This window comes from Lissotriton vulgaris, chromosome 5, assembly GCF_964263255.1.
Source record: "Lissotriton vulgaris chromosome 5, aLisVul1.2, whole genome shotgun sequence".
Lineage (NCBI taxonomy): Eukaryota > Metazoa > Chordata > Amphibia > Caudata > Salamandridae > Lissotriton > Lissotriton vulgaris.
In genome coordinates this window covers 1057613653-1057685741 of record NC_141693.1, presented here as the reverse complement: position 1 = coordinate 1057685741, position 72089 = coordinate 1057613653, and the positions used below count along the sequence as shown (strand labels likewise).

The following is a 72089-nucleotide window of genomic DNA, read 5'->3' as shown; positions in this document are numbered from 1 at the left end:
AAGCATTCAAAATTACCCAAAAACTGCACTGTGCATATCGCCCAGAGGCTTCTGGAGTGGTAGAACAACTGAATGGCACTATCAAATCAAGATTGGGAAAAATGTGTGAATCCACTGGAATGAATTGGATAGACGCTTTGCCCCTTGTCCTGATGGGAATCAGAGGCATTCCAGATCGGAAGACAGGCCTGAGCCCCCATGAGATACTGATGGGAAGAGTAATGCGACAAGCATGGGTACCAGGACACAAACTGATAAGCATTTCTGATGATTTGGTGCTAGAGTACTGCAAGCAACTGGGTGACCAAGTGCGTTCTATCTCTCACCAGATTGGGGAAGACGCCGTCGCCAGGCCAGCAACTCCAGCCTATAATCTGAACCCGGGTGATTGGGTTGTACTAAAGAAACACACCCGGTCGAGTTGCCTCGCAACGAAGTGGGGAAAACCAAGACAAGTGATTCTTGTTACCACAACAGAGGTGAAGTGTGCTGGTGTGTCAAAATGGATCCATGCCAGTCATACGAAAAAGGTGACAGAAGACGAAGAAACTGAGGCGGAAGGTTGTGCAGCTGAGGGGTCTCCTGAAGTTGGTCCTGAAGTAGCTGATGACGAACAACCGAGCACCAGTCAGGATGAGTGGGTCCCAGTAATCGACCTGACACTCGATCCAATAAGAACCAGAAGGCAAACCTACTTAGATAGAGAGTGGGATAGTGAGGACGAGACAGGAATAGAAGAAGATAATCAGATCATCCAAATCCATGTCAAATCTGATAATGAGGAAGGTCAGATAGGGACAGAACAGGTTATCGACACACCTCCAAGAACTCCTGAGATTGAAAAGAGATAAATAGAAAATAGGGCGGAAGTTCAAGCAGAAGAAAATCAAACGCTCGAAGTGCTTGAACAGGATCAGATAGAAATAGATAAATGTGTTCAGGAAGAAGAAATTGAAATAAAACAAAGCCAAATCCAGCATACACCCCACCAGGCCAGCTTAGTGACCAGGCAGAAGAAACAGACCCAAGACCTGGAACTAGTCAGACAGATAGGGAAGAAGAAACCATTGAAGCCGATGTGCCACAACTGAACAAAAACAAAAGAGCACTTGAAGAAAGCCAAATTACAGTGCCAGTCAAAAGATTCAAGAAGAAGAATAGAGAACCAAGGTTCATAAAAAGACTGAGACTAAGACTAAAGACCGTAGAGGAGAAACTTGAGCAAAGGAAACAGGCCTCCAGTAAAGCAGAACAGTCTGGAGCAAAGCCTAAGAGAAGAAGTGCCCGAATAAAGAGACTGAACAGTAAATATCAGAATCCTGAATGGACTTATCTGGTGTTGGAAGAATTTGAGAACCTTGATATAAGTGACGAAAGTGATGAAGAATTGATTGCTAACCAGAGTACTGAAGAAGAAGAACCAACCTGAAGTTGCTCTGTGTAAGAAACCTGTATAAAGTTACAAAGAGGGGTTAAAAAACTTCTTTTGAGCCAAAATGTCTGATTCCAATGTGAATGGAAAGCCTAGACGTAGTTGTTGTAAAACATGCTGCCAAATATGTTTATGTAGTGTAGCACTAGTGCTGATACCATAGATAGGACTGACTATAACCATTCCTTCTATGATGAGCAAAAACCCAAGTCTGTACCCCAATAATAACCTACCGGATGACACTGTAGAATCACACACTAGAAGTACACCACAAAGTATAGACGTACTAGACAGACCACTTAGCCTGAAACAAGCCAAACTAGATTTAGGAGCACCAGATGAGGAAGAATTGCACTTTAACAAGATTAAGAACAAAACTCATTTAAATGTTTTCGCAAACCTACTAGTACATTATGTAGAGATGATGGAAATAGACGACTGTTATGTCTGCATGAAGCTACCCACTTCAGTAGCTGAAGGTGTGACTTACCACCACTTGCCTTTAACCTATGGAATTTCCTGTAGTATACTAACTAGCTTATTTTACAGAAGAGGACCGTTACAGAATTACTACTCAAACCTTGATGTGACATTTTCTGAAATTCCTGTTCGAAGAAACCTGAGCCCTGTACATACGACTCGAGGTGTAGCTAAATACATGGGTGATTATTTTCTAACTGTAGGAAAAATTAACATAGATGACACACACAAAAATAACTTGACTTGTTCTCTACATGAAAAGGAGAAAGAATTTCTGGATATGGTAGAAAAGAGAAGAGAAAGTTTCCAAAAGAAAGCAAAAGACAAAACTCAGAAAGTTCCTAAATGGGCAGAAAATATAGGGAGCCACTCAAATGGTGGAGCAAATGCTGCCATGTTATTGGATTTCGAAAAGAAAGGGAAACTTTGTCTTCACAGAGAAATGACTAGTTACTATAATAACATATTCATTGGTTCCAGTGAATGCGAACATACTTACAAGGTAATTGGGGGTTGGGGATTCAAAGATGGGTCAGAGTCAGTGTTTCCTGGAATTAATTTTATATGTGGAAACAACGCTTATTTCAAATTGCCGGACCATTGGTACGGAAGTTGTTACTTTGGTATTGTCTTCCCAAAGATATACCATGTGGGGAAAAGCACTGGAAGCACTGAAAAGTCTAATAAATTAGCACGCACTAAAAGAGAAAGTGCCGGAGAAATAGTGGGAGATATTTTTAGTGCATTGATACCTGCAGTGGTAGTGACTCTGAATACACACAGAATTTGCAAATTGTCAACAGTAGTGGATCAGTTATCTACTGACACTGCTGGAGGTTTCCTGATGGTCAATACCGAAATGGTTGCGATCAGATCTGTGGTTTTACAAAACAGGCTTGCTCTTGACACCTTATTAGCAAAAGAGGACGGAGTCTGTAGAATGTTGAAAGCGCAACATTGTTGCACTTACATACCTGACAAAAGTGTGCAGATCAAAAGGTATGTGAGGAACATTACAAATTTGGAAAAAGAGCTTAAACCACTGGAGGTTGACAGTGCCTGGAAGAGACTAACTGATGGTCTCTCCTCTGTAGGTCATTGGTTTTCAAACTTAGGGAAAAGTCTTTTGAGTAAAATACTGATGCCAATCATGGGGATAAGTATAGCAGTGTTTATCATATTCATTTGTTGTAAATGTCGCAAACATCAGAAAAAGTACACTGTGAACAAAAGAGGAGTGAAGAGAAATGTGGATGAGTTAGAATTAGAGGAACGGAATAATCAGATTTATAAAAGGGTGAAAAATTCTCACACTAATAAAGAAGCAAAAGAAAAGCTGAATCGAATGTTTGAAGAAATTGAACTGGGAAAAATGTGAAAAGTTGTCATCTGGTTCCATTAATAGTGATGATAGTAAATATCATCAAAGAGGGGATTGATGGAGCAAGTATTCGCACAATAAGCGACTTGCTTGTATCAAGAACCTCAAATAACGTTAATAGACTAATTCAACTTGTTTGTCTTACTAATATTGCACATTTTACACTACACGGGGTGTCCCAGTGACGCTTGCCTATGTGTTTATTAACTGTAATATGCTTGCCCTTAAAATGGTCACTGCTTTGCGGGAATTTAGTCTGCGCATGAGTCGGTCATACCTATGTGATGTGACGCACTCGCGGTTCTGGAGGGAACTTGTTGCTCATGCGAAGTACTGCTAAAATGGCCGCTTTTGTTTTCTCACATGCTCCGTGCTTCCATTGCCGCTTTCGCAAAGCTGTCTGTTTTGCTTAATTCCTAATGCTATAGTTATTATAAAGTAAGGGGTGTAGTATAGCCAATCACGGTATACAGTGTATTCATGTTTTCTGTGTTTCTAAATTGTTTTCGCTTACTTTTCATGTATCATATTCCTTGGGCCTGGGAGGCGCTTGCTACTCCATCTTTGAAGCCCGTATGGTACCAGTCATGTGATGGGGGAAAAGAAAGTCATGCAGCAGTGGAACCCAGCCAGCTGGCAGCCAAAGCCAAGATGCTCCTGGGAACCGACCTGTAACCCAGCAGGACGAAGCCGAACTGTATCTGCATTTGCAACATTTGTATTAAAACTACTGTGTACCCTATTGTATTCTATAAATCTTATGCCATGGGAACAGAAATGTAAAGGGGTGGGTTCGGAAATTGAATATTAAGCCTGAGAAAGTCTAAATTTTAGGTGATGTGATGACCTAATCTCCTCCTTTGACCAATCAGAATTTAGGGAACCTTTCACTTGAAACATTAGGGGGTGGTACACTGACCTGAAAACAGTATACCTAGCCTAGGTTTAGCTAGAGAATTTGTCCGACTTGTCTGAATAGCTGACCTGTCACTGACCCAACAAACTCTGTAGGTGATTGATACAGAGAGCTGCGGAGCACTCTGTCCGTAATTTCCACAGACTCAGTCGGAGTTTGGGAAACCTTAAGTGCCGGCGAAGCACTTTGCTGAGAGATTCGAAAACCAAATCGGGGTTATTGGCAGATTCCTTGCAGAGAGTGGGTAGCGCAGGCGTTGCATCCGAAGCTGCAGGTGTTGGTCGTACCTTTTTTGTGAGCCCAGTCCTGACCTGAATCCTGTCGTTATCCTGTCCTGACTGTCCGTGAGCTGTACCTGCTCGCCTACTGGCCACCTAAGTCCTTGAGGGTCCTTTCCCGCCTTTTCCAACTGACCCGTGGCCAGGGTTAATCTTCGATCTGTCCTAGGTAAATATAATTTATGTGGGTGTTTGTCGTTCCTAAACCTTTGCCTAACATCCTGAATAAATATACTTGCACATGTTCCGTTTTCTCTCCCAATGTTCTATAAATTAGATTTTCATGCATCTTGTCTATTAGCATGTTCCACTTTCTTCCTACCCTTAGTCAAATGCAGAATTATTTGCATATATAGTTTGTTCCATTTTTACCCTCCTTTTAGAGAATAAGCACATCTGGATAAATCAAATTGCATAAGTTTCGTTTCTTATGAACCGTTAGTGACTTTCGAAAGTCAGCTTTGATTAGTATGTTCCCTTTCTTTACCCGCCTTTAGTGAAGTTGTGAAAGTCTGATTATCTAAAATAGAGTGTTCCTTATTTTTCTTTTCCCTTTATTTTTCGATTTCTAAATGTTTCTTACTCTCATTCATAGCTATACTATAGTTCTAATTCTAGTCATAGATAGTTTGATCTGTGTAAATTTGTGGCTCATGGCATACGATGAAGAAGATAATTAGATAAATGTGTTTAAAACTTCTAGTGTCTGTGGTCATTATATAGAGTACAACCCGTTATTTCAATGTTTCATGGTATTTTTGGTGTTGTCTACTTACTCCCACAGCTAGCTCCTGATCCATTGTGATCATAGGTACCTGTTTCAAGGATTGGTAAGTCAGGTACACAGAAATAGAAAGAAGTGAAACTGAATTACTGATGAGAGTGTGTAGGTTACCTGATTAAAATATATACATGAAAAATTAATTATATGGGCCCAAGTGTGCATAATGTTTGGTCGGGTGATCTGAGCGCTCTATAAGTACCATACTCATTTTAGGAATTGAGGTGTGTTCTAAGGTGATTTTACCATGTGAAAAAGCCTTCTGCTGGGATATCATGAATCATGTTTAAAAGAAAACTATTATCTCATGCTTTTCCCACAGTGGTTTGGAAGGGGATCTATAAGCTAAACTGAAAGCATATTTTCTGTAAATTCACACTATCTTTCTCAGTCATGTGAGAATGAAGTCTGACATTCTCAGTAAAACATGTACATCCAACAAGGACAGAGACTGTCAGTTGATTCCTCTGTGTTCTACTGCAGCTTCCCAGAATGTTCTAAAGAACAACTAGAGCGCTAACAGTCCTACTTATTACAAAGGTATGGAACACCTGAAGCCACCTTGATTGGAATAAAGTGGTAACTCTTACAACATTTAATTTAAAAAGGAACAAAACGAGGGGGTATATTTTGCCATAGAAAGTATAATTAGTGCTGCAGAAAGAAAAATTAGGGCACAATTTAAGTGACTTCTCAAATCCTCTTCTATTTCATAAAAAAATTCTGACATGCAGTCTCCCAAGATGGCCACCAGAGACAAAAGAGCCCAAATGTAGCCCAAATATCACCCAGATGTAGCCCAAGTATAGCCCAATGACAGAATGTCCCAGAGTGTTCTAAAGAACAACTAGAGCGCTACCAGTCTTACTTATGACAAACGTATGGCACACCAGAAGCCATCTTGATTGGAATGAATTGGTAAGTCTGAAAACATTTAATTTAAAAAGGAACAAAATGAGGGGGTTCATTTTGCCATAGAAAGTATGATTAGTGCTTCAGAAAGAAAAATTAAGGCACATTTTGAGTGACTTCTCAAATCCTCTTCTATTTCATTAAAAAAATTCTGACATGCAGACTGAAACATGCACTTTGAATACCAGCAGCAAACTTCCCTGGTGAGCAGTAGCTTTGCTACAGTGATCTAATGAACAACTAGAGTGCTAACATTCAGAATTTATGGCAAATGTGTGACACATCTGAATGCCTTCTTGATGGAACCAAAGTAAACAAGCATTAAAAATGCAATAGATCTCGCCCTCGTTTAAGTTAAAGTCATTCTGTTTGTAATGAGGTGGCTTTTTAGCTTTGCTTTTATTAGTGTTTTTCAAACTTTCATGTAAATAACATGCATATGTATGCATATATGTATATGTATGCATGCATTTATATTTGTATTTATATAGATATGCAGATTATATATGTTTATATATGTATGTATATATATATATATATATATATATACACATACATATATATAAATGCATATGCATATATATGCATATATATATATATATATTACCTACTGGGTGTCGCCAGTAGGTATATATAGTTAGGATTTTTTTCCTATGGGATTTTTGAAAATTCTATGTCGAATAACTTTGGCGTTTGTGAACGGAATTGGCTGAAATTTTCAGGAAAATGGCACATTTCGTTTCTGAGCAGCCCCTGAAAATTTGGGGGGGTTTCGTAAAGGGGGGCCGAGAAAAAAGGGGGGTCCCAAAACGCGTTTTTAACATTGAGTTTTCCATAGGGCGGTTGGACTCACTTTTAGCTCGAACGGCTGAATGGATTTACACGAAACTTGGCAAAATTGTAGATATGGTTTGCCCGACGTGCCTTTGCTATGTCTCAATGTATGTGCTCCAGTGGATTTTGAGAAATTAACGTTTTAAAAAACAGATATATCTGTGACAGCGCTCCGGTTAGCGCTCCGGTTCGCGTACCTGACGCGTAACGGAACTTCGCGAAGCGAAGCTGATTGGCTCTCCGGTGTCTGTAAACATTCTAAACAGTCCGGAGCGGCCGCCATCTTGTGTCTCGGTAGGATCGAGACACAAGAGGTGGCAAAAACAAAGGGGGAAATGAGCATAAGGGGGCAGAGTACATCCTCCCTGACCCCCTAGGTTTGATGAGGGGGCTTTAAAAGGGCCTCGTGGGGTTACAAAATAATAATTTTTATATCGTTTTTTTTGCGGGGGGAGCGCTCGGTACGCGCACCGGGAAGCGGTCCGGGAAGCGTAATATTGGGAAAATAGGATGAAAGAATGTTCAAATATTGTATGTTTATTGATTGTTATTTTTTTTTTTTTTATTTATTTTATTTAAGTACCAACATGTAGGTACAAATGCAGAGTCTAAAAATAAAAATACATTGTTTCCTTTGTAGATATCTTGCAGGTTGTTTCAGAAGTTATTGTGGTATATGGAATTCATAGCGTAGTCTGTCAGGAAAGCAGAAACACAATGGAGGCAGGACATGATAAAGAGATGTTAAATACACATTGGAGATGATATAGTGGAAGAAAGGAAGTAACTATGAGCAAACTTAAAGTTGCACAGTATATTTAAAGTCTGATTTTACATTATAATCAATTTGCTACTAGTTTAAAAAACACATATAAAAATGAATAATGTCTCAAACAATTTTTGAATTATTATATATAAATTTATTTTTCTGATTTGTTTTCAAAATTAAAAAGAACTTCTAATAATTCTTGGTCAGATTTTGTCTCTTTTTCAATTAAGAAATCCACAGCTTCAACACATTGCAGAAGTTCTATGTCCATTGATTCATCAAAGAATTCTGAATCATTTTCTGTGTCTTGGTTGCATTCTGCAACAATTTCCAAGTTATTTTTTTGCTCTCCTTCCATTTCTGTGCTGTAAAATTAATTTAAAAAAAATATATCAGTACAGATAGGGCACTGTTGGGTTTAAGTACAGACAGGTAGTTTGGTTTTTTTAAACAGTGATTTTTTCGTTGGGCAGTGTATGGTATCAGACTGGAAGTAGAAATATCAAAAAATGTATGTGATAAAGTATAAGTCAATTCTAATTATACAAGACAAGCCTAACTCCATCCATAACTAAAACAGAGAAGTCTATTTTATTCTATAAGTATTACAGAGGGATAGTATATAACTATCAGAAAATGTTTTCCTAATTAACTTAAAGTACAGAACATACTTCAGTTTTTAAAATAACATCTTACCTTTCAAATAGAAGTTTAAGTTATCAGTTGAAATGTACTTGATATGTACTTCAGGAAGTAGTAGTTAAAATGGCTGTGTTTCTCTCTCTTTCTTTATATATATTCAGGTACATAACCAATCAAATGTCATGAAATAATAGAAGATATTGAAAGTAGCATTTTGATTGGTTGACAATTCTAACACTTCATAAGTGTTTTGGTTAGGTAATTTACCTCAGGATCTTTATTCAGGCTTACAGCATAATTTTCTCAATTAAATTCCATCAAATTTGGGGAAATGGTAGGGACTGCTATGTAGTAGGGGCTATTCTATATTTGATGAAAGTGTCTGTAGTGGTTTTTCTGTAAATTACTTTCCCACCTTTTTTTATCGAGCGCTTACCGGTGCGCTCCCCGGTACGCGAACCGGCAGCGTTACGGGAGTCCTCCATTTTGAGTATTGGTAGAATTGAGACACAAAATGGAGGACAAACAATGTTCGGAATGGGTAGAAGGGGGCATGGTAGACACTTTCTGACCCTCTAGGTTTTCGGAGGGGGATTAGGATGCTGATACATGCAAAAATAAAGAATTTTTTTTTTAAAAAAATTTGCGGGGGGAGCGCCCGGTACGCGCACCAGTAAGCGAACCGGGGAGCGTACTTTGGTGAAAAAAAAAAAAAGAATACATTTTACAGCTTTTGATATTTGCTATTAAAAAAACATTGAAATTCACTGAAAAAACCATAGGTTATAGACCATATATAGTTAGGAATTAGCATTTACAAAACCTTGAAAATTCACTGAAAAAACCATAGGTTATAGACCATATATAGTTAGGGATTAGCATTTTCAAAACCTTATTTTACTCGCACAAAACCATTGAAATTCGCATATATAGTTAGATGCACTAACTATATATCGCGCACCCACAATCCACTGCTGATGATGTCACATATTACATCATTCATGACATGGTCAGTGACATCACTGATGACATCACTGATGACAACTCAAATGACATCACTGACAACATCACTAATGACAAATAAAATGACATCACTGATGACATCATCCAGTGGCTGTATGTTTCTGTAAAGTTAAAATATGTCTTACATATTGAAGAATGAGTGGATGTATAAGTGTCTGGATGAAGGATTTAGTAGATACATGACAGACTGTATGAGAGAGTGATTAAATGTGTCTCACTGAGTGCATGGGTTAGTGACTAAACTGTCTTAATTTGTGCATCATTATGTCTGTTGTTCTGTAAACTGCTGCATGTGTTGATCAGTAGCTATATGAGTAACTATATGGGTAATTGATTGGTTGCCCAAGTATTTGTATGGGAGAGTGAGTGTGTGTGTGTGTGGGTGGCTGGGAGGTGTGTGACTCTGTGCATAGATTTGTGAACAGTTGATTCACTAAATGTATGGGTTCAAAACTGCATGTGGAAACAGCTGTATGGGTGGTTGACTGTGTGCATGAGTGTATTGGTGAGTAAATGGATATCTCAGTGCTATATGTCAAAGTAAGTACATTTGTAAAACACAGTACATGTGAGAGTTGACATATATAAATAACTGTGTATAAGAGCCAGTGAATGTGTAAGTGGCTGTATGGATCATTGTAAACTTGTATCAGTGATTGTATAAGAGAGTAAATATGTGTTAGAATATGTTTGAATAAGTAAGGTGTGTATAACTGTATAGTTGAGGAAATGGAGGTGTGATTGATTCTTTGCATGACTGACTAGGTGTATGAGTAACTCCATGGATGAGTGACAATTTGTGAGTGTCTGTTTACACTGAGTGTATCTAAGGTTATATTAGAGTCTGAAGAGGTTCATCGTATTATCACATGAACGATGTCATCAGTGATGGTGTCAGTGATGTCATTTGAGTTGTCATCAGTGATGTCATCAGTGATGTCACTGACCATGTCATGAATGATGTAATATGTGACATCATCAGCAGTGGATTGCGGGTGCGCGATATATAGTTAGTGCATCTAACTATATATGCGAATTTCAATGGTTTTGTGCGAGTAAAATAAGGTTTTGAAAATGCGAATCCCTAACTATATATGGTCTATAACCTATGGTTTTTTCAGTGAATATATATATGTGTGTATATGTGTGCGTGTAGAGAGAGGTAGAGATGTAGAGGTGTAGAGGTAGAGAGGTAGAGGTAGAGAGGTAGAGGTAGAGAGGTAGAGACTAGTAGAGAGAGAAGTAGAGAGAGGTAGAGAGGTAGAGAGTAGAGCGTGAGTAGTAGAGAGCAGTAGAGAGAGTAGCAGAGTGAGTAGTAGAGAGTAGTAGGGTGAATAGTAGAGTGAGTAGTAGAGAGTAGTAGAGAGTGAATAGTAGAGAGTGAGTAGTAGAGAGTAGTAGAGAGTAAGTAGTAGAGTGAGTAGTAGAGAACAGTAGAGAGGGAGTAGTAGAGAGTACTAAAGAGTGAGTAGTAGAGAGTAGTAGAGAGTGAGTAGTAGAGTGAGTAGTAAAGAGTAGTAGAGAGTGAGCAGTAGAGAGTGAGTAGCAGAGAGAGACAATAGTAGAGAGTAGTAGAGAGTGAGTAGTAGAGTGAGTAGTAGAGAGAGAGTAGTAGAGAGTGAGTAGTAGAGAGTGAGTAGTAGAGTGAGTGGTAGAGTGAGTAGTAGAGAGAGAGTAGTAGAGAGTGAGTAGTAGAGAGTGAGAAGTAGAGAGTGAGTAGTAGAGAGTAGTAGAGAGTGAGTAGTAAAGAGTGAGTAGTAGAGAGTAGTAGAGAGAGTAGTAGAGAGTAGAGAGTAGTAGAGAGTGAGTAGCAGAGAGTAGTAGATAGTGAGTAGTAGGGAGTGAGTAGTAGAGAACGAGTAGTACAGAGTAGTGGAGTAGTAGAGAATGAGTAGTAGAGAGTGAGTATTAGAGAGTAGTGGAGTAGTAGAGAGTGAGTAGTAGAGAGTAGTGAAGAATATTCCAAAGTTTGGCACAGCACCACTTGCACAACAAGTCCAATCAAATCATATCACTTAAAGTCCTTATTGAAGCGCTGAATCTTGGTGTATATTCAAATGCTTTTATTTTCCTTACGTTTATGTACCACAGCCAGCCGACACTTTTCGTTCTTTACAACAGAACTTCTTCAGGGCGTTCTTATTTCCTTCAAGTTATGTCGGTATCCTGTTGTCATATAACTAGATATTTCTTCCAAATGGTAGACGAGTCGTAAGTACATTCTTATTCAAAGTGACTAGGTATCAATTTTACCCACACAATTCGGGCAGACTTGAGAAATTTATAGCATCCTCAAAGTCAGTCTTTCAAAAATTCCAAAGTATAGGACAAGATAATCCAAATCCAAATGTTTCTCATTCGTTCGGAATATCGGCGTTTGGGCAGATATGACCCACGGACACGGTTTATGACTTTTCTTGAGAAACATTTGGATTTGGATTATCATGTCCTATACTTTGGAATTTTTGAAAGACTGACTTTGAGGATGCTATAAATTACTCAAGTCCATGGATGCTGCTGGGAACGCCCCCAGCAACACCCATTGCATGCCCCTTTAACGCAGGACACTGCGTTAAAGGGACTGATATTTATCAGGCAGGATTACGCCACAAAAAGTGGCTTAGTCCTGCCTGATAAATATCACTCAGTCTTCTGCGCCACTGGAATGTCACAAAAAGTGACGTTCGGGAGGCGCAAGGGGCTCGTAAATAAGGCCCCATAGGTTTCACACTCGTTATAGTTAGGAATTAGCATTTAAAAAACCTTTGAAATTCACTGAAAAAAACATAGGTTTCACACCAGTTATAGTTAGCTGGACATTTTACTCATACAAAACCATTGAAATTCCCCCGTTATAGTTAGTAGTATTCACTATAACTCGTGCGCCTGCAATCCACTGCTGATGATGTCACATATTAGATCATTCATGATATGGTCAGTGACATCACTGATGACATCACTGATGACATCTCAAATGACATAACTGATGACATCACCGATGACATCCTCCAGTGAATGTGGTTTGCTTTGATATTACAATATGTATTATAAATACAGTACTTTGCATTGAAGAATGAGTGGATACATAAATATAAATGTGTGGATGGTGGATTTAGTAACATTGTCATTGATTGTTTCCTTGACTAATTTGTAGAGTCTCACTATATATAATGTGTAGTTACTAAACTGTGTGAAAGTCTTTATTGCTTTGTCTTAATTGCTATGTTAAAGACTATATTTGTTAATGGTTTCTTAACTGAGTATTTGTATGGGTAAATGAATGTCTATGTGGTTTGGTTGGGGGTGTGTGATTGCCAAAAAGTGTGTGAATAGTTTGTTTAGTAGGTACATGAGGTTAAGACTACATGTTATAACAGTTATTTCAGTGAGTGTATAAGTTTATGGGTGTGGTGGTGATGAAATATTTCTCTCAATGGTACATCTCCATTAAACTTGAAAAAAAGGCAGTGTATGTGACAGTTATATCTAATTAAGAGTGCCTAAAACTTAGTTATTGTATGAGTCACTATATGGATAACTGTATACTTGTAATAGTGATTTTATAACACACTAAGTGTGAGTTACTTACTATCTATATAAATAGATGAAGTGGTGTTTGTATAAGTGTGTAGGTGAGCAAATGTAAGTATAATCAATTGTTTGCATAAGTCAGAAGGATGTCTTTATAAGTGAATACAATGTGTGCTGGTGTGTAATGTTCAAATAGGCGTATTAGTATATTTGATAGTGTTCTGTTGATCATTCACTGCATATAACACTGAATCTATAGGCAAGTGATTAGATGTGTGTATAGTTCTATGAATAACTGAGTGGGTGTTTAGAAATTTCTATTGGTGTGTCAATGGTTTCAAATATGGCACTTTCTATTTTACAGTGAGTGATGAAAGATTATACTAGTGTGTGATGAGGTGTATTTGATTGTCACATGGATGATGTCATCAGTCATGTCATCAGTGATGTCATTTGAGATGCCATCAGTGATGTCATCAGTGATTTCATGAATGATGTAATATGTGACATCATCAGTAGTGGATTGCGAGCGCGCGAGTTATAGTGAGTACAACTAACTATAACGGGGGAATTTCAATGGTTTTGCATGAGTAAAATGTCCAGCTAACTATAACTGGTGTGAAACCTATGTTTTTTTCAGTGAATATATATATATATATATATATTCCAACCACTCCCAACTTTACTTTAAAAATCGGACTCCGACACAAGGAATAAGCTTTGCCATTTTAGCTGTTGTTTATTCTTCTTTCACTTGACGCGTTTCTGCACACCTGCCTTGCTCCTATATATTTGTTATCCTGCAAATATTCTTCCACCGCTTTTGGTAATCAGCTCTACCAAACTAAGACTATTTTAAAGACCCAATAATGCCACCCTCTTCTACCACCCCCTGAACTGAACTGACAGAAGAAGCAGCACTTAATGGTGAAGAGATCAACTCTTATAACCTTACTTCACTTGGGTCACCAGAGAGAGAACTGAAAGAGAGTATTGTAATTTTCCATTCCTCATCTCAAGTGATTCCTTTTGTGGTATCAGTACAGTTAAAAACAACACATGTTCGTTGTTCTTGTGATATAGTAGTGATGACTAACTGGATTTCAAATGTAGTACTCATATGTAACATAGATGGGTAACACTGAATTGCAGGGAGGCTTTTCATTGAGGGGTTCTGAGTGGCATCAAATAAACGAGAGTGAAGCTCGAGTTGTCTACAATGTTGCTCAGAACCCAGAGGTGAAAAACATCCCAGTAATTCACCTTTTTTCATTTATAACTTTATGTTTGTATGTATGGCCTCAAATCATCTGGCCCTGCTTTCATTAGCTAGGCAAGGGCAGAGGAGTAAAGGGGACCCAAATATAAAATGGCCTCTGCTCTCTGCCCCAAATTAGAGCAAGCATTAAAAATGCAATAGGTCTCGCCTTTGATTAAGTTAAAGCCATTTGCTTTGCTAATGGTATTGAATAGCAAAGCAAATGGCTTTAACTTAATGAAAGGCAAGACCAAATGCATTTTGAATGCTTGTTTCTACTCCAAGCACTACCCTTTTACCTCTACCATTAGCATATTGCCTTTATGCTAATACCTCCACCAAAACGTGTTATACCTAGACACTAGTATCTCTGCCTGTAGCTAGATCTCGGTTCCTATACCTTCATACCACTTCCCCATCCACAGAACCAAGTATCTTTAACCCTGCTTACCTGTACCCTAGTTCCTCTACTACTAATACCCTCTCTCTACCCAGTGCCCTCACCCTATCTATTCCATAGAACCTCTAAACCTACCTATACCACAGTACCCCTACCATATACCATAGCACCTCTGGTACTGTTCCTATTTCCCTTCCTCTTGCCATTACTTCCTCCCTCTTTTCTCCTGACTTCTTTTCTTGTGTTGTTGCCCTGAGTTGCATTGTCCAGTTTTTTTTTTAATTCATTCTTTAGAGGGTAAGGGTTTACCAACATCGAGGTTTCAACAGCCGGCGGGTGCTAGGCTGTTTTTTAAACAGTAGCGCCTGTGGCAGTAGAGTTTGGGAGTTGTAGGGAGGGTGAAGCTGATGATGGAGTAGCCAGACTAGGAAGTCAGGCAGGTGGGTGAATGTCAGTTTCACAGATGGGAAGCAGGGATGGGACGAGCCACGAGTGAAATCAGAAGTACATTCATGCAATCCATTGCCACCAGTAATGCGTCTAATCTGTGTTCCTGCATGCAGTGAGCATGTGGTTGTGTATCTTGCACAGACTGTCTTCACCTTTAAATGCCTGCGGGTTTCTTCCAGAGCAGCAGCACAGAGGATCGGCACAGACAAGTGTTTGAAATGAGTACACTGCCCGCTCCCGCCTCACTTCACCTGGGGATTTTTGCCATGGGAAATACGCTGAAGCTTGGTCAACACAGCTTTCACCCAATACAAACAATTCACGCGGAGATTAAGGACTCTAAAAAGAACATTTGATTAAGTGAAAATGCGCACAGAAAATGAAACCTAATTCTAGAGAGAAACAAGCTGGAATAAGGACGATGGTGAAGGATTTGCGTGCAGTATCCCAGCGGCCCTAGAAGGAAATGTTTCTTCCTCCTCTCTAATAAGAGTTGAGGCTCATCTGTAAACATGTATTATAAATAGTGCCAGAAGCAATTGGTATCCAGTAAGTTAAACCCCAAGATATACTTTTTAATGGCTCCAAATGGTACATAATGAACCGCATTCTTATAGGAAGGCTGTTTAAAAGGCAATCTGTCAGAGGAAGTCACTGGCCAGAAGTAGGTGGAATAACAAGCGGGGTTTCTCTGCAGGGAACCTGACCTGTCGCAGGGATTCTGCTGCTACACAGAACTGTGTGCAAAAGCAACAAAAAGGAAAAATGGCGTTTAAACTTCTAATAAGCCTATTCTAACTTAGCAGTGTGAATAACAAGGCCCAGCCCACACTACAGACCTTCTGCAACACTTAAATCCAGCTATTGACAAATGTGAGCAAATTTCTCCTAAGAACGCCATCACCCTTGATGTAGTTTGGCAAGGGGGTAAGGCGTGACCAAGCAGGAGGTAGTGCTGCCTACTGATAACCGTTTAGAATAGTTAAGAGATCAAATACATGCAAAGCCAATACTAGTATGTCTGTTTTACAGAAATTCTTATGCCGTCAAAGAGGAAACAAGAAATAGAATTTCAGCAGGTCCAACTTATGCCAAACCATAATCCCTTCCTCACATCGTTCTCACTTACTGTTTACTAGTTTTTGGGCTAAAATGCCATGAAGCTGCTCTGCACTAACCGAGAAGACGCCTTGCCGCTACCACTGCAGCCGTGCCTCGAAAAACAGCATCAGTCCCGGAGACTCTTACCCATGCATTGTGAATAACAAGGCCCAGCCCACACTACACCCTCCCTTGATCGGAGAACGGACAATAGCGGGGGGAATTTTTAGAACGCAGAGTTCAAGTTCGAATGAGACGGAACCAAGTTCAAACGTTTGCCAAAGTGGATAATTGGGAGTAAAATCCGAATTAGTAACCAAAAATCGTTTCTTAAAAACCAACAGGGATGTATATTTATCAAAACACATGTAACTTGTAGAGTTTATAAAAAGTTAAATATTGAAGGAAAAACAGGCCATCATACCAATACGTGTGTCTGAAGCTTAAAAAAGTCGCAACTTCAGTCCAACAGCGTATAGGCACAGTACGCTGCAACCGCCTCCAACAGAAAGTTGTTGTTTTAGTCAGTGAACATTTCAGCTATCCAATTCAACAATGGAAAAGAACACAAATGTTCTTCAACAGCCGGAGCCTCTAGCACCATAATAGGACAACTCGGGTGTTCTTCGAGATAACTGCGTGCCAGAAAGTCATGGGCTGCAGTCCATATGTTCCAATTGCCCAGGACCCCATGAGCCACTGCGCAGGCCATAATCCTGACTCCCGAACAATCTAGTTCATGAGCAACTAAGGGACTCATAAGTAGATCATAAGCCGGGTTAGGAGACACCGTGCTGCAGAGACACAAATCCAGAGCCCATTCAAATCTGCAATCCAGGCAGTGGAAAACTGGCTGCACGCATGCAAAATACAAAAACCGGAAAGATAAACCATACGCCACACTCAGAGTCGCCAGAGGTAGCGATCCATAATATTCAAGCATCCGGTTACGAAGCAGGAGCAGCTGGGGCAGCCCGTCATGGGGCACAGAATGTGCTACCATTTTGCAGCAAGCAAATTAACAGCAGTACGCCGGCAGCTAAGGCGAGAATTAACGGGAAACCGCCAAAGACGCTGGAAAAAATAGAATGAAAAAATGCGGGTATCACACCAAATTTTGTCTGGAATTAAGTGACAAGGCCAGGACTTACTACTTTAAAAAAGTGTGCCAACCCTTCAGTCGAAGAGGCATTAAAGATTGTGTAATTCAACACCCCAAAATGCAGGGGGAGATCTGTGTTTAATAAAGCGTGTACCTCAGTACGAGTATTAGCCACGTGAAGGACAAATGTTTCACGGGCAGATGTAAGGGCGAATTCCTTTTGAGACAAAAGTGCTCTTATTCGACTCATCTTGTTGAACTCTGCTTTCAAGGTCGGAATAGAAGGCCAGATGGATACATCGAGCTTCCCATGTGGAGGAGGAAACTACATTCTTACAGCAGACTACACGTTGGGAACAGTCACAATGTACGGAATTCCTGCCAGCATACCACAGCAATCTTCATTATTTAATAATAAATAACTACCGTTTACTAATAACGTGAAAGTAGGTGTAATAGCCGGAGCGTGTGCACCTTTAAAAATACAGGCCTAATTTGGTGCTTCCTGGTTGCAGGAACTGTGCACTTGTATATTTCTACAGACCAATGAGTGATCGGGTGTGGATGTACAATCTTCACCTTTTAAATAAACTTCTTTTACCTCCCTCAGACACCTATAGGTGAACGGAAGAGACCAAACTTCATGGAGATATGCACTACCTAATGGTTCATATCTACCTATGGCATAGTGTTTCATGCATGCTTCAAATTTAAACAGCGGAAAAGGTAACGTTATTAACCCCTGAATAGGCCAAACTGCTGAATTGGTTTTGGCCACAGAAAATGGTAAGGGTTCTAATTTTTCAACATGCAAAAGTGAAAACGTGGCATCTTTCATTGACATAAATTGTTGTTTAACAGTCAGATTAAATGGTAAAAGTAGTGAAGAAGTGTTCATATAGTCCCAAGGCACCTTCCCAGCCTTTAACGTTTGTAAAGTCCATGCAAACTGCATAATAGAACGCAATTGATTTTGACCATCGTACAAAACTGAGACTTCGTCTTGCACAATATCAAAAACAGAAGAAACAATATTATCTAATGTGTAAATTCGGGAAGAAAGTGTGTTAATGCTATTATCTACAACCGCAAGCACTTTTTCTAAATTACCTTGATCAATAACACGTAACCTAGAAGCAGCTTCAATTTGGGACAGCTTCCAAACTTCGTTGTAAACTGCATAAATCCATCTTTTGGACCTGCCTTTTACATGACCTTTCAAAAGTCATTCAAGTCAACTGCGTCAGTCAATTTTGATAAATGGAGTTTAACTGACGCTAAGGTGGAATGTTTGAGCCAGGACTGACATAGCTTGCCTACAGAGTAGGTAGTGACAGAATGGTCACTTCCAAAACGGGGGTTAACCCGAACTTGTGTATAGCCAGGGGTCAAACCCAGAAAACTATGCTGGCATGAATCAGCACTTTTTTGCCATAAAAGCCAGCCTTTGGGATCCAAACCAGAAATGTTCAAGGATGTATTATGTAACAGAGTCTGTAAATCACTAAGGGACCTACTGGTCTGATTATTCCAATAGGAGTATTCTCCCAAATCAGGAATAGAGGGAGCATTTAATTTTTTGGACGTAGCCAATCCAAAGCAGGTGGTTTGCGAAGTAGTCGAAATCTGAAACAGCATATGGTTCGAGATGAGACATGCACGATGCAAAGCCTCAGTGCCTTGCACTTGCCAACTTTTAGAACCCCAAACAGATTTAAGATCAATAGTATCTCGTCACAGCTCATAGCCCCCTACTGCCAATTGCTGGATAAAGGACTTCGAATGCAATAGTTTTGTGTAGGTAAGTCTAACTTCGGAAGAGGACTTCTCAGTCATCTTAAAATAAAATGCTTCAGGATTTGATTGATTTAAATGAGTAAAGTAAGAAAACTTTTTTTTCAAAAGAGTTTTTGAACTGCCTTCAACAGGAGCGGGACAATGTTCCCATTGTGTGTATTAAACACATTTCTAAATGTGTTTGCTTTGTGCAGAAAGTGATTGCCATAGTGTTGGTAACAGCACAAATCAGCATAATTAGCTGAATCTAAGTACAAATCTTCAACATCAAAGGCAGCATAATATTTCAAATCAGAAAACAGAGCCTCTACGGCTTGGACGTCCCAATCATCAGGGATTCTGCTCCTACACAGAACTGTGCACAGAGATCCAGGACCTCACCGAATTGTGGTGTACCAAAAAACTCACCTGAGTGCCTAGAAACCCTAACCAGCTAGCATCAGTGTCACATTAGCTCCTTGTCCTATAGCAAAGGAACCAATGATTAGACAACCCAGAACATGCAACTTAGGTTATACTTAGGAATGGTGGGAAGCAAGAACAGTCTTTTGTTATACTCTCATACCAGTCCACAACAGGAGTAATAAAGGATAAAATGTTTTTTTAACGACGTGCTCTAAGATGCAGTATCTTTGCTAACATAAGCAGACATATGATTAGAAATAATATGATCAGCATTGTTACAATTCCATAAAACACAAAAGGAAAAATCATATTACATTGAGGGTGAAAATAGGTACTATATCGCCTAGTAAATCACCCTCCCTAGCTAGGAACTATGTTTTATAAAATATAGAAGGTCTCTTAGGCTTGTTTGGGGGACCCCATACCTCTAAGATCAGCATGGATGAATCACATCAGGGTCTGCAAAAGCTCTTTCTCTCTGGAAACAGAAAGTCTTCCAAGTGCCTGAAATCATGCCTACAGTGTGATATTAAAGGCGCCAGAATCACGTTGGATTGCAGCTGCATATATGTTATGGCTAGAACGTGAGCCGATCAGCCCGGACAACAGCTACCTTGTTATGATAACCTTGGAGGCTTTACCACTCAGTGTGCAGACTAGAGTCACAATGTAAGTCTAGGGATGCTAAAAACAAGCCAGTCTCATGTGAAGCATTTCACACAACCTAATTTACAACAACAGTTATATGCAGTGACGTGTGCAAAAGCAGCAAAAAGTAAAAATGGCGTTTAAACTTCTAATAAGCCTATGCTAACTTAGCAGTGTGAATAACAAGGCCCAGCCCACAATACAGACCTTCTGCAACACTTAAATCCAGCTATTGACAAATGTGAGCAAATTTCTCCTAAGAGCGCCATCACCCTTGATGTAGTTTGGCGAGGTGGTAAGGCGTGACCAAGCAGGAGGTAGTGCTGCCTACTGATAGCCGTTTAGAATAGTTAAGAGATCAAATACATGCAATGCCAATACTAGTATGTCTGTTTTACAGAAATTCTTATGCTGTCAAAGAGGGAACAAGAAATAGAATTTCAGCAGGTCCAACCTATGCCAAACCATAATCCCTCCCTCACATTGTTCTCACTTTTTGTTTACTAGTCTTTGGGCTAAAATGCCATGAAGCTGCTCTGCACTAACCGAGAAGACGCCGTGCCTCTGCCCCTGCAGCCGCAGCTCGAAAAAACAGCAGCAGCCAGCCCCGGAGACTCTTATCCGTGCAGTGGGCTCCGCAACCCCCGGAGAGGAGTAGCATACCCGGAGTGATAGCAGAGCGAAGTAGGAAGTAACCGTAGCAGGTGGCACCGGAAGTGCATGGACCCCAGATCGGCCTACAGCTGAGAGGGAATCGGAACCAGTGGCGGTGCTTGCTGCTGGGCATGGGTGCACCGTGCTTCTGTCCCTTACTTGTCTGGAGGCTTATGGGGGGGGGGGGAAGTGAAAGTATGCCACCATGTGCATGCGGGTGGACATCCCTATGCTAATGAAAGTAAACTTACGGGGGAGGGAGGAAAAGCAAAAGCATGCTGACATGCGCGCACTTGTGGACATCCCTACGCTAATTAAAGTAAACAAAGATGGCATTGGGCTGTCCACATGCGCGTGCATTTTTGTACAGCGAACTCCGGCAAGCTGCATATGTGAAAAGTTGCCATGACAATGGAAAGCTTAGCACAGGATGGCATGAGACTGTCGTATGTACACGTGTATGCTGTTAGGTTTGCACAAATGGCGAGAGCAGCCATCTCTGTCCATCCCTACGGGTGCATGTAAGGCTTTCTGAGAATCGATTGCAAAAGGTACTCGCATGGCGAGGACAGCGCATGCGCTGCTATTGCCAGGCGAGAACTAAAAATACATGGCTTCCTGTCACTCGCCCTCACCAATCTTTGTACCTTCTCTTTACTCTCTTTCCAGTGCTGCTCTGACAGGCTCTCCGAAAGCAGCCCGGAATTTCTTTATGACGTAGCGACAGTGTTAACTGTGAATAATGGGGAGTTTTTTTTCAAGTGATGTCTAATAGACAATGAGAGCAAAGCTTGAGTTGTCTGTAAAGCTGTTCAAACCCAGAGGTTCCATCTTTGAAATATGTGGCTTTACTTTAGTAAGGTTGCCCTTTTTCAGTAAGTAGAGAACATATCTTGTGTGAAGAAGACTATAAGCAGCCCATTTTAAAGGAGCTTCTCAAGTTCTCACTGTTTGAACTCTACTCTGCAATGACCCGCTCAGGCCATCTGCTTGGCCGCCTAGTTGGAGTCCACAGTTGTACACTGAAAACCTCTAATGCAGCTCCTCAGCACTCTGATAAAAGCTGTTGTCTCTAGCTCAGGTCTGCCCAGCAGGGCAACAATGTCTTAGTGGCACATGTGCAGCTGGTTTCCACCATAGACAATCCCTGGGCAGCTATGTGTTCTTTCAAAGGTGACTTACTGATCAGGTTACAAGTTTGAGGGACAGGATGGTCTCATTTATTGATATGGGGTAGGGACACGACCCTTCATAAAAAATTAAACACCTACCTCTTCTTTGTCTCTTCCAGGTCTTTGGTGAGATCTTTTTGGAGAGATGAGTGTTAGACTTGGCATCTTTTGGCGTGTGTCCCCTTTCTTTTTGCTTTCTGAACTCCCGGTTTTGACTCTGTACATTCTCACTGCTGTTCAGTGTTAAAGTGCAATTTCATAAATTGTTATTATGGATTGGTGTTTCCATAATTGGCATATATATTTGATTTACTGGTAAGCCCCTAGTAAAGTGCACCGTGTGTGCCAGGATCTGTAAATCAAATGCTACTAGTCAGCCTGCAGCACTGAATGTACCACCCACAGGAGTAGCCCTGAAAAGGTATCTCAGACCTGCCACTGCAGGGTCTGCATGCAGTTTGTAACTGCCATGTCGACAACCTTCCTTTTTCTTACATATAAGTCACCCCATGGTAGACCCAAGGTACCCCTGTGGGCAGGGTGCTGTGTATGTTAATGGTAGGACATGTACTGGTGTGTGTGACATGTCCTGGTGGTGAATTACAGTGTATTTTGTTTTTCACCACTGTAAGGCTATCTGTCCTATAGGAAAGAATGGGAGTTTTACTCATAACAACTTATAAGCATAACTTCCCATTGGGAAGATAGAGAAATGGAGTTTAGTATGCTTGGACTCAGAATGTAAAAAAATTAAACTTTTAGCAAGGATGATCTTTATATTCTGGGTTTGAAAATACCACTTGTAGAAAATAGGTATTTTCTTTCTTAGCCATCCTGTGTGCCTCTGCTGGGTGTGTGGATTGACTGTCTGGCTCTGGAGCGACAGGGGCTGGGGATATACAGTGGCTCCAGAGACTAAATGAGTCAGGGCTAGGCTGAATAGACCTGGGTTGAATTTAGAGAGGTAGGAAGAGATTTCCTTGCACCTGAATGGGCCTGATCTGCTTGGAACAATGCTGTCTCCACCTCCTGCTGGGAAAGCGGGTCCGGAAAGGACAAAACTGGTTTGGTATAAGCACAGACAATCTCTGCCTGAGAGAAAAAAGAGAAACGGAGTATAAATATGGGGGCCCAAACCCCATCACTTTAGAACTCACTGGAATCTGCCGAGAAGAAGGGAAGAGCTGGAAGAGCTGCCAAGAGGACTACTGCCCCTTTGCTATGTTGTTGCTTTGTTGGGTTGGCCTGCAGTAGCTGCTTCTGACATGGGCAGTGAAAGGACTGGACTAAACTTTCTTTTCTTGTGCTGAGTATCTCCAAAGGCTTGAAGTAGATAGAGCTTGCCTCCTGTACTGAAATCTCAGGGACTGCAAAGACTTCACCAACCTCTGGGTACCACTTCTAGAACCGCTGTTTCAGTTGCCACAGAGAAGGGAAATGCAACCAACTCCGTCGCTGGTTCTGTGTCCCGATGGCACCGCAGAAGGCACCGTCCACATCTCGCACCACAACCCTGGTCTCACAGACGACAACCGACACCATTGCCACTGAGCCGCTGCTTGCACCGTGACCTGTGGGCACCGCACTCCGCACAGCCTCGCTTCACTTTGCCATCCTGGTCTCACTGATGCTGTCACTGCTGCTGACTTCGACACTTGTGACCGCATTGTGACGGGGAGCACCGCTCGTAAATTTCACGACACACTGCCTCATCCCACAAAGCCATCTAGGCCGACCGACGCCAGCTCCTGCTAACCGACTCTGTCGCTTGCACCACAACCTGCCAGCACCAGATCGAACACTGCCTCACCCTGCAATGTAAGCCTTGGTCTCACCAACTCCCTCTGGATGATTGTAACTGAGCCACTGCCTGCACCGCATGAAGAGGGCACAGCACCCTGCTCCGGTTCCATTTTGCAATGCAACAACATACCAGCCAATAACAAGAAAGGTACCGTTAGCGAGTCTGTCCATGCTTTCGCTGGCCCATACCGGTGCGGTCTGCTAGAACTGTTAGACTGTTGTTTTCAGCATCACGGATATCTTGCGAAGTATTTATTTTTAAGTACTGTGTGTTGGATTATTATCGTTTTGGTTTTGTCTTGGATATATAAAAATATTGGATATTTTTCTAAACTGGTGTGGTGTCTATTTGTAGTGTTTTTACTGTATTATTGTTGGTTTATATGCAAATGCTTTATACACTGATTCTGAGATAAGCCTGACTGCTTGTGCCACGCTACCAAGGGGGTGAGATGGGGTTATTTTAGGAGTAACTCCCTTACCATGACTAAAAAAAACGGTCCCTACTTGGAAAAAGGTGCAAACCCTTGCCAACTAAAGACCCCCATTTTCAACAATGAGGAATAAAGGAAAATGGAAGTGGAGTATAGTTTGTAAATATGCTGTAATGTGAAGGCTGAGACCTGAGAAAATGCTGGCAAAGAGGCAAACAAAGAGTACTGCATGCAGTGTTGGAATAAAGGGAGATCCAGACGAATTCCGGATCCAGCAGCTATTATTGAGCTGGATCGAGATGCTTGTGCTTGGAAATTGTTGTAAATATGTCTGGGAAATCGATTCCTTTAAAGCAATCTTGCTGTGTGGTCTTGACCATTTAGCTCCCCTTAAAAATGCCAAAGGAAGAGAAGAGCTCCTTCTCTAGCCTGGTTCTTTCCAGTCTTCAGGCAGAAAATCTAAGATATAAACGCTTGAAAGAAAATGGAGGTTAAATTATATTGAAAACAAATTAGCATATTAAGCTGCTCTTATGAAGTTCCGCAAAAATATTAAAACAGCTCAAATAGACCTTTTTGCTGAACAAATAGCTGGCTCAGAGTATACTCCAAGAATGGTTTTAAATTTTGTAAAAACGTATCTGAATCCCTAGGCTAATAAACGGATTATTCTTGCCTCTCAAAGGTGGACTGAAAACCTATCCCAGTTTTTCCATGACAAAGTATTATAATAATTTCCGTATATCTGAGGATAATTTGTCGTTAGAATCATATACTGACCGTAGGCTCGTAAAGGAGGATCTCTTGTTTGAGTCCTTTGAAAAGATTACTTCAGTTGAATCTGATCGTACTATATAAAAAGTGAAATCTGGATCAGTCCTTGATGTTTGTCTACCTTGCATTTTTACTCAGGCTGCTGCCTCCATTGCCTTTTTCTCCACATCCTCGCAAACAAAATGGGTGCAGTGCTCTACCTATTTTATGAAGGGTGTGCATAGTGTAATAAGAGCGATGTAATAATTTGAGCTGCACCAGCCTAAGTCTGGAAGGTATGCCCACTTCCCTCGGAGAGGCTAGGGCCTCCTGCCACTCAGACTCATCAAGGTCTTCCACGTCATGGGACCATTTGTCACGCAGGGAACCCGTTGGATCCAACATATTATTTATCAGTTTACGATAGGTTATGGAAGTGGCTTTCTTCTGTTTACATTCTGTGAGCAGTCTTTCCTCCAGGGGTGAAGCTTCCGGGACCTCTGTGCCAGGAGGCAGCGCTGACATCAGTGCGTGCCTAATCTATACGTATCTAAACCGCTCCCCAGGCGCCAGTCCATATTCTTGTTGAAGACTTTCAAACGGCACCATTTCACCGTTGTGCCATAGGTCACCCACCATGGAGATGCCTATGTCATCCCATTTGTCGAAACATTTGGTATTACAAAGGTTACCTAGACGTTTTGTATGAGTTGGGTCAGTACCCCGCACCATCCAAGTTTGGCTTGAGCAGCATGCCAAAGGACCACTGTATGTCTAAGAGGACCGATCAGTGCCGGTGTTAGTTTTCTATCGTAAAGAGGCGACAGCATACCTCTTGTGCCTAATATTGCCCTATCTGCCTGGTATGCCGGGTTATCCTGCAGAGTGTGCAGCCATTGGTTAATTACCTTCAGTTGCGCAGCCCAATAGTAAAGTTGTATGCTTGGAAGCGCAATCCCTCCATCGTACCACCCTCGCATTAACTTGGACTGCGCTATGCGTGCCGGCTTATTGCCCCACAGTAGGCTAGAGACCTGTGCCTCGATAGCCTTAAAGTATTTTGGATATACCGAAAAAGGCGTATTTTCCAATGCATATAAAAACCGGGGCAGTGCCATCATTTTAAAAAGTGCCGCCTTCCCTAGCAAGGTCAGCGGAAGGGTTTCCCAGTGACGCACATCCCTCTTGAGATGATCTAAAGGCGGTTGCAAATTTCTGTTGAAGAACTCGGCTGCTTCCTTAGTGATGTATATGCCCAGATACTTAAATGCTCCCTCCGAAATTCTGAGTGGACAATCCGGAGGAAGTTGTGGCGGTGGACCGTAGAGGACATACATAACCGACTTTGACCAGTTTATGGTATAACGAGACTCTTTCCCGAAAATCGTACATATATTAAGAAGAGACAGTATAGACCGTCTAGGGGAGGTCAGATATAACAATAAATCGTCTGCATAAAGGGATATTCGATCCTCCCAACTTTCTGTCCACTTGAGTCCCTTTATCATGGGATCCTACCGTATCCATGCCGCCAACGGTTCCAGCACCAAGGCAAAAAGGAGTGGCGACAGTGGGCAGCCCTGACGTGTGCCACACGTCAGGGGGAAATCTTCAGAGATGTGACCATTAGCGGTAACATGGGCCACTGGGTTGGTATAGAGGAGCCGGACCCCATGCACAAAAGGTTGGGCCGAAACCAAGATGGTAGGGCACTGCAAATAAAAAGGGCCATTCGACCATATCGAACGCCATTCGCGCATCTAATGATAACACCACAGCTGGCTCTTGTAAATAGGCTGCCCATGCAATTACTCCATGTACTCGTCTCAAATTGAGGGCTGTATTTCTGCCGGGCATAAAGCCAGACTGATCTGGATGTATTAATGTCGTTAAGTGGGGCGTCAACCTATTCGTCAGTAGTTTTGCAAGAATTTTGGCTTCCGCATTAAGCAAAGATATAGGGTGATAGGAGGTGCGCTGATCAGCCGGTTTTGCGGGCTTTGGTATAGCCACTATGGTGGCTGTACGTTGTTCTAGTGGGAGCTCACCCTTTTTTAAACTATCATTAAACATACTGAGAAGATATGGTCTGATAGTCCCCGATGTCTTTTTATATAGCTCCATGGGTATGCCGTTTGGCCACAGTGCTTTACCCGACTGTAGTGCCACGATTGCCATCTGCAGCTCCACTATGGTAAGATCTCCGTCTAATTCATGCGCCATCTCTGGGGTGAGCTTAGGCATATTAATGTCTTGCACATACGTCAACACCTCCTCTAGAGTCATGTAAGAGGTTGACGCATAGACCGTCCGAAAATGCTGCACTAGTGCGAGCACTATCGCCTGTGGGTCTGTTATTGCCTGTCCGTCCTCCGAGGTGAGCTGTGCTATCCATCTGTTACCATTGTTCCTTCTGTCCAACCAGGCCAGCAATTTCCCAGCTTTATCACCGACCTCATACACCTTATGACGCATGTCCTGCATTTTTCGTCTGGTTAGGTCCAGTAAGTGTGTCCTGTATTGTTGCTGTTTGAGATGTAAGTTATGGGACGTCTCTGTAGTGGGGTCCTCAGCATGTTGGGCGTCCGCATTGTGTAGTTTTAGTTCTAAGGTGTGTAGCTCTAACTATTTCTCCCTTTTATGCGCTGTGATGGATGCTATAGCCTGGCCCCTGAGCACTGTTTTGTATGCCTCCCACAGAATGGTCTGTGAGTCAACTGATGTGGCGTTTTCTTGAAAGTAGTGGTCGGACATTGTAACGATTGCCTTCCTAATTTTGGGATCCTGTAAATATCCGGGATAAATCGTATATATACGGCGCCGCATCAGGTGGTGATGATTGTATGTCAAAATCAGTGGAGAGGGATCAGACACCCCTCTTGGTGTAATTTATTAAGACTGCCAGTTGACCCCAGTAAATAATCTATTTGTGTCAAACTATTGTGTACCCCGGAGTGATATGTGTATTGTCGTGCTGTTGGGTGATATCGTCTCCAGATATCAGTAATTCCTAATGTGTCCAAGAAACCCCTAAAACGTGACACCCCCCCTTTGGTTGCTCTCACCGGATATCTGTCCATGGTGTCATCCATGATGGTATTGAAGTCCCCACCAATGAGTAAGTCCCCCTCCGGCAAGTCTAGCAAGAATGCACTTAGATCTGGGAGTGCCACCGCATGTAGTGCGGGGGGAACATAGGCAGATACGATATTAAGGGGTCGTCCCTCCCATTGAGCGATAATAGCCGTAAAACGCCCCGCTCCGTCGGATTTGACTCTATGTATCAGTAAGGGGCACTGTTTTCAAACCATTAAACCCACACCTCTGGACCCAGAAGAAAACTCAGAGTGCACCACCATCCTGTAACCCCATCTATCCATCGCTTTAATGGTAGCCCTTGTACGGTGTGTCTCCTGCAGTAATACTACCATAGGTGCTCTCCTCTTAATACAGTGTAGTACTAGGCCCCGTTTTATTTTGTCCCCCAAACCTCGAACATTCCACGTAAGCAGGGTGAGGGGTGGTATCAGTCCCGGGGGGTCCCCGTTCACCATATTAGTTGTAGTAGTGTGTATTGCCAAATCCAGTGGGGCTCAGCAAACGGGTTATTAGCTTGTAAGTTTGACTCGCGTGTGCCATAGTATGTGCTAGTAGTGTCGAATTGTGTACCACATCCAAACTGTAAACAAAGTCTTAACCGAAACCATTTCAACCTTCCCAACCCTTTCACCCCCCTCCCTGCCTAGCGGACTTAAAACTACCCGCCACCCCAACTCAGCAGAGTGCTTAATACCCCATCCCACAAACATTACTTGCGTGTATGGGAGCGGGAAGTCCAAGGAAGACCACGTTCATCCCCTGTCCCAGAGTCCATAATTTGTGCTATGTCCGTGTCTAGTCCGTAGCCGATGTGAGTGCAGGTGCGTGGCATATCCACATTGTCTACAAGCAGGTCAGAGGCATCACCCGCGCCATAACCCCACAGCCTCCTCCTGCCACTGTCCATCTTCATCCACCCGTTGCTCCTGATCATCCAAGTTGGCGACCTAATCAGATCGCTGACGGCGTCATTCTCTCCTCCTCTTGGGGTCCACCGTGCGCCATCCTTCTAGCCAATCGTGGGCCTCCTCTGGCGTCTCAAAAAACCATGTCTTTCCCTCCGCCACTACGCGGAGTTTCCCCGGGAATAGCATAGAGTATGGCAGGTCACAGGCCCGTAGCTTCTTTTTTACCTCCAGAAAACCTCTACGCCGCGCCGTCACCGCCGCCATGTAATCTGGGAAGGACACAACAGAATTCTGCACCTTCAGAGGTGGTGCCACTCGTGCTGTTTGTAGAATTGCTTTCCATGTCCTGAAAGTCAAATATACATGCCAGAATCGGACGAGGGGGGGGCCCGGGCTTAGGCCTGCCTCCGGGAACCCTGTGTGCACGCTCCACCGAAAAGTAGGCGGAGAGACCTCTGGACTGTAATCTAGTTTTTATCAGTTCTTCAACATACAAGTCCATGGCGGGGCTCCCTTCAGACTCTGGAATACCAGTAATTCGTACATTGTTTCGGCGAGAACGCCCTTCCTGGTCATCCAGTTTAGCATTTGTTCTCAGCTTCCAGTTGTGACACTCTTTGGAGCAGAGTGTTGGTGTCTCTTGTTAGGGTCGTAGTAGTTTGTTCCAACTCTGCAACCCAGCATCGTCAGTTGCTTTATCAGCAGGTGTTTTACGGTCCGTCAGTGGGGGAAAATATTTATTGTATGCATATTTGTCTAGTTTACCTTGCTGCGTTGTGAGTGATCCTTTGCCACTCATGTCCAGACTGTATGTGCTCCCTTGTTCGTCACAACTCAACGTTGACTATCGAGGCGCCACACTCAAGGGGTCGGTAAAGGCCTGCCCTGCGGGGACCTTCAAGGCCCCCCGCTTACTTCTGTGCAGCCGATATCACCACGCACTCAGACCCCGGGGAAGGCTCCTTCAACTGTCCAGAGTCTCACGCTATTAGTAGAGCTTATGTCGGATGTCACTCACAATGTGCAGTGTTCCAGAGCACTCTGGTCCACATTAAAATTCTGGCGGCACACCCTCCACCGTCGGCAATCTCCTTGCAGGATTCACTCTAGGCCTGATTGCGCCACTGTCCACAGGTGCCCCAGCCCATGGCACTCCTCCTGATAGTTCACTCCACTGGGGGGGGGGCAATTAGTGCTGTAATGGCTCCGCTTGGGTGCAGCGCGGTGCCCCACAATGATCTCACCGGGGCTCCTCGAGGCACTGGTGCACTCCGTCTCCTTCTTCTCCCACGTGCTGAGCAGCACTGTCACCACTTCGAGATCGCGGTCTGTATTCTGGGCCCCTGCAGGGAGACGCTCCGTGCCGCCGCCGAGTCATCAGGTTTCTGCCCGGTTTGCGCCATCCTTCTAGCCAATCATGGGCCTCCTCCGGCGTCTCAAAAAACCATATCTTTCCCTCCGCCACTACGCGGAGTTTCGCGGGGAATAGCATCGAGTATGGCAGGTCACAGGCCCGTAGCTTCTTTTTTACCTCCAGAAAACTTCTACGCCGCGCCATCACTGCCGCCGTGTAATCTGGGAAGAAGGATACAACGGAATTCTGCACCTTCAGAGGTGGTGCCACTCGTGCTGTTTGTAGAATTGCGTCCCTGTCCCGAAAGATAAATATACACAGAGAGACCTCTGGGCTGTAATCTCGTTTTTATTAGTTTTTCAACATACAGGCCCATGGCGGGGCTCCCTTCCGACTCTGGAATACCAGTAATTCGTACATTGTTTCGGCGAGAACGCCCTTCCTGGTCATCCAGTTTAGCCACTATGCGTTTGTTCTCAGCTTCCAGTTGTGACACTTTTTGGAGCAGAATGTTGGTGTCTCTTGTTAGGGTCGTAGTAGTTTGTTCCACCTCTGTAACCCTGGCTGACATTTTTTGAAAATCCGCCCTGAGGAAGGACACGTCCGCCGAAATAGACCCTACCGTCGTCTGCACATTGCTGAGGGCGGCCATAATATCTTCTAACGTCACTTTAGGCGACCCAGCGTCGTCAGTTGCTTTATCAGCAGGCGTTTTACAGTCCGTCAGTGGGGGAAAATCTTTATTGTGTGCATATTTGTCTAGTTTACCTTGCTGCGTTGTGCGTGATCCTTTGCCACTCATGTCCGGACTGTATGTGCTCCCTTGTTCGTCACCACTCAACGATGACTATCGAGACGCCACACTCAAGGGGTCGGTAAAGGCCTGCCCTGCGATTACCTTCAAGGCCCCCGCTTACTTCAGTGCAGCCGATATCACCACGCACTCAGACCACGGGGAAGGCTCCTTCAACTGTCCAGAGTCTCACGCTATTAGTAGAGCTTATGTCGCATGTCACTCACGATGTGCAGTGTTTCAGAGCACTCTGGCCCACATTGAAATTCTGGCGGCACACCCTCCACCATCGGCAATCTCCTTGCAGGATTCACTCTAGGCCTGATTGCGCCACTGTCCACAGGTGCCCCAGCCCACGGCACTCCTCCCAATAGTTCACTCCCCGGGGGGGCCAATTAGCCCTGTAATGGCTCCGCTTGGGTGCAGCGCGGCGCCCCACAATGATCTCACCGGGGCTCCTCGAGGCACTGGTGCACTCCATCTACTTCTTCTCCCGCGTGCTGAGCAGCACTATCACCACTTCCAGATCGCGGTCTGTATTCTGGCCCCGGCAGGGAGAAGCTCCGTGCGGCAGCCCAGTCAGCAGGTTTCCGCACTCCAGCTGGGCCTTAATCCCTGCTACTCTGCCTGCGGCAGTCATCGGCAGTGAGCTCACCCCCGGGAAGGATCTCCAACTTCAGGCCGCGATTTTCGCCGTGCGTTGAGGCCGCCCCTAACACACCGGCTCAGTCTTCTGGTCTCCGTTTCCCGCACTCTTCACTACCAGGAGCGAGCAGGGGGGGGTCACCACGGGCAACGGATGTGCATTCAGGCGGCGGTACCTCTCAAGCCACGACGACAGACCACCGATTAACACCCTTTTTAAACTATCTTTGAAATTGGGTATTATGCCAGAAATTTGGAAAAAAAAGTGTTTTTTTTGTTTTTAAACAACTCTGACCCTCTCATCTTGGGTAATTATAGGCCTATTTCACTTCTACCTGTGCTGGGGAAGATGCTGGAAACTCTGGTGAGTCTTCAGATTACCAGGCACATTGAAAGGAATAACACCCATCACTCATCTCAATCTGTCTTTTGCTCATGCTTCAGTACCGAGTCCGCCCTCTGGGAGGTCACCGAGCATATCAGGTGTAATCTAGACCTGGGAAGAAAAGCTGTGGACATTGGCTCAGATTCTACTTATTGGATAGGCAGCAAGTAGTCTTCCTATCACGTTTACCTCTTGGTATAAGAGTAGAGTTGTGGGGTCCCGTAGGGTTCAGCACAAGCCCACCTTTGGTTAACATTTATATCGTACCACTTGTGTCTTTCGCTCAAAGTTGGAGTCTGAACATTGTTTCTTATGCAGACGACACGGCTTATGCTGGAATTGAAACAGCTTGACGACTCAGTGGTTGACAACTTTCAGGGCTGCCTTTCTGCAGTCACAAGTTGGATTCGCAGCAGTTGGATAAAACGGAATACATACCATAAATTCTAGTTTTCTGTACACCATTCAAATTTAATTCCACTAGACTTTGGCCTACTGATTTACGGGTAGACCCCACTGCAACAGCAGTGGCCAGGAATTTCAGGGTCCTATTGGACTCAGACTTATCTTTCAAGCCCCAGGTACAGGCAGTTGCTGCCATCTGTTTTTCATTGTTTAAATCTTTAGAAAGACCTTGAAATTCCTTCCGATAGTCACACGGAAAGTCATTGTACATGTATTAATCACATCCAGGCTGGACTATGCAAATGTATACTCTATCTTTGTACCCCTTAGGAATTGTTTAACTGACTTCAGCGAGGTCAGAATGCAGAAGTTAACCTTGCCTTCAACATCCCAGAAAGCCATTCCATTCAACAAGGTCCGAAACAACATTATTGGCTGCCTATCAAGTCTAGAATTAAATTAAAAGCACTTATGATTACCCATAGGGCAAGGGAATTACTCTCCACTAATCAAAACCTGTTATGCATACCTAAAGTGTGTAAAGCCAGAGCATGGGGGCAAATCCTTTGCTTTCTTAGCTCCCAGCCTCTGGAATGATTTACCATTCTATCTCTGGTCTGTCTCTAATGAAAACTCATTCAAAGCACAATTGGGAAAAAAATTGTTTCAGGAGGTGTGAGCTAGTCCTACTCTTTCTGCCAGCATAGAGTCAGGACACTTCTTGTTAAGCTGCAGTTGCACTTTAATTATATATTTTCATTCATCTGGCCCCAGTGAAATATGCTAAATTTGTACCAGATTCATAGTTCAGCAGCGCCCGTACTGTCTTATTTTAGGTTCCAGATGCGCCCCAAAAAAGGCCAAATTTAAAGGCCCTTCAGCCCTCCTTTTGTTTGATTATAATTCTGACTGGTAGCTATTTGGACCTTAACATGAAGACACCGATGCAATGGAGAGGAAATAAAAGCAAACCGACTGTTATTACTTCATAACTACTTATGAGGACCTACAATATGTAGGCAAGCTTTTGACTTTGTTCAGTTCCTGTATATGAGATACATGCAGTGTAAGGACCTCAGATGTATCGGTCTGTACGAGTATAACAATTCGTAGAGCACTGGCTATTTTTTATTTATTTAATTATTTTATAGTGCTACTCATCCCATTGTATGTCAGGACGCTTTCCATCACACACATTATATACGCTGACCATAAATCAATAAATTATACATGTGTATAAGTCAACAAACAGAATGTTACATTAGACAATGAGGATTTCAAGGTGCAGGAGTCACACATCATTTTTACTGGTAGAGGGTATAAGTTAAGAGTGAATTCAATTCAATTCAATTCAGTTGATTTATATAGCGCGCTACATACCCAGAGGGTCTCAAGGCGCTTAGAGAAGGGTGGGGAATTACAGGTCGAAAATCCATGTTTAAAGTTGCTTTCTGAATGCTAGGTGGTTCTGAGTGAGGCGAAGGTGAATGGGAAGTGAGTTCCAGGTTTTAGCTGCCAGGTAGGAGAAGGATCTTCCTCCCATGGTGGTTTTGTTGATGTGAGGTACAGCCTCAAGGGCTTGGTTGGAAGAGCGTAGCTGGCGGGAGGGGGTGTAGAAGGAAAGTCGTGTGTTGAGGCATTCGGGACCAAGTTCGTAGAGTGCTTTGTGTGTGTGGGTTAGGAGGCGGAATGTTATCCTCTTATTGACGGGGAGCCAGTGGAGGTTTTTCAGGTGATCAGAAATGTGGTCTTTACGCGGGATGTCTAGTATGAGTCTGGCTGATGCGTTCTGGATGCGTTGGAGTTTTTTCTGAAGTTTTGCGGTGGTACCGGCGTATAGGGTGTTTCCATAGTCCAGTCGGCTTGTAACCAGTGCGTGGGTGACTGTTTTCCTAGTTTCGGTGGGGATCCAGCGGAATGTTTTTTTGAGCATGCGAAGAATGTTGAAGCAGGATGATGAAACGGCGTTGACTTGTCTGGTCATCAAAAGTGAGGAGTCCAGGATGACGCCCAGGTTCCGTGCGTGGTCCGTCGGGATGGGTGCTTTTCCAAGGGCCTCTGGCCACCAAGAGTCGTCCCAGGCGGAGGGGGAGGTACCCAGGATAAGGACTTCTGTTTTGTCTGAATTCAGTTTCAGACGGCTGTGCTTCATCCACTTGGCTACTTCTTTCATCCCTTCATGTAGGTTGGTTTTGGCGGTGTTAGGGTCTTTGGTGAGTGAGAGGATCAGTTGAGTGTCATCCGCGTAGGAGATGATGTTGAGGTTGTGTTGGCGTGCGATGGCCGCTAGGGGGCTCATGTATACGTTGAAGAGGGTGGGGCTGAGAGATGATCCTTGTGGTACTCCGCAGATGACTTCAGTGGCCTCTGACTTGAATGGTGGGAGGCGGACTCTCTGAGTTCTACCGGAAAGGAACGAGGTAATCCATTCCAGTGCTTTTCCTTGGATTCCAATGTTTCTGAGGCGTTGTATAAGGGTGCTATGACAGACTGTGTCGAAGGCTGCGGAGAGGTCGAGGAGGATGAGGGCGACTGTGTCTCCATTGTCCAGTAAAGTTCGAATGTCGTCTGTTGCTGCGATGAGTGCGATCTCAGTGCTGTGTTTGGCTCGGAAGCCGGACTGTGAGGAGTCGAGGGATTTGTTGGTTTCGAGGAAGGCGGCGAGCTGGTTGTTGACAGCTTTCTCGATGACTTTGGCCGGGAATGGAAGGAGCGAGATGGGGCGGTAGTTTTTGAGTTCGGTGGGGTCAGCTGTGGGGTTTTTCAGAAGGGCGCTGAGTTTGGCGTGTTTCCAGCTTTCCGGGAAGGTGGCGGAGTTGAGGGAGCAGTTGATGACGTCTCGGAGGTGTGGTGCTATGATGGAGTCTGCTTTGTTGAAGATGCGGTGAGGGCATGAGTCTGTTGGGGATCCTGAGTGGATGGAGTTCATCAGGCGGATGGTGTCCTCAGTGGAGATTGGGTTCCAGTCATTAAGGATGTTCAAGGGGGGTGACGGTACGGCAGCAGGTCGGGTGGGTTGGTCTCCGGGTTGGTTGTCGAAGCTGTTGTGGATGTCTGCGATTTTGTCGTGGAAGAACGAGGCTAGGGAGTCGCAAAGGGTTTGCGAGGGAGTGATGTCGTTGGAGTTGGCGGTAGGGTTGGTAAACTCTTTGACGATGTTGAATAATTCCTTGCTGTTGTGGGCGTTGTTGTCTAGTCGGTCTTTGAATGCGGCTTTCTTGGCAGTCCGGATCAGTTGGTGGTGTCTGCGGGTGGCGTTTTTGAAGGCGTCCCTGGTGCTGGAGTTTGGGTCTTTTTTCCAGGCCTTCTCGAAGGACCGACAGAGTTTCTTGGATTGGCCGGGAGAAACACATAGTCAGGATTTAAAAAGTAAGAGTTTATTACTACCCAAAGAAAATCTTTTTAGCAGCCTTATAATAAAAACAGACCAAGAAAAATACACTAAAGTCCTAAACCCATGACTTGCCGGTTCATATGTCAATGTGCTAAACTGAAAGGACTGCAATTTATGAAGTAACCCACTTTCAGACCTACATAAAATAAATGTCTGTCATCTTCATGTTACACAATGTGCTTTACGGGAGACGCATTGACCTTCTATGTTACTTTATGAGTTAAAACTGTGACTAGACAAAACGCAGATCGCACCAATAAGTGCATTAACCACCACATTGATCTCACTATTATTATTCCTTATGATCTACTGACCTTCTGTTACTTTATGAGTTAAAACTGTGACTAGACAAAACACAGATCGCACCAAAAAGTGCATTAACCACCACATTGATCTCACTATTATTATTCCTTTTTTTTTGTAAACCTTTTTATTTGATTTTACATTTCATACAAACATGTCATGCAATAATCATTTGCGGCTGTCGGAATACAATATTTCATGGGTCTCGTTATCGGGACGGGGAGTGGTGTGATGTACGCACCTGAGTGAGTGACTCATGAACTAATGGAGGGGGAGCCTCCTGATCACCTCTGATAGTGACGTCAGGAGACATTGAGGATATGGTCGGTGGTGAGAGCACCTCAGTACCTTGACCCGTGTGACAGTCTTTAGTCCGTAGTCCCTTGTATAGGGGTATCGTAAAATGGTAATCCAGGTTCAGAACTGAACTGGGGGACTTATACCGTGGGTAATACGGGGCTGGGGGGTGCGGGGGATGGGTGGGGCTTGTTGTCACAAAGGGCAAAAGCACGAGTGGTGATGGTCCGCTTCAAGCTACTAACTTCAGCTGCTGTGCATTTTCCTGTCCGTTGGCGGAGCAGGTGGGGCGGGGGGAGCGTGCGTGGACAGGTGAGGAGACGTGGGGTCTCGGTGCGGCCTGTGGATCTTGCGTGGGGTCAGTAGTGTGCTCTTGCTTAAAATGATGTAGGAGCAGTGCCCATTCCAATGAGATAGGGCACCTTCATATACCGAGGGCCTCCTCCCGGAGGATGAGATCCTCCTCGGCCGCGGCCCATTTCTGTACCGCCCCCCCCCCCACCAAGTCGCCACTGGGGGACCCTCAGGTGCGCGCCAGTACATTGCTATACTGCGTTTTGCCAACAGAACAGCCAGCAGAGCGAATTTGGTCTCTACTTTTTTTGTTTTATTACGTTTAAAGATGCCTAGGGCGCAAGCCTCCCAGGTGTGAAAAACTGCTAGGCCAGTGACGGTTTGTAGTGCAGTGCGTACTGTCATCCAGAGGAGCTGGAGCCCGGGGCATGTCCAAAACATGTGCAGGAATGGCGCTGTGTGACAGCGGGGGCACTCAAAATGGGAAGTCGGGTAGAATCTCTTAAGCGGGCCAGTATTAGGTAAGCCCGGTGTAGTATATTAAACTGGGCGTTTTTGAATCGTTGGTTGCGGGACACTTTCTTGTGATGTGCGAGGGCTATCAGCCATTCCCTATCGTGAAAGCTGCAGCCTTTATCGTCCCCCCAACGGAGCCGCAGTCGCGACAGCGAGACGTGCGTGAGTTCAGTGAATCCCAGGTCCGCTTACAGTCTGCCACCAGTTGCCGATGCAGCAGGAATTGGCTGGTCGGCAGTCCCCACTCCTCGGACAGGTCCGCGAACGAGAGCAGTTGACCATCAGAAAACAAGGCCTCTGTTTCAGGTAGCTGGTGGTCGGTGGTCTGTCCAGACTTTGAGTTCTCACGCGGTGTCGATCTCCTGTCCTTTGGGGAGCCCTGCCAGGGGCAGCAGCGGGGAGTACACCTGCGCCCCCTTAGACATACGGTGGGTCCTCAGTATACAGGATCTGGCCACCTTGATCAACAGCGGATGAGCCGGGTTGGGTTTCGTACCTGGGAGTAGCATTCGGGTCAGCTCTGGGACTGTCAGATGCCCATCTGGGGACTATTTCACTGAGGTCCCGCTGTGCGGTCCAGCGGGATAGCCACTGCAGCTGCGCCGCTAAAAAATAGGCTTCAAATGACGGGGAGCCCAACCCTCCCTTATCACGGGGCAATTGCAGGGCCGACAGGGCCCCTCTACAACGGCCTTTCCCCCAAATCAGGGAGATCAGTAGCGACTTCAACTCTTGAAAGAAGGTCCACGGTGGAACGACCGGGACATTTGCAAAGTAATAGAGGAGTCTAGGTACCATGATCATTTTGGACAAGGCAACCCTCCGATGGGAGCCAGGGGTAGAGTCCGCCAGAAGCCTATCTCACTATTATTATTCCTTATGATCTACTAGGCTATGACAGCTCTCTGCAGCAGGTGCCAAGTTGCAAGGGGATATAAAGCACTGAGTCTATTTAATAAACATTATAAAAGCAAAAGTGTGCAGCGCCCCGCAAGCACCCGCGCAACTCCAATAAATAACCCTCTATGTTGGGGGTCGAATGTATCCCCTTTTTTAACACTTGACAATATGATGCGTGACAAATCGACGAAAAGCGGCGTGGTTTGCTCTTTGTTGTTTAGTGTGATGTCACTTTATAGGGGCAGGAGTGCCAGCCGCAGCACTGAGTTTCAGGTCTTCATTCCATCTCTTCCAGTCCAATACGGAGAATCGTTCCCTCTTAGAATGTATCCTTGCTCAGCAGAGGCAACAAGGCATGTCTTCTTCCACACCACAAATTACACACCCTTTCAGTTTTGCAATTCAATTCCGACACATAATAACACCGGACACAAAAATTAAGCCCTAAATATTGTTTCACAAACCATGATCCCTTTGGATGAATATTTCTTAAAACCATTACTGTGTTTAGGAAGGATCTCAAGACCCATTTGTTCAATGCCCCTCTCGTATAGTTCATCCAGGTCCTGCTCCTGCACTTTTGTTCTCAATCCACTCACCGCGCCAGGATACCCCGTGGTAACAGAGCGCGCTATAAAAGTTTTAATAAACATAAACATAATAAACATAAACTCCGATGGAGTGATTTTTTTTTCTATACTATATTTGGGACACAATCCTGCTTACTGTTAGTGATTGTTAGCAATGCAGGGCAAGGTAAAACATTGTTTTACATTGGACATTCCCTTGTAACTGTCACCTCTGTAAGTGCACTCCACTTTCATTTGAAGTGCTTGCAGTCTCTTTGCTTTGTAGGAAAAAATACAAATATCAAACAGTTCCACTTGTGTTACACATTGGCCACTTCAGCCTTCAATCCATGTTTCACTCTCAGAAGAATAATTGAGTCCAAGCAAAAAAGGAGTAGAAACGTTTGGAATTATTCACTTTATTAGTTTGTGCTTCACGCGATAAGGTAACCAGTGACTTGGTTTTGTGAATGTAAACACTGATTTGATTTCAGGCAAAAGATTCCTTGTGAACATAATCTCAAAGCACAGTACTCTCATTCTAACGCACCAGACACTAATCTTCAATTCTCAGATCCTGCAAATCCGCCACTCTCGATAAGGCATCTCAAACCCATTGTGTGCAAAGCCTTGCTTGGAAGTGCAGCCTAGAGAGAAGTTCTTGTGTGCTGCCTTGAAGAAGCTATTGTGTGTGATCCTGGAAGAAAGTGAATTCAAAAGCAGTGCAGTGCAACCCAAGCCCTACCCTGGAACCGCAAGATATGGCCACCAGAGGAATCTCATGGATGGGATCGGCAATGGCTCCCTGAACACGAGAGCTCAGAGGAAAAAATATCTGACTCGACATCTTGCTTCCTTAGTCTCGGTGACGCCATTATCCACACGGAGTGCCATCAATTTCACTTGTTCCCGGCCTGGTGGGAGCAAGAGATCCAAACTGGTGGCACCAGGCGTGAGGTCAGTTTTATTCTCTCATGGAAGGCTTTGGATTTTTAAGACAACTGTCACACACACCATTGCTTTCAAGATTACTATTCCTTGTGAAAAAAGAGACACATTTGATTATATCTGTTTACTCGTACGTACATGTAAATTTGGGTGCAATGAATATTTTGCTTGGCAATCAATTGACTATGAAATCACTATCTTCCATTGAATCTCCAGATACACTGAAAGACGTCTGTGCTTTTAAATACAGTAAAAATCACACTCTACGTGAAAATCATACACAAACACTCAAACACTTACATTCTACATGCCCAGTGGACACAAGATCTTCTAGTTAGGAAAAGCTTCGAGTAAAATACCTAATCCTGCATGTGCTCCCCACTGGATGTGTATATTAATAACACTGTCATTTGGTGCCCAAAGGCCTCCTCTGCTACCAATGAGATGTGATCATCTGACCAGGAGTAAACATTCATAGGACAGGAGTGAGGGAATTAGACTGGCAGATTGGTATTCTGATCCGCTATCTCTCGCAAGAATAGAGGCCCGTGTGATAGGAGTAATATTGCTCCTACTGTGCTTTTGTTGCATGCCAGAGGTTACACATTTGTAAATTTGGATCTATGTGCTTTTTAATAATCTATAATGAACTACAAGAATGCTTCTGGTGAATACATCTGTGAAAAATTCTAAGAAGAGCGGCTGCGAAATGTTACCACATTGAAATTGTCAGAGGGAAAGAAAGTAAAAGGAAAGAAACTGTTGTAAGTTTTTATGACTTTCATTGGTAAACCCAAGCAATCTAAACATTTCACTGGGATGAGCTCGGGGTGACCGGCGATTTGGCTTCGAACAGATCACATTTAGTGTTCCATTTGAAAACGTTTCTTTAATCTCTAATAGTTACTTCATTTGATCTCACATTTCATCGTGTTACTACTCGCCTTGTACATTGTACAATAGACCTTGTGCAGACATGTGTGAAAACAATGTATGAAAAATGGCTATGTCTAGTTTACTAACATGGAGAGTTAATGGGGTGATAGTACTTCTCGCCTAACGCAAAAGATAAAAGAATGATCCTTAAATATCTGGGATCACACACAAAAACCTTGAGAATGGAAATGGAAACTGGGATTGTGCTACTACTGCTTACACTGACAGCCCAACCTTTACCTCAGACTGAACAGGAAGTAAGCAGAAGCAAGAATGAACCTGTGCTTTTGTCATCACTTAGAGGGGCATAGAAATCTTCCTATGACAAGGTCAAGTGACAGTTTGGGAATGTAATTAAAATGACTTGTGTATATCCCCCCTCCCACCGTAAAAGTTTGATACTACCTTTCTCTAAGGGTTATTGATTCTAACTGGGCATTTTTTTCCTTACTACTCTGGCTTTTCAGCTTTCTTAGTAGAGACTACAGTCTCCTCAATAATTTCCTCAAACGTTTCTCCTATATGAGTAGACGTTTTAGACACCAGTTTGGACGACTCGTCACGTTCTGCCTTTTTGCTAGATACAACAGTGGGTGATAATTTTGAGGCTGAGGAACCATACACCTTAGACTGAAATGAATAACTGGGATTTGTATATGGGTTCTGGGATGAGATGTTAATTCCTCCAGTGCTGAATCTGGTTTCTTCGCCTTCTAGCAATTTCCTGCAAGTACATAAAAAATATATATTAGATTGGTACTGGGAAACAAGCTTCCAATACTGGAACGCACTAGAACTGTCCATTGATGCTTAACCCCTTCCATGCTCATGACGAACCCCAGCCGTCATGCACTACGGTGCTCGTGTGCTGATGACGGCTGGGGTTCGTCACGGCCCGCCCCTGTTCATGCTGTTTACAGCACACGAGGGGAATCGCGGCTGCATGGAAGGGATTAAGTCATCACCAATACAATTCAATTCATCAACAATAAAATTCTTACAATCGATTCTAGAGGTCCTTAAACATGGAAAGACACATGAATATTTACCTTCTCTGAAGGGGTTTAGCTACAATTGTCAGGATATGGAACTCTCCCATTTATATTTTGTCCAAACAAGTAACACTCTTAACTATACTCCCACCTTTCCATCTGTTACAATAATCTTTCTTAATATTTAGACTCTTGGAGACCTATGAGGCGCCAATACTGGTCTCAAACACAAAGCGTCAAACTCTTGAATGGAATCTTGCTCAGCCTCATGTTTGAAACATTTCCTCTCTTCTCTTGTGACTGATATTACAAACATAACAAATGCTCCCTTGTATCAGAAGAACAACAAAAAGGAAAACAAGAGTGCAACAGTGGGATGCTTAATTTAATCCCAGCCACTGGTAATTTCCATGGGCCACATTCCAGTCCAACGTTTCTCTGCCCACAGTGCCACTCTAGACAGAGACCAGCCATATGAAAATCAGTCTTGGTCCTGCCCCATAAGGAACAACACATACCAAACTGCCAAGTCAGACCCCTTCAAGATGGGAACACAAACAACTCTAGACCGGTCTTGGCTTGTCTAGCACTAAGTGATGTATAGATTTATTCCATTGGAACAGTGAACACAGACGTTATGCTGGGTATACCAGTAGCAAAGAGGAAAACAAAAAGAAGATAGTTGGAATGCTTAACTTAAATTCAGCCACTGGTGATTATTCTGTTCACATTCCAGGCCATCTTTTCTTTGTTCACTATGCTATTCTAGGCAGCCGGCCATAGTCTTGTTTCTGGACTCAACCCAAGCCCTCTCAAATAATCTATCATCACCCCTCTCTTGAAAAATCATGCCTAGACCAGGCGATCTTGGCAAGCTTCAGACCTCTCTCCAAATTTCAAGAAACTTGTCAAATTGGGAAAAATAGGGTTGTGGAGCAAATGCAGGAATGTGTTGTGCAATCATCCAACAGGGTCTGTGCCTTCAAGAAGCACTGAATTCGCCTCAGCCAACATTAGAAATGCTCTAGTTTCCCATTGACAAAATACAAAAAAATGTAATGTGGACACCTAAGTTCACTTCCAAATAAAAAACAGACCACAGAACAAATCCAACATCATCTTCTGCTTGGACCAGGTTTTCACATGGACAAAGAATAGGCTCATCTGCATAAATGGAGCCTCTTTCAGATAATAAGAGGAATAATGAACAAATCACTACCCTTCAATTAAGTCCCAGGCTTTGGAACTCCTCCGTCAACTTCACTGAATGAAAATAGGCATACTCAATTCTAAACTCATGTTCACGTGTAAGTCAACACAGTGGTCAAGTGAGTCAAACTGCAGCTCTCTCTCTGCTCTGTAAAATCCTACCACTACTCCAAACCAAACACCTAGTGGAGGTGACTAGATCTCTAGCCAGGGCCCTTCTTGACTACTGTAATGGTTTTTGCTCTACCATTGTAGTTTCATGTTTTAAATGTGGTTAAATCATGCAATTTGTTGATAAGGAGATTGACTAAAATTTGAAATGGCATAAGAAATTAGGATCATGTCTAAAAACTAGACCGTCGTCATGTGTATTCTTGACCTACACCTAGTGCATGTTAGCTGTGGCAATGGCAGGGTAATCATTATATTCTGCCAACATGGCATCTAGACAGATATATCCTGTTTTAGACCTATACCACTTCAACACATTGGATGTAAAAGGGATCATATAAACAGAGGTGCATGTACGGCTCATCCGATTTTTGCTGTACCAACTTCACAAAGGATCAGCTCCACCTTCAACAATCTACCCGTTTTCTTATAGGTCAGGTCAGTTTACTAGTTTGGAACTTGCATTTGCACACATTTACACATACTATAAGGCACGGCATAGAATAAAATCTACTACTGGAATGTCCATATGAATTTTCTAATGAAATTGAATTGGTTTGCGTCAAGTGATGAAACATTAATTTGAGTCATACAATAAAAAGGCCTGCTCCATTAGAATTACCTGTAAGCAGCTATTTCGATATCCAGAGCCATCTTGACATTGAGTAAATCTTGGTATTCTCTCAGATGGCGAGCCATTTCACCCTTTGTGGTCCTTAGGTCACCGTCCAATTGATTGATCGTGTCCTACAACAAAACACCCAACACAAGAGTCATACACAGCCTAATTAATGGCAGAGCATTGGAAGAACCATATATAACGTTTTATCAGGTTGCTGATCTTAACCAGAGATTACATTATAAAATTATGTGGAATGGGTTTACAATTCAAAAGAGACATTTTTTGAATAGTCTCTGCAAACTAATGAAGAAAACGTCCTTCCTTAGACAGAGACAACCGAATGACTGATTTAAAGAACATGTATGCCAAGCCCCAGCTTAGAGGAAAGCTTCTGTCAGTGCTGAAACTGTGCGGTCTGCCCTTAAGTCAGAAGCGGGTTCCAGGGTAGTGAATGGCCTCTCCTGCTGAGCAAACAGAAGAGCAATTACTTTTCAAGGCAGCTTACTAGACATTGCATGTGCTGAGACGCATATTATGGACTACCAAGAGGATTGGAGTTCACTCATTGATTACCATTGATTGGCTTTCTTATCACTCCTTTACCTGCTTCCAATTCATATACCAGCGTGTCAATCTTGTAGTTGTCCCTCCAATGGGGCATTTTGTCTCTAACAATCTCTCTGAGTCCACTGCTTGCTTTTCAAGCACTACTTTATTCTTTTGTGTGAAGCACTCCAATTAGTGTGTGTGTGTGAGAAATCTCCCTTGTGTACATCTTTCCTCCTACACTCCGTTTTGCTCTATTGTCTGATAGCTTCTTCCTACCCTCCGCCCTCTTGCGCTCACCGTGGGCTTCTCTCCATTTCTTCCCCCATCAGCACCCTCCATGTTGCTTTCCCTCAACCCGTTTTGCTTCTACCCTACCCCTCAATGTTACTTTAGAGTCCACTATCTAATTGCTTCAATGTTCCTCCCACCCTCCCCTATTTTGCTTCACCGTTCACCCCGTCCCCCCCATGTTGCTTCACTATTCCCTCCCACCATCCCCCGTTTTGCTACCGCATCTCTAAATGCTTAAAAAATTCCTTTTGCACCATTTAGTTTCTTTTTAGTTACTGAGCCAACTCAGATCGGTAACTAAACAGACAAGCATTGGAAATGCAATAGGTCTCGCAGCATTAGAGTTAGTGCTTTTAGAATTGTTTATGTGTTTTTTTTGTAAATCTTTAGCATTTTTGTTTCCTGTAGCCAATGCTAAAGAATTACAAATAAAAAAAGCCATAAACAATTCTAAAAGCTCTAACTCAAATGCTCCTGTGGTCATGGTAATGTGCTCTGCCTTCCCAGCGGAGTAAACTCCATCTGCCAAACTCTAAATTGACCCCTAACTTCTATGCCAATTTCAGAAATGGGAGAACTGGTACTATCTCTTCTTGGTGATGACACCGTAAAATAATGTAGAAATTATGTACCCTCCTGGAGCAGAAATATTGCCAAGAAATGCTGCCTATTCAGTAATCCTGAAAGTGAAGCTGCCATTAAATAATGCGACTTAAAACAGCCAAACCTGCACTTGACGCCAGTATCATAAGAAGAATCGAGGAGTGGAGATGTTATGATTTCTTATTCACAGTGCGTTTTGTCATATATTTCGACTTTTGGGCACTATAAATACACATTCCTATTTCCCCCGTGCACCGACTAGAATTACAATCAGCTGGGACTAATTAAAGTGATTGCATCAACCAGGAAAAAGCATTTCGCTCAAATAAATGTAACTTGGATTTTTGATTTTTTTAAATTAAGACGCGCGCCTTATATTTTACATGCATGTACCTGTAGGTGAAAGCCCAACGTAAAAGTTGCAGAAACTTCTGATCCGGTTAGCCGCTGTCTCAGGTGTGCCGTTTTGCTTTTCTTTTTTTTAAAAAAATCTACGTAAAACTCATATTTAATACGTGTGCGTTCTGAACACTTCAGTCTTTTTTGTTTGTTTATAAAGCTGGAGGTGAACAACCCGGCAATAAAAGTAAAGGTGCACTTCAGACTCGTTGAGAGCGTGACCCCGCGTGAGGCTACAGGCAGAACATTCCTGTGAGCGCTTCCCTGAAAACAGCAGGAACTGTTCTGCCCCGCACGGTAAACAATCCTTACATTGCATACATATTTCTGTCCATTATTGTGCAGGCAGAACTAACAGCGCTTTGTAACGGGGGCGGGGGGGTATTTACACCGTAAAGCAGGGGCCGCTCCGTGATGTGGGCAAAGGGGTGAGACATCTGAACAGTCCAATGATCCCCAATAAAAGAGTGCACAAGAACGGGAGGTTGGCTAGACACGTCCTCATCTGGGCACGTCAAAGTAGGAGGAGGCGGCAGCGGCGCCAAACAAAACAGAAAAGCAGAAAACCTCCGAGGGACTGTTAAAGGGAAAGACCTCGAGGATACTGCTGGGTGCAGTTCAGGGCGCGAGGGAGGACGCTGAGAAAGGTGCAGAGTCCTGCGGCGGTACAAAGGTCGCAGAACACCCGAGGGCTGAAATGTGCGCCTGCCTCCTGGCTACGTATTAGCATTCCAGCGCGGCGATGCCATCTGCGGGGGAGGGGAGGTGCGGGTGGTGTTGGTGGCCAAGGATAGGGGTGGCTAGTCGCCTGCTCGAATCCAGGCGGGATTACGCAGCCTTTCACCCTATGGTGTCTATACAATCTGTGCAGTTTATTAAACTAACAGCGTGGCTACACGAAAGTTTACTTTTAAGAAGAACTTTTTAAGAAGAACTCGATCGAGGCTTTGCTTTCCTCGTCGCCTATGAATGAGGGCGGGTCTGTGGAGAAGCGAGAGAGCTGGGGAATAATTCCCCTGTATATGTGTGTTTTGCCATCTACCCACCGCCCTCCATTACACAGAGAACTCTGCCAAACTAAGGCTGGATTGGAAATTAAAATCAACCCTGCAAAAATGTTCAAAGCACGGCGACACTGTAGAATGCTGGGAACAGACATGCGGCGCAGGGGTTGGGTGGGTTGTGACTGCCCAGCTCCGAGAAAGCAGGGTAACCTGACCCAGGAGGGGGGAGGAGGGAGGAGAAATGCGTCTCGGCCGGAGCAGGGGGCGGAGCAGGGAGAGCGGGCTTTGGAATGTAATTGACACGGCCGGCCGGTCGTGAAACTGAAAGCATGGCCGGCCGGCCGTGAAAGCCTTTGATGCGGCAGGGGAAATGCGAGACGGCGGGAAGGGGAGGGGGCGGAGCGGGTAAACAAAGACGGACGTGCACGCGCTTTTAAGCTCAATGCGCATGCGCATTGAGCTTAAAAGTCACGGGCACTGCAAGGAATCGCCACGATTCCTTGCAGTGTGGATAAAGAGTGGATAAGTCCCAATACTCTCGCCTTGCTCGATGCGCATGCGCATCGACAGGCGAGACCTAAAAAAAAAGCACCTGTGTCATTTTGAAGTCGTGCACGTGTGGTACACATGCCGACAAAATGACATGGGCTGCCGTGTCTTATTTTTTTATTACTTTAGTCATGTTCTACAGCATCGCGCTAAGGTAACTATACCTTGCGCCCTCGCCATGAACAGTTTTTTCATGAATAATTGTACAGCACATGTTGCTATTTTCAGTGATGACATAGAAGATGTTGATACTGATGTAAGATGTGGGGTAATTGGCAGTGTATGGCGAGGGCGCAATTTATAGTTACTTGAGATAACTCAGATGACTCCAACTATAACTGCTGAATTTCTATGGTTTTGTGTGTGCAAAATCTAAACCTAACTATAACGTTCCTATAACATTTGGTTATTTACTGAATTTCTATGGTTATTTCAATTCTATTTCCTGAATATAACATACCTGTAACTTTTAATTTTTCCAGTGAATTTCACCGGTTGTTAATGCTATTTCCTAACTATAATGTCCCCGTAACCTTTTTTATCCCAGTGAATTTCTAGCTATATTTAATTACCATAAGCTGTGGCCAGGCCAAGCAGCCAACTCGCGCTCCACATGCAGCCAACCCCACACTGTGCAAGGCCGCAGGGCCTGCCCTGTGGCCAACCCCCAAAGGCAGCAAACATTCAGCCCTTCCCCGAGCTGAATTCTGTCCTTGGGGGTCCCATCTCCCAGAGCCTGGTCATATTATAAAGGGGGGGGAGCATGCAGCCTCCTCCCAGGGCCAATTTGGCCCTGTGGAACCCATCAACCTGGGGCACTCCACCTTTTTAAATAGGGAGGGAGGCATGCAACCCCCCTCCGTGGGTTGATTTTGGCCCCGGGGACCCCATTCCCTGAGACCACGCCAAAAAAGGGTGGGGGCCATTGAGCCCCTATAGCACCCACTGCATCTTTGTTGGAGGCTGTAGTAGGAAGCCCCAATGCCCCTGCGGCCCCAGCTGGCTCCCTGCCTCCAGTGCAAGCGGGCGTTGCTCCCACTCGCAGGGAGCAGCTGAAAAGGTGTTTCTCTGCTCCCTTCAGTGTGGGCAGGGAAAAAGATGAAAAGTAAACTCCCACAGGGACATTAACGGCTCCAGGAGGAGGGCTGAGCAGCCCCCTCACTATTTAAAGCGGGTCCAGGCCATGGCTTGGGAAGGGGGGCCTTCCCCCTCTTTTTCTGCTAAGGCGGGCCCCATTGGGATCGGGTCCCCGGGTCAAAACTCAGCCTTGGAGAAGAGCTACAAGGCTTCCCTCCCCATTTTCAAAAGCAGGGCCAAAATTGGCCAGAGAGGGTTGAACGCGCCCCCCCCCCTTTGTTTTTGGCAGCCGGTCCCTGGGAGATTTGGCCCCCGGGGTCAAAAGTAGCCAGAGGAATGGGGGGCACCACGTGCACCCCCTCCCCATCACATAATAATTCCCCCCATAACCTGGCCCACCCGTGTAGAGGAGGGGCTAGTAACAACAAGCGTGGGAAAACTTGCTTATATTAAAAAAAAAAAAAAATTTGGCCTCTGCAGGGACTCCACCACCAGGCCTACCCTTTCCCCTTGTCTTTTTTTAATGCTTTTGTTCTTGGGACCCAGAAGAGTCCGAGTCCCAAAGTGGCCACCAGCACTTCCTGGTTGAAGTGGTGGCAGCCAATCTGATCTCATTTTGAGATCTGTCAGATTCCCGGACCCTCCATGTCTCAAGATATACGTAAACCTAAATTACTTCATTTACACCAAATTAAAAAAGGGCTCTTTTTGAACCAAGAGCTAGCTTTCTGCCAAATTTGGTGTAATTCCGTCCAGCGGTTTGGGCTGTAGTCGTGTCTAAATCCCTATTAGTATTTACATGGGGGGAACGTGTTTTGGGACCCTTCCTTTTTCTCAGCCCTCACTTGAAAAATCACCCTGAAACTTTCCAAACAGCAGCTGAAGTGAGTGTCAAACTAGTTTTGGAAAGATTGTAAAAACGTGGTCAAACGGCAACAAAGTTATTAGCAAAAAAAAAAGATTCCTATGGTAAGTACGTCCTAACAAGAACTACTTATTGACAAATGCCAGAGTATATATGTGTGTGTGCGTTTATATATATATATATATATATATATATATATATATATATATAAATATATATATATATATATATATATATATACATACACACACACACACACAAACACATATACAGCCCTTTTTTTTTCTTTTTAGGGGGTTACCTATATATACACTACTTTTTACTTTTTATTTTAGGGCCCTAAAACCCCAATTTTTTGTAAAAAACACCTTACTCACTTTACCTCTACCCACTCCTAAATCTTGAAATGACCCTTACCTCTTTAGCTCCACCCATCCCTTAACCCTAAAAATAACTAACCTGCAAAGTAAAGATATGACGAGTAAAGCACATGCCAAGTAAAGGCTTAGGAGCACAGGCTATGTGGGCTAAAAACTGCGGACTGAAGGTTACATACGGGAAAAAACACATCATCACCAAGAAACAAAACCTAAACTGGAAAAGGACATCACATGGAAATAAATAGAAAATGCTGTCAAATTCAACAGAATATACAACTCCACGAGAAATGAATTTGCGATTAATGACCCAAGACTAATACATCCAAAAATAATAAGACCGAATTCTTAGAATGTGTACAATGCGTTTCTATAACCTCATTTCAAATTATTTTTGTTGGTAGGTTCTCCTTTCGAATAACAGGTGTACGGAACAATGGGAACAAAAAAATGTATAATTGGATTTACGCCTTTTCTCTCCCAGTGGGAGATCCAGTATCTCTATTTCTGGTAATCTTACACTAGCCAGATATAAAATACTCCTGTGTGTGCAATAATTTTGTTGCATATGCTTCACTCTGCATCTCACCTCTGTGGAAAGAATACAGTCTGACACTTCATGCTATCATCCAACCCGACTACACTGGAAAACGCAGGCTGTAATCTGTATGCATAGATAATCATTCCTGAGAAACTGAAACAACACATTCAGATTTGGAAGCAACATGGAGAAGTAGTGAGGAAGCTATAATCGGATAACTGTGCAAGTGTACCTAAAGATTCACCAACCAGGACAGCGTAGACTACGAAAAACAACGTTGACGCTATGGTGCCCAGCAAACTTTTTGTTCCTGTTTTGAATCAACAAATGATCACTGGATCATACTGAACTGTATGACTGATTATGAGAACAATCTATATAATTAAGGTCGGCAGGGCATTTTAGAATGCTATAATCAGCCTAGAATACTGAAGTGTGCCTCTTCACCAGCCAGCGCAGATGTGACCACATAACCTCAGGCTGAACCAATTGAGGGAAGGATTAATTTTAAGTGTTCGAGTCTCATTCATAGATACCTGGCCAATACAACTCCATCAGATCTTACAAAGAGGACGGCCTGCTATCATGCAGCCAAAACCGTCCGCTCTACCATTAAATCCAAACCAGTTTCTTTTCTGACTCGTTTATTCACCATCACCTTGAGATTTACTAGAAACCTCTTACTTATTATGTGACTTTTGATCCAATTCTACAGATACCAGTAGTTCAGCGCCTATAGCACTGACAACAATAATGGCTAATGATTGCAGCTAGTAGACAATCTCAGTATTCTCTTTATTAATTAAATCAGAGGTACAATACAGGGCTCTCCATCACGGATTAATTAAAGCCCTGAAGAAATTTGCCCTGAGCTCTCAACTCCCCGAACCCTCTCTTCACTTTAGATTATCTTGTCATGCCAGACTCCTCCTATGTCCCTATGTCATCAAATGTGCCCCATTACAAGCTACAACCAGGGTCTCATTTTCAAAGTTAAGCTTAGGGACTAATGTCTGGGCACTTCTCAGGCACAACCTGTAGCGCAAATGACTTAAGTCAATGTTATTACAAGATATGTTCCTTAATAGGAGGTACAGGGAAGGCTGCCTCAATGCTACTGGGAGAGCCAAGACCTTTACCTAAACATGGGAGCTTTTTAGTATCTTTCCAGGACATCTCAAACTTGCCATCATTATATAACTCATTAAAAAACATCAGCGGACATAAAGACTCTGGCAAACCAGTTATCAACTACTGGAATCGTCTTGAAAATTGGTGCAATGCGGTGTAGTCATCGGACCAACACTTTAAAGCTTATTATCTAAAACACAAATATGCGCTCTGTCAACACTCCTCAAGGAATATCAGGTGAATTTCCAAAATATATGCCAATGAGGTCAATCCACTCGATTGAAGAACAACTTAGAAAAAAATTGCTGCATCAGCGTACATGTGGATGATGATTTTCACTGAACTAAAGAGGGTTTCCTCTGCATCAATGGAACTAAAACCGTAATCAAGGTGCTAGAAGGGACAGAACCTGATTTTTTTGCTGCCAGCCCTCAGAACACTCCCAATAACTTAACCAAAGTAAGGAATCTGAGGGTTATCCTCAATAATAAATTCTCTTCCGTGGACCAAATAAACACTGTGGAGAAAGAGGATAAAATGCAGCTTTACTGTATCTGAAAAACTCTTCCTCTTCTCCAAAACCATCACCTGATGGGTCTCCTAAAGAGTGTTGGCCTTGGAAACCTGTGACGACTTTAATGCGGCCTATTCAGGGCTCACTAAGAAACTCATTCAGAGACAACAAAAGATGTAAAAGCAGACAACCAGAATGTCCTGGTGCTTTGCAGACGTGACCACGTCAAACCAGCACTGAGATCTCTTCACTGGCTCTTGGCACAACAATGATTAAGTTTAACATCTTCTGCATTAACCACAAGGTCTACTGAGGGATTTCCCCAAAGGATCTATAATCATCGTCTCTCTGTTGCTCGCATTCCTTGTTACTTAATGATCCTTTAAATGATACAAGCATTGAGGCAAATCCTTGTAAGTCCAGCGTGGTAGGCTATGGGATACCCAGAACCCACACCTAAGAGCCAATCAAACAATGTGATGCTCAGACAACAGGTGAAAACATAACTATTCAAACTTGCCTATAATGGAGTTTCAGCCACATAAGCAGGTTCTGATCGCCAAACAAACTTTAACTGCCAAAAAAGCTACCAAAGCTGATTTTTTTCTCATCAAGACTTTTAGCTCTCTAAAGTAAATGAGATGAGACATGTAGCGCTATCTATTCAAATAAACAAATACAGTGCATTATTGCATTTGGACTAAAATGCTCCAAACCAATACAGGCTACTCAAAGGTATTAAAAAAGATGTCCTCCTGCCTTTAAGAACAATTCACACACCCACAACCCGTATCCAGAATTTTTAGCCTCTCAACTGCAACTGACCATATTTGTAAATGTCTCTACAAACTATTTATTTTTATTTGTGCTTAGATCCTGCAAACTAACTTGCATTTAATTACAGCTCATCAGAGCACAGCACTCTGGTATACCCGGAGGTGTGATCTGAAAAACCCAAAACACTGAAACAAATATCTTACAATGAAAGGAATTTTAGTAAACTTGAAATGTCTCCTTCTCGATGAGATAGAACACTGAATTTTTAGAGTGCATATCAGTGGCGCAGGGTATATCACTAGTCACAGTTCTAAATAGATACATAATGGTATATCTAGAAAATGCTTATTAAAAAACTATGAACCCTCTTCAGTTGAAATGTTTTCGTTGAATTTTTAAGGTTGTCTTATACAGTGATTATTAACCATAAGACAGTACTAACTTTCGTTAACAGTAGTCTTTCAGTGAATATTTTAGATTTTGTAAGTATACGCTTTAATAGCAGCCTTAAGTTTGCCTGTGCCATCACTCCGAGTATCCAGTGGATAAAGCTGGGACAATGCACAGTTAGCACTTGGCACCCCTAAAATCACTTCCTATGCACCCTATGCCAGCGCTATACACACTGGATCACCATCGGTCACTCTATAATCAGTACGTCTGCCTACCAACCACATCCACTAGTTATGGCCTGTGGATGACCCATGCGCTATCCATAGATGCCTTTGTCCATGCTCCCTGCACAGTCTTCCAGCCCCAGACCCCACGATCAGGGAGATAGTGCCTCTGAAAATGCACAGCACTTCTTCTGCCACATGCTGTCCCTAGTCCCCTTGCTCTCAGTGTCTGCCGTGCATTATTTGTGGCCTTCAGCCACGTTCCTTGCCCAGCACCGCCTTTGCCCTTCACGCAGGGTATTGCATTGCACTGCAGTTGTATTTATTTAGCACTGTGTGTCCCTAACAAGGCATGACTTACAGAGCAGCTTGTTGCGTTTTCGCTTTACAGGAATTCCCTATAGCAATTTCTGTTACTAAACCGAGGTGAGCATCTTTTACTCTGGAAACTTTGCTGCAGATTAATTATGCAAAGCCAACATCTAAAGCAAAAAAGTAAAAATGTTTCTCTACAGTTGCAAGCAATACTATTAAGTACCAGAAACAAATAGTCATGGGGCACGGTTTGATGCAGTTCTATAAATGGACAGACATTTCTCATGGGAACGTACCGAAAGCTCAAAGTTACGCCCAGAGGCTTGGTGGCTCTGCCACTGACTCCATCTGTTAAGAGGGGGCTTGGCGGGGGAGGGTCAATGCAAGTAGTGCTTCTCCGAAGGTGCTTGACATTCTGGTCTAAGAAGGAATAATGCTGGAGCATTCCAGCAAGAAGAAAGAACCATGCAGAAGGTACGCCCCGAACAAGGTTTTCCTTAAGCGGAAGACTGTAAACAAAGGTAATATTTTTGCCAATAAATCCTGGTGTTGGGTATTTCTCTAAAGAAGGGCCACAGAGACGGATGGGCATGAAGTGTGGAAGGATTTATGTGCCAAAGGGACTTGAATTTGATCTGCCTGGACAGAGCTAACTAACCCCTGTAAGACCCCGTCGAACTTCTTAAGGCAAGGACCAACTAGGACTGCCATATCCTGAACGCACTGCAGTTGATGGAATGTGGAGGAAGGAAGTCCCAAAGAGCAAGCACGGCATAATCAAGTGTGGTCTTGATGAGAACACTGACAGTAACTGCTCATTTGACTTTTTGGCTGATGCAAGCCAACTCAACATTTGTGAGTCCACGAGAGGAGACGAGCCATGAATTGTATTTCCCTTCACCAGCACAGCTATGGGCTCTACAGGACGGGGATCAAACAAGACCCGTAATAGATGTTGTCTACTGTCTTTTACAAGGCAAAAAAATAAGTGTTTTTGTTATTAGAGAGGATACTGAGGGACACAGGAATTTTTACTGGAATTTCAAAAGTCATATGTATAATCGATCACTGGTCACAATATGCTTTATATGCTGTGGTTTTGTATTCGCTACTATTCTGTGTAATTGAATCTACACATATGTAACTTGTGCAACTGTTACGCACCCAACTACGTAAAGCGCTCCAATACCTTTGGGTCAAGTTTGCTCTATATAAAACCCCAAAAATAAATAAATCCCTATAAAAGGAGCATATGGTGCCTCGCCTTGTGAGGTGAAACGCATTCAGTCTTTTCCAAATCTGGCATTCTTCATGTGGCTCATGGGGAAATGTGGCATAATTTGTAGTACATGTGTGTTTTTGTTTTACATAGCAGGTTCATATATGAGAATAGTTGCTTTTGTGAAGGCGATTTTTCCTTTGTAGCTTTCCCCTTGAAAGCCCCATAGCTGATCTGGGAAGGATGGGGGATGCAAATGATATCTCTTGCCAGACCTGGGATACCCCAGAGTATAAATGAATGACCCAGATGAATATCGACCATGTCTCCACTGTCTTCTACTCAATACACATCATGTGGCCTTGGGTGACATCCCACTTTGGGTTTGTTTGGGGGCTGAAAGGAAACTGCAGACTTCACTTAGGCCACCAGGGCATCTCCCTTAAAACACAGTGCATATGTCTATCACCTTGCCCCCTTCCTAGGTGGAAATTCCAAGAAATATGTGCCAAACACAGAGAGGACAGATTAATGGATTTTTTATATGCCATATTAAATTATTTGGCCTTCTATTCATCTGATCATTGGGAAAAACTCTATAGCTCTAGAGAGACGTAGGACCAGGACACCCCTTGTGGCTATTTCTTAACAAGTAGAAGACCAAGCCTATAACATCAGAAATGTGTTGCTGCTGTGTTTGACTGAACAGATTGGTGCTATACTCCCCTGGAGAGAAGAGAAGCAGCCTGATCCTGTCAGCCAAGAGCATGGCCCAAGTCTCCTGACCCAGCACGGAGGGTGACGTGAGGTACAGAGCTTCCCCTTGAGCTATGAGAGTCTGAAGGTAAGTGCCTGTGACTTGGCCTAACAGATTAGCTTCAACTGCCAGGCAATCAGCTGCTCGAATGAAACGAGGTCTGTGACTATTAGTTAACCTGCCTTCCATTTGAATCCCCTTAATTCGTGAGAGTTAGCTATGTTGATGTTTCCAGAACAAGAAAGCCAAAAGTGTTTTCCATTTTACCATATGTCTCAGGGTAGTGTATCAAGGCTCGTGCTAGTTGACTTCTCGGCCTCTTCTCAGCCTAATGTACAAGTTATTTTTTGTGACTCTTCATCAGTCGAGTCATATGGTATGGTTTTATCCTGCCTTTTTAGGTCTCGGCTAGCGTAGGCTGCGCACATGCGCAGTTTCGCTGGCGAGATTTAATGACCGAGTAGCGAGGGTAAACCCCGCCACTCTTCTCTATTGGCTGGCCTCCTAAACGGCGGCCAGCCATTGGAGAAGAGGTCTCAGTGACGTCATTCTCTCCATCTAAGCCCCGTCCTTTTCGGATTGGGGGCGTGTTTTTTAGTTTTGTTCTACCCTCGTCTACATTAGCTGGAATGGTAAACAACAGTCAAAAACGCGCCCGTTGTTTACATTCCAGCCAATGGAGAAGAGGGTAGGAAGAAAAACACGCCCTCCAGTCTGCAAAGGACGGGGCTGTTTTGCCATTTCTAGCTTCATGTTCCCACGCAAATGGAACTTGCACATAAAAGCTTATCCGTCAACGTGCTTCGTTTGCGGTGTCTCATCACCTTCAGAGTACTACTCTTCTAAATAGTAACATGCCTTCATTTGTACCCTCTTTGGAAATGGGACGCAAGCCACGCAGCCCCAGGTATCTTTAGTACTGCTGGGATTGTGGCCGTGCAGGGTGCGCGGCCTCCGTCATGTTGGAGGAGCAAGAGGCAGGCAGTGCTTGAGGGGGGAGGGGCACTGCCACCAGGATCGTCTCCTACGGCTTGCCACTGTGCGCCCCCACTTCGCGAGTGGTGGGCCCAGGACTCCATGGCCTGCCAACCGCCCTGGTAACAAAACTCGCTCGCACTGCACAAAACCCCGCAGGTGGTCTTCCACCTGCTCCCTTTTCGCCGGTGTGAGGGCTGCGAGCGGCCCCTCCCCCGGCCTGTGCTGTGCACACTGCGGCAGCGCCACGAGGCAGCAGCGCAGAGCAAGCAGCAGTGTGCTTGCACGCCCAGCCAGGGAATTCCCTCAGGCTCTTCCCTAAATTCTCGCACCTATTGTTATCGCTTGCAGGTTCTTATTCCCTCTGCATTTTCTACCCATGATTGGCACGCTTGTTGCTTGCTTATACCTCCTATAATAGTCTCCTAAAAGTGGCTTGCCTGGTTTCGTAACCATTCCAGGAAGTGAACAATTATAAAAGTGAGAACACGCCGGATAACTTTCGCCTCCCTGTCTTTAGGTCTAGTCCCAGATTATTATTATTTAAAGCATTTTTATTATTTGACTTTCGGCATTATTTATTCAAACACTTCTGTGAGAAAAATCAGACATTTACAAATTTCGGTTTGCACAGTGGCAAGTTTTGTGTCATGTCCTTGGAGAGTTGATTAATACTGTTTTCCCTGCGTGTGACAGGCAGGACAATTTTCACACCTATAATTCATCCAAGTTTGTGTACATTTTATCGTTTTACTTTAACGGTGTTATCAGCGAGGGTCTGCTCGTGTGATTTTGAACCTTAGATTTTCCATTCTTATGTCATTGAGTACTAGGTCGCTGTTCCCACACAAACTTCAAAGGCAAGGCAACCTTGCACCAACAACGCAACTTGCTTGCTAGTGGGCCTTGCATTATTACAGTTGCGTTTTCATGAACGTTAATGTGCAACCAAAACCCCTCCCATAGGTGTAAACCATGTCGTTTCATCACACTTAGAACTCATGTTTTTACACAAGGCTGATCCATAGCAGATTTTCAAGATAACTACTGACTGCGCGCTCCTATCTGAGAACTCTGTGTGTGTGGCTCATGGTGTTTGTGTAGCTGCGTGTGTGTGGCTCTGTGTGTGTGTGTGGCTCTGTGTGTGTGTGTGGCTCTGTGTGTGTGTGTGGCTCTGTGTGTGTGTGGCTCTGTGTGTGTGTGTGTCTGTCTGTGTGTATGTGTGTCTGTGTGTGTGTGTGGGGGGGCTCTGTGTGTGGTGCAAATGCAATAGGTCTCTTATTTGCGAGAGATTAAGCTATTGGTATTGTAAATGACAATGCCATTTATTTATCTGTTTTCAAAACCAACACATAAATAAAAAGTTTGTCATTTACAATGCCAAAAGCTCTAACTTTTCCGAAGGCGAAACCGTTGCATTGTAAATGCTTGTTTTGTTTGGGTCACTCGGCTCTTGTCAAAACTTGGTATGCGGATAGTTAATATATCTGGGTTACAGGTTTGCCGGGGTGGTAGGGCATGCTCTCTGCCTAGCTCTTCTCTGTCATCAGATGGTAAACAATGGCATCCATGAACAATTACGTGTTCTATGGTTTCCGGAATGACTCAAGGCATGCACATGTGGTGACTTTATTACAGCAACTAATTTACAGCAACTAGAAGTTATCTCCTGTTTTAGCTCACATCTCCAAATGAGGGCATTATCCTTGTTTCCAGATCAGTTTTTTTCAGGAGATGACAGAGTTGAGGGTCATTGGTTCACATGTGAAACTGGAACTGAAGCTCATTTACCTACACATGTTCCTGATGAAGTAGTAAAAAGGTTGAAAGTGAATGGGATGTTTCATGAGTCCTGGGACTTGCTCTTCATAATGGATGTGTTCACTAAGTCTGCAGTATTGGGAACGAGTGTTGGCAACAATTCCTCTATGTGTGCTGAGAGGGAAGGTTTTGCCATTAGGTGGGAAGCTGTAATCTTCTGAGCCAGTCTGGTGATCTCTGACTCCTCCCATGGCTTTGGCAAATTCAGGGCGGACTGTGAGGTCGGATATGGTTATAGCGGGTTGAAGCAATGATCTAGGAATAGTTCTTAATGACTTCTTTAACGTTTGCCATTTTCGAATCAAATACTGCAGGCAGACCCACAATACTACTGCCACGCAACATGCACCTCAGGTGTGTTTTAGTGACTCCTGGTTGGTCAGTTTGAAAAAGATATTGGAGAGTTCTCTTGAATGACTGGTAGCCCTGCTCACACATTCTAAATGTTGTATCTTTTCAACCTCTTGACAGCTTTGTAATATCCTTTTCTGTATATTTTCCATCTGGCCAAATCTTCCTTAGAAACTGATCATGACCATTGGTGTTCTAGCTTCCTAAAAACTAATTAGATCAACGAGTGTTGTACCACTAATTCTAGGGTTTCTCTTTAATCTTCTTGAAGGCAGCAGCTTAGTTGAGTGTTATCGATGTCTTGCACTAGAGGGTATGTACATTTTTCTCGCATTTTTGTTGCAGGATATGTTATTTTTCTGGCATGAGGTTTGAAACTCTGTGTTGTCTTCTCCCTGGGGCAGTCTGATTCGCCTGAAAACTGGTGGCTTGCTGTTTTATTGCATTTAATGTACAGAGATTATTGGTCTGACCACAGGTGAAGCTGTACAAGTTAGATTATAAACAGTACATCAGATTTAGCGTAAAGCCATCTACGTGTCTTGGGCCATGAAGCCTACAGCATGGACGTAATCCCTTAATTCACACAGTGCCTAATGTATAACTCCATCCACCCACATGCTGAATATGCCTATTATGTGCATTTTCGATATTAGAGCGTGTAGTTGTAAAGCAATTTCAAGAATGCCGTCAAGTCAGGCCTTGGCAAGCGTGGAAGGGGGTATATCATAACTATTATGAAAAGGGACCCTTTTCCTTTCATATATTGGATGTTATACAGGTTATAAATCTTATGCCTCGTTGTAATGGAGTCTAGTGGCTAAATCGTGAACTGCAAAACCACAGCTCCCGAGTTTTATCCTCAGTGTGGTCGAAGGGGCACTCCAGTTGCCCACTCAACCATACTGTATGATCTTCCGAAAATGACATTTTGTCTCGGAGTCATAATATTTGCCAAAGCAGGTAGTGTGCAGAAACCGGAAAATACCAGAGCAGCATTATGCATCATATAAATAATAGACAGAACATGCATTAAAATCCTTCTGTGAACACATATGCATAGGCATGGCCTTAAAATTCATCTCTTACGGCTGCCTGCAGGCTGTGAGATAAATGGAGAAGGAACTGCAACACCCATTAGAAAAAACTGATGGATTTCCAGAATGGCTGGCTCACAGCTGTGAAATGCACCAAAGGCAAGAAATTACAACGTTGTTTACAGTTCGCATGAGTTTGCAGGGTGATGGGGGATGTGGGGAAGGAGAAGGAGGGCTCTGAGTGATTGCTTTGCTGAAACACCAGGGAATAAACCCAATGCTACTTTTCACGCCTCCCTGCTCTCCACACGGGGCTGATTAAGGGGGAGGAGTCTACAAGGAGCTGTGTCCTGTGCTTCGGTATGTGATGTGTGCAGAGGGCACCATCCAGAGCCGTTTCAAGGGGAATGAATAGGAGATGTTGTTCATGAGGCCCTACACTTTTTGGACCCCCAGTTCTACTGCAAATGGATTTATGGAATTAGAAACACGCTTTTGTTAATGATGAGGTCGCTAACAGGGCCAAACTACTTAATGGCGACAGATTCGGAAGCTGTTGCGTTTTCAATTTTGCTTCAAGACATTTTTAAATACTTCAAGTCTGGTTCTTGTGCCTGCTGGCACAAATGAAGAGTGCCCAGAGGCACAGGTTGACGTTCTTGACTCAGGCCAAACTTCTGACAAGCCTGAGAGTATCTCCTCCTCTTCAATGTATTACTATGTGTATGCACATGGCGTGGATTTTTTGTTGTTGTTGAAGTATTCGTTTATTCCATGTTTCCAAACTACATTTGTGTATTTTTGGAACTGTTAAGCATACAGAAGTACAGTACATACGAAGAGAGAAGGTAGCAATTTAGAAGACCATCTACAACTAGGTGCGGATATAACACCTGCGTTGGAAGTTTTATTTTCACCCACTATAAATCTGGGTGTAAAATAATGAGAGATAACACACACAAGTGGTATATGTGCCCCTCCGCATGTGATACATACCTCTTGCACACAGGTTTGCCCGGATAGTCTGCAACAAGTACAACTTAGCGAGAATTGCCCATGCAAAAACAGGAGTGAAATATGCACTTCATTAATAATGTTATTCATAATGCCAATCAATCAGTCAATCAATCAAGCATTTGTATAGCGCGCTACTCACCGGAGGGTCTCAAGGCGCTTGGGGGGGCCGCTACTGCTCGAACAGCCAGGTCTTGAGTTGCTTCCTGAAGGAGAGGTGGTCTTGGGTCAGGCGGAGGTGGATGGGGAGGGAGTTCCACGTTTTGGCAGCCAGGTAGGAGAAGGACCTTCCTCCCGCGGTGGCTCTTTGGATGCGTGGAACAGCGGCGAGGGCGTGGCTGGTTGATCGCAGCTGGCGAGTGGGAGTGTAGAAGGTAAGTCGGTCGTTGAGGTATCTGGGGCCTTGTTTGTGGAGAGCTTTGTGTGCGTGGGTGAGGAGTCGGAACGTGATTCTCTTGCTGACGGGGAGCCAGTGCAGGTCTCTCAGGTGTCCGGAGATGTGGCTGTTTCGGGGTATGTCCAGGATGAGTCGTGCTGAAGCGTTGCTGAATGCCCTGGAGCCTTTTCTGAAGTTTGGGTGTGGTTCCGGCGTAGAGGGCGTTACCGTAGTCCAGTCAGCTGGTGACGAGCGCCTGCACCATTTTAGTACTAACTCATGGGTCGAAATATAGAAGGCTTGGATACACAGAGCATGTATAGAATGTGAGGAAAACAATGTTTTAGAGCACAGAAAGAGACAGAGACGGATAGTGAGATAGAGGTATGTAGAATGATTGATTTACAAACAGATTATACAAACAGGGGTGGGTTCTGCATGAGTCATAATAGAGTGACTGACAAAGAGAATGACCTGGAAAGTGAACCTAACAGACACTTGCGATAAACAAACAAAATATAAAAAGACAGGTATAGTACATTCAGACATACAGACAAATGCAGGGTGACTGAGAAATAGAGACTGCTTAATAGACAGGTTATGCATTAAGACATAGGGTTGTGGTTCAGTGGTGTGAGATTGACCGAGACATGGAGACGGCTTTATAGACAATAGCATCATTGAAAAATTGGTTAATATTTCATTAAGGTATAGAGAGAGAGACTGAGACAGACAGCAACAGGGAGTGATGGAGACAAAATTACTCAAAGAACGGGCCGATTATATGAATAAGGAAAATCATGCATAGGCAGAGACTGAGACAGACATTGGGGTGAAATCCATGAGTAAGAAACTGTTCAATAGACAAAAAGAGAGGGCAAAATAGGCAGTAGCATGGAAACTGAGACATACAGACTGCTCAAAAGACATGGAGCCATAGAAAGGCAGTGTCATGGAAACAGAGATAGTGCACACTCAATAAACAGAAAGCGAGGCTGCGACAGGCAAAGGCATAAAAAACTGAGATACAACGATTGTTCAATAGACAGAACGAAAGAAAGAGGCAAGTAGTGGCAGGGAAAATGGGACACAGACAGCTCAATAGACAGAAAGAGAGGCCAAGATAGACAGTGGTATGAAAACTGAGACATAGAGACTACTCTGTAAACAGGAATGCAGGCTGATGGGTATACGGTCCGACTGGCCTTTTGCCCAGTCTGCCACTGCCACATGGGCCAGTTTGCAAGGACCAGTGTATGGCCTTTTTTGGTGGTCCAGTGGGCTCTGTTGATATATGAGAGTATGAGAGTATGAGAGTGAGTGAGTGAGTGAGTGAGTGAGTGAGTGAGTGAGTGAGTGAGTGAGTGAGTGAGTGAGTGAGTGGAAAGAGAGTAGCGAGAGGGACTGACTGAATGAGAGAATGAGATACTGACCGACTGAGAGAGAGACTGACAGAGACTGACTGACAGAGAGAGAGAGACTGATTGACAGAGAGACTGACTGACCGAGAAAGAGAAACTGACTGACAGAGAGAGAGAGAGAGAGACTGACAGAGAGACTGAATGACTGACAGAGACAGAGAGAGACTGGCAGAGAGAGAGACTGACTGTGAGGGAGACTGACTGAATAACAGACTGGCTGACAGAGGGAGAGACTGACAGAATGAGATACTGATTGTCTCTCTCCGTCAGTCTCCCTCTCAGTCAATCAGTATCTCATTCTCTGTCAGTCTCTCCCTCTGTCAGCCGGTCTGTTATTCAGTCAGTCTCCCTCACAGTCTGTCTCTCTCTCTGTCTCTCTCTGTCAGTCTCCCTCTCAGTCAGAGAGAGAGACAGACTGACTGATAGAGAGACTGAATGACAGAGAGAGAGAGACTGACTGACAAAGAGAGAGAGACTGGTGGAGAGAGACACTGAATGACTGACAGAGAGACTGAGAGAGACTGACAGAGGGAGACTGACAGAGAGAGAGAGAGGCTGACAGAGAGAGACAGACTGAAAGATACTGACTGACAGAGGGAGAGACTGACAGAGACTGACTGACTGAGAGACTGAGAGACTGACAGAGAGAGACTGACAGAGAGAGACTGATCGAGAGAGAGACTGACTGACTGACAGAGAGAGACTGACTGACAGAGAGATTGACAGAGAGACTGACTGACAGTCAGACAGAGAGAGACTGACAGAGAGAGAGACTGTGATGGAATTGGGGTCAAAGTGTGTATGAAGCTATGCAATGCCTCTTAAGATTGCTATTGTCTGCTAATAAAAATGTATTATCAAATTGTGCTCTTTGTAGTTACATCTGCTCTTGAAATACAGCATTGTTGCATTGTCTAACGTTTTGAAACAGGTTTGATTTTTTTAATCTGGCGCTGCCCCCCCCCCCCCCCCCTCACTGACCCCGCCCCTACCGGTACGGCTCTCGGCCCCAAATCACACTGTAATGTGGGACCCCGACAGAAAGTTGGTGAGTACCCATACTGTATATTGTGTTTTTATGATCCATATATGCACTGTTAACTCATTGTCATTTTTTATATTCTTCCCAATTGAACATGTGTAACAAGTATTTTTAACTGTAATTTTTTTATGCTATACCCCAACGGTGTTTTTTTTACTGATATTGTTGGCACATTGTTATGGTTTTAACTAATTAAACAGTAAAATATTCTGATTCTGTATTCAAATATGAACCAATGTTTCTTTTATTTTCTGCTTTGGGTGACCATGGCATGCCTGAGGACCACAACTCATGATGCCCACTGAACGAAAGCTTCCTACAGATATAGCTTTGTCTATGGAAGCGGGCATCGATAGCCCGCCTTACCACTACGAATTTCTTCAAACACATCTGTTCTCTTTCTAGATGGGGCCAGGTTCACAAAAGATTTCGTCTGGAGACGCCTGTGGATATTTAATATTTGCAGCAGACGTCTTACGGCCTTCCAAGACATGCAGGGGAGCGTCTGGAGATCCCTCCAGAAGTCCTTGACTCAGTCTGAGCCATGCGCCCTGCATGTCCGACCCGCCCCAGTGAGAACCTTGGGAATACGATGGAAATGGCGGGTGTAAACCGGAGAGGGGGTGGGTGTCTAATATTCTGCCCCGAAGGAACGGTGTGAGCATTGAGCTCACTGCCCCAATAAATAAGATCCCATTAACATGAAATGTGATTTTCTAATTTACATTTAAATAAATGTTTCACTCACAGAAACCACTGCCCTTTTATATCCTGTGCTCCTGTTGTTGGAGACGGAAGAACAGCATCTCTACGTCGTATTTCATTAAATCTTACTTTGAATCGTTTTAGAAAGATTTAGGGCTCGGTTTGATCCCAGAATAGTACATTATGCAATGTAAATTGTGCCCGCCTGTTGGAAATATTTCGTGAAAACATGTATATGGTAAAATCAAATCACATTAAATTAGCGAAAGGATTTTTCTGCGATTCACTCAGAAGAGAAAACTGTTGGTTCTGTTAGTGGGTTATCTGTAAGAAACACACCTACAAGGCTTTACAGAAGATTTCTGACACGGTCCGGTTAGAAAATTACTTTTTTGCTCGTGGATTTCAGGCATTAAATCAGCGCTGTGGTAATCATATTACACGCACAAATCCACTGTAGATTATGCAGCCAAATCTACATCTGTAAGACTTGGAATTCCTGTGATGCACCAGTCGAGCAGAGAGTCCTATAATACTTAAAAACCCTTCACAAAAGCTGCCGTCGCCCCTTCAATGGCATTACTGGGGCGGCGTGTAAGAAGATTACAGGAAATAATAATGCTGCCGAATCTTCTAGAACGGGATCAGGCGCTGTTCCATCTCTACAACGGGGTGGCTGACCCGAGCGAGCGCCTCCTGGCCAGGGCACAACGTCTAGGTACATCGGCTTGGGTCACTAATCCGGATATTTCAGGCGTTTATCTTTTTTTACACAGATCAAGCCTGAGGTCTTTATATTAATAAAAGCCAAATCCAGTTCCAGAAGAAAATCACTATCAGATAACGGGGATGAATTTGCGTCCATCGCACGCACCGTGCTTCCAATACAAGAAGCTATGGGGACTCAGGTCCAGGTAAATAAAGTAATCTGGCATGACTGGCAACTGGACTCGGGCCTAAATCTGCACTTCTTCTGGTGTGGCGTGAGTCCGGCACCGAGGACCAACGGAGGCGTTGGGGAGAACACGTATCTACCTGAAAGTTGGGTGTTCAGAGGTGCACGGTCTACTTGAGAGCAGAATAAGAATAGCATACAACGGAAAGGACATGTGACTGGGACATCAGGGCGTACAATTATTATTGTTTCACCTTACACGTTTTGTTTTGGTAAAGTTCTGAAACCGGGTTCCAACGCCAGCAATTCCGCCACTATACTCCGTTTCCTTCAACTCTGTGACCAGAGAATGTCTTCTTTTCAGACTAGAAAACTGGAAACGGTAACATGAACCATTTCTGACGGCTTAAAATTATGTTATTTTTGGTATATGCCTTGACGGGTGCTGCGCGGAAATTGTTACTTTTCAGGCAGATCGGATCTCTGTTGCGAGCTGATATTCAGCACCTTGGACAGAGTCCCCATGCAACATCAGTACATAGCAGCGTCGCCGTCCGCCCTATGGCTTCCTTTCAGGAAGAGTCAGAGTATCAATATTCATGTCAGGGCGCCGGGCTCACCAAGGGCGTGTGCCCTGATTACCTTTACATAATAAGTGATGCCGCAGTGATAATGAGCAACAGTTTCTTACTACTGACAGCCGCACAATGGATCATGCTTGCAGGGAAATGATAGTGGCATCTGAAGAATTAAAAGCAAGGGCATTGGGCGGACCAGATAAGAAGAGAGTGGGTCTACCGTAGGCAGGCAGATATGGCTGAGAGGGCGCATCAGCAGACTTCAGCCAGTGCCGGAATTCCAGGGGCCCAATTCTTTGGGTCGGTTTAATAGTTTAGATGCACTGACTCAGATTAATTTTTGATCCCTCTGAGGCACCGGGGCACAGTCGGGCAAACGGATTTGGGTCATTTAAGCCTTTTATTTTTTCCAATGTCATGAAAAAGTGATGCAGCTGTGATTGCGTAATAACATATGTAAAGATGTTCTGTGTAAAGCGCTTCGGGTATAAGTTGCGAGTAATGAATGAAAATATTTGTAAGTGGCGCTTTGTCATTTGGACAGAATCAAATCCCAAGTAAAACATAGAGATTTGATGCAATGATGAACAAAGATGGATTTGGCTCATTTTCTGAAGGGAGTATATATACCTCAATGCGGTGTTTTTAGCTCCTACTTCTGTCTCCGAACACGAGAAGACCCTTGGGTGGAAATACGTATTTCAAGTCTGAAAGGGAGCCCAGTGGCACCTCAGACGGAATTGGAGGTATGTCATCTCCCGTATTCCTCATTTTCAATCACTTCCGAGTACAACCAACTGAATATACTGAAGTCCAGTCCTGGAATCCTGTGCAGCTCCACTTGGTTCCAATCTTTCAAAATGTGACCTACCCAACGCCAGCAGCTGCTGCCACTACTGCCAAGAGAGTGCACCTCAAAGGCAGCCCTCAGGATTGAGTGCAGTCACCTAAAACCCCAAAACCCTCCCTCTCAGCACCACTCGACACTTTCTTCTCAGCAGCGGTCCCTCCATTGCCCTTTTTGTAAACCACAGAGTCCCTTCAAACCCTTAATTACAGTCATCCCTATGGACCCACCCATACAAATACAAACCTTCAGGCACCCATATCTTGAGCAACCCTATCACCAGTGACAAAACTTTCATTGTTGGCACCACCAACGATTGACCCTTCAGAGCCCACTGTCCTTACTAGAAGCTCTCTGTCAGTAGGTGTGGCACTGACTATCCGCTCAATAGTTCCTTGCTGGTCCATATAAAATCATATGAAAGCTATGCAAAGCACGAATCACAATTACAGCTCTGGTACAACCACAGCCGCACAAGAAGATGTCCACAATGCGCAAGAACTAATCTAGAGATTTACGGTAACACAAGAGTAGGAAAGGGTACCTAAAAAGGAAAGGGAGCACACCTGTGTAAATGGCACCATGACTATGTTCCAGTGGTGTAAAATTCCAGTTATTTGACTGCTGGCACTGTGCCACTCGTGTTTCCCAGGGATGCCTTATAGGAAGGGGCTCATCCCTGTACAGGCCTGCACGCCCATGATTCTAGTACCCTCCCTAAGCACCAGTAATTACAATCCCCTCAGAACAATACCGATAAAACTTCTATCACTTACTGTGCCACTGAATACCTTAGTTCTTTGCCAGCTCCTGAAGACGGGTGGTTATGCAAAAATACTAAGATCTGGTAGATGGCTCACGAGGAGTTGCACGAGCATAAAAGGGGGTACGGCACAGGCACCCCCTTAATGGTATCCCTAGTTCAGGGATTCAATGGTACGAAAATTCAAGTAATGCCACTGAGGCCAAACCACCTAGTCCATCAATATCACTCTACCTCTGTCCAGATACACTAGGGATGGCTCGCCTGAAAGATGAAAGTTTCAGGGGTTGCACAAACATCTCAGAAGGGGTCACATGCATGACCCACTGAACCCCAACTGACTCCCAAGGCCCCCTTTACCTGCAGCCCGGCCACGTCGGCGCCGTGGCGCTCCTCCATCTCTTGCATCTGCCTCTCCAGCGACTCATTGGTGCCGCGCAGGCTCTCGATCTCGATGGTGCGGGCCTGCAGCTGGCGCCGGTACTCGTTGAGCTCCTCGCGGCTGGCGCGGATGGCCTCGCCGCTGCGGGAGGCCTGCTCGCTCAGGTTCACGTACTTGGACTTGTACCACTCCTCGGCCGACTGCAGGTTCTTGGCGGCCAGCGACTCGTACTGGCAGCGGATGTCCTTGAGCGCCGAGGTCAGGTCGGGCTTGGCCACCTCCAGCTCCACCGAGACCTGGGCGGCCTGCAGCGCGGCCAGCAGCTCGGACACCTCCTCCTCGTGCGCCCGGCGCAGGAACGAGATCTCGTCGAGCAGCGACTCCACCCTCTTCTCCAGGTCCAGGCGCGCCATCGTGGCGTCGTCGACGTCCTTGCGGTGGGCCTTGAGCGCGTGCTGCGTCTCCTCGCGCGCGCGGACCTCGTCGTCGCAGCGCTCGCGCAGCCGCTGCAGCTCGTCCTCCATGTTGTCGCGCTCCAGCAGCGCGCGGGACCGCTCTGAGGTCAGCTCCTCCAGCTGGGCCCGCAGCTCCTTCAGCTCCTGCGCGTAGAGCTGCGCCAGGCGCGAGGGCTCGGCCTGCCGCTGCCGCAGGGCGCCCAGCTCGGCCTCCAGCAGCTGGTTCTGCTGCTCCAGACTGTGCACCTTCTCGATGAACATGGCGAAGCGGTCGTTCAGGCCCTGCAGCTGCTCCTTCTCGTTGGTGCGGATGATCTTGAACTCGTTGTTGGCCGTCGAGGCCTGAGAGAGGTCGACGGTGTCGGCGCCGCGGCTGGAGCCCGAGCGCCGGTAGGAGGCCAGCGAGGAGACATTGCTGCGGGGCTGCGAGGCCCGGAAGCTGCCCGAGGAGACGGTGGTGGTCCGGACGGCGCTACCCCCGTAGCGGGAGGCCGAGATGCGGGCCGAGTCCCCGAAGACCTTCCTGTAGGAGGAGAGGTAGTGTTCGGAGCTGAAACTCATGGTGGAGACACAAGTGGGGGCACCAGCAGCCTGCACCTGCCTCTTAAAGCCTGGGCCAGGAGACCTGTAGGTCACTTCAGGGGAGGCGTAGCCAGAGGTGTCCACAGCCACTCTCACCACTTAGTGTCTTCAGTCACTCTCTTCCAGGCGGGTCCCTCTTTCTACTCTCTCAGCCAGGTGTCTATAGTAATCTCGCTAATGAGCTATGTGCAGCCACCCTCTAAAGCAATGTCTTCGTCCACTCCCGTCTTGCCAGGAATCTGAAGCTCCTCTCTCAAGGCTGTGTCTGCAGGCACTCTTTCTAGTTGCTACACTCTCTTAGCCTGGTGTCTGCAAGACTCTCTCTAAAGAGGTGTCTGCATCTGTTCTCTAAAGCCAGCGACTTTGTTTACTCTCTTCCAGGCAGGTATCGGCAGCCACTTTTTCCAAAGAAGACTCTTCCAGGAATGTTCCTGCAGCTCCCCTCTCTGTCAGATGTTTGCAGCCACTTTCTTCTAGGCAGATCTCTAAAGCTGCTCTCTCCAGAGAGGTTTGCAGCAACCCTGTACCATGCAGGTCTCTGCAGCTCTTCTCAAGTCAGGTGTCTCTGACCACTCTCTCCCAGGCAGGTCTGCAGCCACGCTCTTTATTCGAGGTCTCTACAGGCCACTCTCTTAATCAGGTGTCTGCTCCCACTGTTTCAAGGCAGGTCTGCATCCACTCTCCAAGGTAGGTCTCAGTGATCACTCTTTTCAAGGTCGGTCTGCATCCGCTCTCCAAGGTAGGTCTCTGTGATCACTCTCTCCAAGGTAGCTCTCTGCAGCCACACCTTCCCTGCCAGCTTTCTGCTCTGTGTTTCCCAGCCCGGCTTACGCAGACACTCTCCCCCTCCTCTTTTGCAGCTCCAATCTGCAGCTCTGCCCAGCCCTTGCGAGCGCTTTTTGTGTGGCTGTGTGGGGGCTCGAGGGGAGGTGCTGCCGCTGCACTCTTTGCCGCAGTGCTGATGTCAGAACGCCTCTTAATTCCAACCCCTTTTTCATCCCAGGCAGATCTGGGGAAGCCTTTCCATCCTGCCTCCTTTCCTTTTCCAGGCGGCAATAGAGGGCAGACCCGCAGCCGCACACAGACTGCTCCTCGGGCACTGCACGGATTCCCGAGACCACTTTTCGATCCCAACGTGTTACTAACCTGGATCTTAAAGGGACAGAGAACTAAGCTATAACGAGAGATCTCACTCGCGTGCCCTAAATGCCCTTGGTAAATTGCGCCAGTACATCGGATCATGCCATTTGCGTTGTATACATTACTTATAGTTAGTTACATTACATATAATTAGTCTATTCACTTATTATACATTTTTGCTTTGTACTCTTACTTTAGCTGCAGAAATTCACCGTGGCCTGAAAAACCAACGTTCTGCTTACAAGTACAAATTAAAAGCAATTTTACTCCAGGGGGAAGCATCCTCTTTACAAACTTAAAGCTGCTTATGTAGTGACACCACTCACCATACTATTTTAAGTAGAATCCAATTGTTCGCCAGTTTACATTTTTCCAAATCCCTCATTACTTCCAGAACTGATTTATCTGGCGCGTTGTTAAGTTTTAGGTACTTTGTTCTACCTCCGAGTCTCTCGGGATAGGTATGACATCTGCGTACTAGTTTATTTGATACCGGCATATTAGGCAATTTTTCCCTGGATGCGAGCCACATTTCCATGATAATTAAATCTGCTATTCAATATAAGGAATGTATTTGGGAGATGATGTATTCCGTCTAGTGTCCTTGTTTTCGATAAAAGCCAGGATGCCAGGCGTGGCTGTCGCTGCGTATGGATTATTTATTATGGTAGTGAGTGTGTTTTCACGGTACAGCTTTCATGGTGGGTGTTGGCGCACTACACTGTCCTCTGATGTTTTTGTTTTAGGTCAAATTTGTGACAGGTAGAAATGCAAGTCAGGTTTAGTCCAACGCGATGTCCCAAGACACCGCAGGTGGACTAGCCTATGTGTAAATAAATATAATTGGTTAGAATTGGCTTTGCTTAGAAAAAGTAGGTAAATTGGGCATGGGTGTGCAGGGTGTGCTCGCGCGCAAGGGGCGGGAGTGACATCCGTGAAACATTTATCCTTTTGTTTCTTTGAATTATCTACTCCAAGAATATTGTTTAACTACCAGTGAGACCAAATTGTAAAAAAAAAAACCTGGAGTGCTTGAAAAAGGATGAATGCCTTAGGGGGCAGGTCTCTTTCTAAGGCAGCCAGAGCGCTGACTTTCATGCAGCCAACATGAACGCAGTATCACAGACAGAGTAACCCCTGCGAACAACAGGAACGCCCTGACCTTCACAACCCCTCAAAACAGGCTGACTAGGAATTACTCTGAAGATTGTGAATCCCTGAACCCGACCCGGGGATTCACAGACCGGACATTCTCGTCAAGGTACGACGCGCAGACTGGGCATTCAAGATGTTTGACCCTCTGAGAAGTCCTAAAGACTGGGCACTGCCCTCCATATGTGGCACAAAGATGAGACAGTCTCGCCATGATGTGGTTCACAGACCAGGCAGTCTCGTCAAGATGTGACACACAGGTCAGACATTCTCCTCCAGATGTGGCACACAGACCGGGCAGTCTCGTCAGGATGTGGCACACGGTCCCACCCTCAATCTCGTTATGATATGCCAAACAGGCCAGGCAGTCTCCTCCAGATGTGGCACGCAGAATAAGCAGTCTGAAAACATGTACCACAAAGAATGTGCATTCTCGTCAAGAGGTGGCAAGCGGATCCTCAGTCAGTTTTGTCAAAATCTGGCACACGGACCTGGCGTCTCCTCTAGACGTGGCACGCAGACCAGGCGGTCTCGTCGAGATGTGGCGCAGGCAGTCTCGTCAAAATGTGACACACCGACCAGGCGGTCTCGACGCGATGTGGCACACAGAGCAGGCTGTCTCCTCCCGATGTGGCACGCAGACAGGGCGGACTCGTCCAGATGTGGCTCACAGACCAGGCCGCTTCGACGCAATGTGGCACACAGACCAGGCTGTCTCGACGCAATGTGGCACACAGACCAGGCTGTCTCCTCCAGAGGCGGCACGCAAACCAGGCGGTCACGTCCAGACGTGGCACGCAGACCAGGCGGTCTCGTCCAGATGTGGCACACAGACCAGGCCGTCTCCTCCAGATGTGGCACACACCCCAGGCGTTATCGCCCAAATGTTGAAGTCCTGGGAGGCTGCAGACTTTTGAAGCAGGTGCCATCACGCCCCCGGAGAAGCACCAAGGAACGCGAGCTGGAGGAAGCAGGCAGCGGCTCTGCTGTCCTGCACCGGAGAGCCTCGATTACAACTGCGAAATGAATGACGGCCACTTTCATTGCAAATTGTTATAGGTGTATCAGAGCCTTGAATCTACAGGAAGAGATGAACTAAGGAACAATGAAGGAACAGGCTACCAACTAGCATGCGCCCATTACCTTTGAGGGTTTCTTTGTAGTTCTTTCTTGAAAGAATGGCGCTGCACCGACAGTGGAGCTTTCTGGAAACGTCTCATTGTGTAACTGCGCACTTTATTTGTAGTAAGGTCTATTCGAGGGGAGGCATTT

General features: G+C 44.5%; 1 protein-coding gene across 1 annotated transcript; it reads right to left on the bottom strand.

Annotated features, from left to right (window-relative positions):
• Positions 1-39221: 39221 nt before the first annotated feature.
• INA (internexin neuronal intermediate filament protein alpha) lies at positions 39222-68626 on the bottom strand. Its single transcript, XM_086922716.1, has 3 exons — positions 67467-68626; positions 43697-43821; positions 39222-41426 (listed from the first exon to the last, which is right to left on the bottom strand). Exons 1-3 carry the CDS (start codon positions 68502-68504, stop codon positions 41153-41155), a joined length of 1437 nt encoding a protein of 478 aa, XP_086778842.1. The 5' UTR covers positions 68505-68626; the 3' UTR covers positions 39222-41152.
• Between the last annotated feature and the right edge of the window lie 3463 nt (positions 68627-72089).

Coding starts and splice junctions, on each gene's coding strand:
- INA (XM_086922716.1), bottom strand. CDS start 68,504: ATGAGTTTCAGCTCCGAACACTACCTCTCCTCCTACAGGAAGGTCTTC. Junction 43,822..67,466: donor CCGACGTGGCCGGGCTGCAG/GTAAAGGGGGCC, acceptor GTTTTGTTGTAG/GACACGATCAATCAATTGGA. Junction 41,427..43,696: donor ATCGAAATAGCTGCTTACAG/GTAATTCTAATG, acceptor ATGTACTTGCAG/GAAATTGCTAGAAGGCGAAG.